This window comes from Syzygium oleosum, unplaced genomic scaffold (genome assembly GCF_021117445.2).
Source record: "Syzygium oleosum isolate NSW1041296 unplaced genomic scaffold, Sole_v2.1 Sole_v2.12, whole genome shotgun sequence".
Lineage (NCBI taxonomy): Eukaryota > Viridiplantae > Streptophyta > Magnoliopsida > Myrtales > Myrtaceae > Syzygium > Syzygium oleosum.
In genome coordinates, this window is record NW_026607496.1 from 6410082 (window position 1) to 6481116 (window position 71035).

At 41.9% G+C, this 71035-nt stretch overlaps 6 protein-coding genes across 8 annotated transcripts; 4 read left to right on the top strand and 2 right to left on the bottom strand.

The window, feature by feature from the left end:
- Positions 1-8216: 8216 nt before the first annotated feature.
- On the top strand, positions 8217-10812 carry LOC115672222 (uncharacterized). Of its 3 annotated transcripts, none has more exons than XM_030593996.2 (2): positions 8217-9742; positions 10473-10812. In XM_030593996.2, exons 1-2 carry the CDS (start codon positions 8217-8219, stop codon positions 10546-10548), a joined length of 1602 nt encoding a protein of 533 aa, XP_030449856.2. In that variant the 3' UTR covers positions 10549-10812. The 3 variants fall into 3 exon arrangements, with proteins under 3 accessions (XP_030449856.2, XP_056172734.1, XP_056172735.1); XM_056316759.1 differs by having other exon boundaries at positions 10478-10811; XM_056316760.1 differs by having other exon boundaries at positions 10527-10810.
- A 10200-nt stretch (positions 10813-21012) lies between these two features.
- LOC115672319 (L-type lectin-domain containing receptor kinase S.4-like) lies at positions 21013-23421 on the top strand. The gene has a single exon (XM_056316719.1). The coding sequence runs from the start codon at positions 21168-21170 to the stop codon at positions 23253-23255; it is 2088 nt and encodes a 695-aa protein (XP_056172694.1). The 5' UTR covers positions 21013-21167; the 3' UTR covers positions 23256-23421.
- Positions 23422-23470: 49 nt separating this feature from the next.
- Positions 23471-24834, bottom strand: LOC115672320 (subtilisin inhibitor CLSI-I). Its single transcript, XM_030594107.2, has 2 exons — positions 24695-24834; positions 23471-23827 (listed from the first exon to the last, which is right to left on the bottom strand). Exons 1-2 carry the CDS (start codon positions 24738-24740, stop codon positions 23610-23612), a joined length of 264 nt encoding a protein of 87 aa, XP_030449967.1. The 5' UTR covers positions 24741-24834; the 3' UTR covers positions 23471-23609.
- A 7912-nt stretch (positions 24835-32746) lies between these two features.
- Positions 32747-34910, top strand: LOC115672383 (putative cyclin-D7-1). The gene is made up of 6 exons (XM_030594189.2): positions 32747-33071; positions 33203-33289; positions 33670-33771; positions 33874-34078; positions 34293-34429; positions 34517-34910. The coding sequence occupies exons 1-6, from the start codon at positions 32799-32801 to the stop codon at positions 34757-34759; spliced, it is 1047 nt and encodes a 348-aa protein (XP_030450049.2). The 5' UTR covers positions 32747-32798; the 3' UTR covers positions 34760-34910.
- Positions 34911-50325: 15415 nt separating this feature from the next.
- LOC115663090 (uncharacterized) lies at positions 50326-53709 on the top strand. Its single transcript, XM_030585138.1, has 4 exons — positions 50326-50363; positions 50775-51763; positions 51852-52279; positions 52747-53709. The coding sequence occupies exons 1-4, from the start codon at positions 50326-50328 to the stop codon at positions 53707-53709; spliced, it is 2418 nt and encodes an 805-aa protein (XP_030440998.1).
- A 13538-nt stretch (positions 53710-67247) lies between these two features.
- On the bottom strand, positions 67248-68747 carry LOC115672325 (probable glutathione S-transferase). Its single transcript, XM_030594110.2, has 2 exons — positions 68332-68747; positions 67248-67886 (listed from the first exon to the last, which is right to left on the bottom strand). The coding sequence occupies exons 1-2, from the start codon at positions 68644-68646 to the stop codon at positions 67542-67544; spliced, it is 660 nt and encodes a 219-aa protein (XP_030449970.1). The 5' UTR covers positions 68647-68747; the 3' UTR covers positions 67248-67541.
- Positions 68748-71035: the final 2288 nt, after the last annotated feature.

Below are 71035 nucleotides of genomic sequence, written 5' to 3' on the forward strand. Positions count from 1 at the left end.
TCAAGATTTGGAAATTCGCCAATTAGATGTTAAGAATGTCTTCCTACACGGCAATCTCAATGATCATGTCTATATGGAACAACCACCTAGATTCATCTTGTTCTTATTATGTCTACTTACTCCGGAGTGCACTATATGGGCTCAAACAAGCTCCTAGCCTCCTAGGGCATGGTTCAACAAGTTCAGTGACTTTCTTTTTAATACGGATTCTTCTGCAACCCTACTAATTTATCACTACTCGTTTATTGCCATTGGGATCATATTACAATTCTATTGCTCTATGTGGATGATATAATCCTCATTGGTGATCCCCACAATTATTGAACTATCTTGTGCACACACTTGGTCAAGTGTTTTCTATAAAAGACCTCGACGCTCTTCATTATTTTTGGGCATTGAAGTCAATCACTCCACCGATGGATTCTTTCTCTCACAACAAAAATATGTCTCGTGTCTTTTGAGTCGAGTATCCATGCCACAATGCAAGCCAATTTCTACTTCCAACTATGCAAGCCAATTGCTACTCCCAATTATCAAGCCAATTGCTAAAAGAAGCCAAACACAAACACGTGTTAAAAAAACTACACTCAAATACAATGATAAGCCCAATGCTAATCTGTCTTATTTCTGAAGCATTGTAGGCACTCTTCAGTAAGTTACTCTCACTTGTCCAAATCTCTAGTTTGTGGTCAACATCGCTTGCCAACATTTGCATGCCCCAACTGTTGCTCACTATCATATGGTAACACGTATTCACTAATATGTTTGCAGCACTTTACGCCTTGGCTTTTGCATTTTGTCTCATAGTTATCTACATTTATTTTTATTTTATTTTTTGCCTAATGTCGAATAGGCTGGGTGCAAACTCGGTGCAAACTCACCCAACATTTTACCAGTGCTTATTGTACTATTCTCAACTCAAACTATGTTTCATGGTGTGCCAAGGAACAACTCATCATGGCCAACTCCACAGCTGAAGTTAAATATCGGGCTCTTACTTCAACAACTACTAAACTGATTTGGATTTCATGCATATTGCATGACATTGGCATTTACCAACCTAGGCTTCCTTTTCTTTTCTCAAACAACATGTCAGCATTACATCCCACAACTAATCTAGTTTTTTATGCTTGAACAAAGCACATTAAGAATGATTATCTTTTTGTTTAGGAAAAGGTTGCTCTCGATTCTATTGTGACTTGTTATGTTTCATCTTCCTCACAAGTTGTTGATATTTTCACTAAACCATTGACTCAAGAAAGTTATGTCTGGTTACGAACCATACTCGGTCTTTGGTCCTCCTCATTGACCAGTTTGAAGGGGAGTATTCAAGTCACAAATCAAATATAAAAAATTAGTATGAAGATAACATATCAAGCAAAGTACCCATGAGCTGGTCATTTAAAGATTTTTTTTTATTTTTTTATTAAATTTCAATGTAGATAAAATTGTTATCTTTATGTTTACCTTCCACCATAATTATAAGTGATGATGTCTCTCTGTTTTATACTGTACAAAATATCAATGAAATTTGTGTACGCCATTCATTCAATTATGTGTTTATCTTCATTGATGTACTCATTCAAAGCGTCGGTCGAAACGGCCACGAGTTGTCAATCGTGATACATCCGACACTCAAAAAGGTACTCCTCTATTGGTTGAACAGATGTGACGATGTACCCGACTCGCCATATTGATCTAGTTATTCGTACACAATAATTAACTTTCGTTTTCAAATTACGATATTATAATTTCTCATTCATCGATCATCTTCATATGTCACTCTCCTTTCACACGATTGCTTCTTAACATGTCTCACAATAATGTCCGGGGGAACGTATGATCTAGTGGGAAACCCTTCTTCTTCTCCCACCAAACTCCAAAACCCCAACCACCTCAGAAAGCATAAGCGAGTCAACTGGGGGAATCCGACTTTCGTTCCCAGTCCTTGTCAAGTCAAATTCTCTTTCATGACCAGCGGTGGGACATTGCGAGAGATCTTGGGACTCCTCCTCCTCCTCCTCCTATGATGTTTCTTGAACTAATGCACAAGAACCGAGGGATGCTATGTTAGTCAAGTTCTTGGTTTCGGTCTTGCCCGTGGGAGCCACCATCAATAATCCTGTTTAAGTACTGTAATTAAGGAACGCGCATATATTTAAGTATATTAGGTTTAGTGTTCAGTATATATTTGTAAAGGATAATTATACATCACTCTGTTTACATGTGTTGGGACCGGTCACATTGGCAAGAGACCGATCACTTTTCACTTAATAATATATTGATCATTCTACAAATAAAGAAAAATCTATTATCTATTTCTCAATTTATGAGAAATTAGCCTTTCTACTTTGAGTTTCATGCTTCTAGTTTTGCTATCAAGGACTCCAAGACACACCGGGTGTTGCTAACGAAAACCAATCACCAAGGACTATATACCTATAAGGACTCGCAATACGTAGTATTCTTCTCTCAGAGAAACAAGGTTGTGGGTGAACTCACATGGCATTGCTGGTTAGGACATCCAAACAGTCTTGTTTTACAGCTTTTGCGGTGTTATAATATGATTTCAGTAAATAAGTCAATTAGCAATTTATGTACAAGTTGTCTGATTAGCGAAAGTACAAAAGTACTATTTTCTTTATCAAATACTCGATGTTCCCATCCATTGGAGAAAGTACATTGAGATATTTTTCAATTCCTTCTATGCAAAAATTTCAAAATTATGTGGCATTTATTGATGACTTCTCACGTTACGGTTGGTTGTATCCACTGAAGCAAAAGTCAAATTTCTTTGAGATTTTCCTCTTTGTCTAGAAAGTAGTCAAAAATCGGCTTGATAGGAAAATGAAAAATGTTCAATCTAACAAAGGAGGTGACGTGAATTTACAAGCAATAATTTTCTAAAATCTTCAAGAATGCAATATACAGCAACAACATTCTTGTCTAGGTACACCCCAAGCAAAATGGTGTTGCTGGGAGGATTGGTTGAACTTGGGCTTGCTACATTATTTGAGGCATCTATGCCACTCAACTATTGGGTGGAAGTGTTTACAACAATGAATAATTTGGTCAATCGGCTTCCTTCCTCGACTTTGGCAACAAAAGCTCATACTCGGTCTTATTCAAGAAGGACCCTGATTATTCATTGCTTTGGGAGTTTAAACGTAACTACATGATGAACAGAGTTGACAAGGCTCTTTGCTATGTGTATTTTAGGCTTAGTGAAAAGAAAAAAGAGTATCGTTGTTTTCCTCAATTTACCATATGTGTTTATAAATCTCGACATGTTTTTTTATATGAACATTATTTTTGTTTTGCCTTATCTTCTCAAATTACTGCAATGATTGAAGATGAGCGATTGCAATGGAATTCAACTTTAAGTCCATCACAAACAAAAGATGCTGGTGATCATTGGACTATGCCCCAATCTAGTCGAAAAACTGTTCAGATAGTTGTTCACCAATGGATCTTGACTCTACACGCAAATGTGCACTTTGTTTCCAGAGATAGAACTAGAGTCAAATGTTTCGTCTCTTTTTATAATATGCCACGACTAGCGGAGAGTGAATCTTAACCTCAATCTTCGCCTAAAGCTTCCACATCCTTAGTGAATCCCATGATTATTAGTTTAAAGATCGGGATCTTGAAGCCGAATCAAGGTATGTTAATCTAGCAATATCAACTATTCCTCTTGAGCCAAGCACAGTCCATTCGGCCTTAAAATAGCTTGGTTGAACAACCACTATGCTTATGGAGTTAGATGCTCTTGCAATCAACAAAACATAAGAACTTGCTCCCCATCATACCTCGACAAATGTGGTTGCGTGTAAATGGGTGTACAAAGCAAAACTACATGTAGAGTTTCACTTAATTGACCAAAAGCCCAACTTGTTGCAAATTGCTTCCATCAAGAGGAGGGCATTGATTTTCCTAGAAACTTTTTGTTTGGTAGTCAAACAAGCCAACATTAGCAATGTTTTATCCATCACTAATGGTTCAAGATTAGGAAATTCACCAATTAGATATTAAGAATGCCTTCCTACACGGCGATCTCGATGATCCTGTCTATATGGAACAACCACCTAGATTCATCTTGTCCTTATTATGTCTGCTTACTCCGGCGTGCACTATATGGGCTCAAACAAGCACCTAGGGCATGGTTCAACAAGTTCAGCGACTTTCTTTTTTAATATGGATTCTTCTGCAACCCTACTGATTTATCACTACTTGTTTATTGTCATTGGGATCATATTACAATTCTACATGCTCTATATGGATGATATAATCCTCATTGGTAATTTCCCACAATTATTAAACTATCTTGTGCATGCACTTGGTCAAGTGTTTTCCATGAAATACCTCGGCGCTCTTCACTATTTTTGGGCATTGAAATCAATCGCTCCACTGATGGACACTTTCTCTCGTGACAAAAATATGTCTCGTATCTTTTGAGTCGAGTATCCATGCCACAATGTAAGCTAATTGCTACTCCCAACTATGCAAGCCAATTACCAAAAAAAAAAAACAAAACTCAAACACGTGCTAAAAAAAACAACACTCAAACACGGCGATAAACCATATACTAATTCGTCTCTTTTATCATACCCTCACTCATCCAAATCTCTAGTTTGTGGTCAACATCGCTTGCCAACATTTGCATGCCCCAATTGTTGCTCACTATCAGATGGTAAAATGTATTCCCTGATATGTTTGCAGTACTTTACACCTAGGGTTTTGCATTTTGTCTCGTAGTTCTCTCCATTTATTTTTTTTGTCGATGCAGACTGGGCTAGATGAAACTCACTCAACATTTTATCACTAGCTATTGTACTTTTCTCAACTCAAACCGTGCTTCATGGTGTGCCAAGAAACAACTCAACGTGGTCCACTCCATAGTTGAAGCTGAATATCAAGCTCTTACTTCAACAGCTGCTAAACTGATTTGGATTTCGTGTATACTACATGACATTGGGATATACCAACCTCGGCCTTCTTTACTTTTCTCGAACAACATGTCAACATTACATCCCATAACTAGTCCATTTTTTTATGCTCGGACAAAGCACCTTGAGATCGATTATCATTTTGTTCAGGAAAAGATTCCTCTCAATTGTACTATGACGCACTATGTTTCATCTTCCTCACAAGTTGTTGATATTTTCACTAAACCATTGACTCAAGATAGTTATGTTCGGTTACGAACCAAACTCGGTCTCTGGTTCTTCTCATTGACCGGTTTGAAGGAAAGTATTGAAGTAACAAATCAAATATCAAAATATTAGCAATGTTTATACTCCAAAATCTTCTACAAATTAGTATGGAGATAACACATCGAGCAGAGCATCCATGAGCTGGTCATTTAAAGATTTTTCCCTGATTTGTTTGTTATTAAAATTCCATGTAGATAAAATTGTTATCTTTATGTTTACCTTCCACCATGATTATTGGTAATAATATCTCTTTATTTATAATATACAAAGTATCAATGAAATTTGTATACTTTATTCATTCAATTATGTGTTTATCTTTATAAACCTACTCATTCAAAGGGTGGGCCGAAACAGCCACGTGTCGTCAATCGTGATAAATCCGGCACTCAAAAAGGTATTCTTCTACTGGTTGAATAGATGTGACGACGTATCCGACTCGCCATATTGTTCTTATTATCTATACACAATAATTAACTTTCGTTTTCAAATTACGATATTATAACTTCTCATTCATCGATCTTCTTCATCTGTCACTCTCCTTTCACACGATTGCTTCTTAATATATCTAGCAATAATGTTCGGGTTGACGTATGATTTAGTGTGAAACCCTTCTTGTCCCACCAACTCCAAAACGCCAACCACCTCAGAAAGCATAAGCGAGTCAACTGGGGGAATCCAACTTCCGTTCCCAGTCCTTGTCAAGTCAAATTCTCTTTCATGACCAGCGGTGGGACATTGCGGGAGATGGTGGGACTCCTCCTCCTCCTACGATTTTTCTTGAACTGATGCACAAGAACCGAGGGATGCTGCATTAGTCAAGGTCTTGGTTTCGGTCTCGCCCATGGGACCCAACTTCAATAATCCTGTCTAAGTGCTGTAATTAAGGAACGCACGTATATTTAAGTATCTTATGTTTAGTTTTCCAATATATATTCATAATGAATGGCTACACAAATGATCCACAAACTTTGGTCCCATATGCAAAGTCGTCTCCGAACTTTTAATTTATTCGATATGACCCACGAACTTCAGTCTAATGTGCGATGCCGTCTCCTAAACTTTCAACAAACGTTTACTTTTAATTTATTCGATGTAGTCCCTAACTTTTGGCACACGTTTAATTTAGTCATTGAGCTATACGAAACATTCAGTGTTGTCCCTGACTTGAATTAATGAAAGCACAACGTCAAACATTTTCATAAAGTCCGGAACCTAAATTGAACATGTACCAAAACTTCAAAAATCGCATTGAATAGATTAAAAATTCATGGACGACATTGCACATTGGGCCAAAGTCAAGAGACGGTTGATGTTATTTTCCCAGATTGTAACTCAACTCATTGGCCGTGTGAAAAGAAAGAGAGACTTGCGGTTGAGGTTTGAAACCAGAGAAACGACAGAGGCTGTTTAACTGTTGAAAGTGTGAACGGTTCGAGCATATCGAGCCTTTCAACAACACGGCCCGCGCTACGCAATCTTGACTCGGCAAGACTTGAAAACAAAGGCCAAAGGAAAAAGAGTCCAACAAGAGAAGCAGCGGAGGAATCGAAGACTGGTCGGACTATGATCCTTCGGACCCCCCCAAGTACCCATCAGTCCCCGCATGGAGCCAAGAGAAAAGCGATGACGGAATGATTCGAGCAAAAGTTTCCCCACACGCGTTGGACCCAGGAGGGAATGTTCAGATCTGATCAGATCCTCAGAGGAAGATGTTCAATGAATGCTTCATGGGTTTCTGAGATTTAATTAATCTTTGGATCATCAACAGTGGAGAAAATAATTGAGGAGACGAGCGCAGAGACGCGTGGATCCAACTTGGAATCGACGTGACCCATCCTCGGACGCAACATTCCTTTGCAAACTATGTGACTTTATTGCTTTTTGCCCCGGTCAATTTCCCCTTTTGAATTTGCACAAATCGCGCACGAGAATCTACGGTCTTATCAAATTGGTGAATATGTTCTGATTTCTATTGCTGTTGGATCTCATGGAAGACGCGTTTGTTCTGACAATTACGTTCGCTAGTAAATGATATTTTGGGATATAGTTGAACTTCCGTGAATTTGAGCGGACAACCTAAAGAGAGGAGGACTTTTTTGTATGGTACATATGTAAGTATTAGGTACAAAGAAATTGTATTTTGTCAATGTGGTGAAAAATGTCTAGATGATTGGTGTTACGTTGAGCACATTTAATTATTCCAAAATCAAAGACGACTACAATGCTCATAAGACGGAAACAAAATTATATATCGAGTACATTCTTGGGTATTGATTTATGTAGTCGAGTGGAGCCGTCACTTCGTCGACAAATCAACATGGGAATTTTATAATTTGTGCAAGCCATGTAGAACCGATGATCATATATGGTGTGAAATCACAAATGTATCTTGTTTCAATTGGCATATCATTGCATACTTGCTCTCTTTTTTAAGGGCATAACGAAGGAGGACGTAGTTCTATTTCTATATATAGAGAAATAGACTTTGAAATTCTAACGTGTCCTAGAAAGCAGCAGTTGCTAAAATCTAGGTGCAAGTCCTGCATCCTTCCTAAGAAAAAAAGTGGTCCAGCTTGCAAGAACGAGAACCCCCTCTCTCTCTCTCTCTCTCTCTCTCTCTCTCTCTCTCTCTCTCTCTCTCTCTCTCTCTCTCTATGTCTTTGCCAGGTGGCACAATGTGAGCTTAACAATGCTTTTTTAGAATGGACAAAATTATTCAATCTCAGGTAAAGCCAATGCTAATAATAACTCTCTCTCTCTCTCTCTCTCTCTCTCATGACTACCAGTCTGCATAAGCAACTTCCATGGAGTTTCTCCATCCATAAGCGCGTGCCCTCGCAGAACCACCATATAAAATTCATCTCTCTCTCTTTATGTCTTCCTTAAACCCTAACATGTAACAACCACCACATCTACTGACATCCCCTCCATACAACTATACATCTCCAACGCCCAACAAATCTCAATCCACGGATCTCATCATCGCCATTCTTCATTTGGGCCATGGTCGTTGCCACCATGTCCTCTCTCCCCGGTCTCTCCAAGGCCGCCGCCACCGGCACAACTGCCGTCTCCTCCGGCGGATTCCATCTCTTCCGTTTCCACGCCGACATCAAGCCCCGCCCCATGATCCTCGGGATCCTTGCCTTCGACGCTGCAAAGACCATGTCCCGCCTCGTCGCCCTCTACAGATCCCTCACCGATGCAGAGTTTGGCCGCCTCCGGAAGGAGATCATCCGGTCCGAGGGCGTTGCGTACCTGAACTCCCGGGATGAGTGTCTCCTCCTCAACCTTGCGTGCGCCGAGCAGCTCGAGGACCTTGAGGGTGCCGTGGATGCAGTCTCCCGCCTCTGTGCACGGTGCTCCAACCGTGGCCTCAACCGGTTCGATCTTGTCTATGCTGACCTTAAGCGTGGGCTGATCGACATCGGCAAGCTCGACTACGGCTCACGGAAGGTGAACCGGATTGTTGAGAAGATAGAGAAGTACCTCTCCACGACGGCGAGCTTGTACTCGGCATTGGAATTGCTGGCAGAGATGGAGACGTCAGAAAGAAAATTGAAGCAATGGAAGAAAAACTACGCAGCGAACCAATTGCACAAGACGAACTTCGATCTCTTCGAGAGCAAGATCACCTTCCAAAGGAAGCAGGTGCGAAGCTTGAAGGACGTGTCGCTCTGGAACCAGACCTTCGACAAGGTCGTCGGCCTAATGGCAAAACTCGTGTGCGTCGTGTATGCCCGGATCTGCGTCCTCTTCGGGCCCTACATTTCCAGGGCCTACATTTCCGACCTGCCGAGAGCTGTGAAGAGGAAGCAGCAGGAGCATAACATCCAAGTCCACCCGGAGATATTCGCGCCAATCACGCATAGAGACGATAGCCGCCACAGCATGTGGAATTCGGGCCCCATCACATCCACGTCCAAGAAATCGGGCCTCTCCAAGTTCTACAGCCGTGAATTGAACCTCAACATATTGCTATTGCCCGACAAGGCCTCGCTCTGGGCTGGGCTAATGCCTGGAAATAGTTGTGTGAGCGAGGAATCATCAGGTGGCAGTTTACGGCGCAACAACGTGGTGTTCCACTCGGCGGCACAGACAACGGTGGGTGGGGCAGGGCTGGCAATGCGGTATGCAAACGTGATCGTGATGGTCGAGCAGTTCCTGCGGGAGCCGGGGAGCATGGGAGAGGAGGCCCGAGGGCAGGTGTACGAGATGCTGCCAGTGCAGCTGAGGGAGAAGGTGAGGGCGAAACTGAGGGGGCTGCGGAGCGGGGGCGGCGGAGGGGGAGGGGGCAGGGAGATGGCAGAGGGGTGGAGGGAGGCAGTGGAGAGGATGATGGGGTGGCTGGGGCCCGTGGCGGAGGATACTATGAGGTGGCAGGTGGAGCGGAATTTGGAGAAGAAGAGGCCGGCGAGCTTGGACACAAAGGGGAGGGTGTTGCTGATCCAGACGCTGCACTTCTCCGAACTGGAGAAGACGGAGGCTGCCATTGTGGAGGTGCTCGTAGGATTGAGTTGTATATATAGGTACGAGGATACACGGTCGTGTTACTATGAGTCTGACTAGTGGCTTTGATTTAAATCCAGATGATCTTGCCTTTTCCTTTCCTTATTTTTTCCTTTCTTTTGATATCTATATTCTTTAGATGGAGATTGAATAACAATGTGGGTTGGTGGGTAGAGAGCGGTGATTAGCTAGATTTGGGCACCTGAAAAGATTAGGTGCTCTAGAGATTTTTTGTTCTTTTTCTAAGTGCCTCTGTGAGCCTTCTCCAATTCGTTTTTCTCCCCTTTGACCCTGTGAAGCAATGTGGAGTTCACTGTCTGGAAATACAGTTTGAGCAATAAGAAAATCTTCACTGTTCTTTTCCAAAGTTGATGACGATGTTTATTGATTCAGTCAATATCTGGGAACCTGGGGGAAGAATAAGCATGTCATGCGGTCATCTTGGTTTTTAGCTGATTATGTGTCTGTTATTGGCAAGAACATTATGCACATGACGCAGCACCATTTCTTGCGAGACAATCTAATTTTTGTCTTAGAATTGGTCGGTTCTATATCTTGACGGGAGCAAGGATTGACGCGGTGGAAGCGTCGGCATCGGTGGTAGAACGATTTTGTCCAGATCATTTGCCTTATCATTGCTGTAATCTTAAAGCACAGTTATAATGAAGCCGTACCATGGTATTGACAATCTTTCGAGTACTTTCTTGCCATTCGGATTCATACATGACGGGTATAACGGTTTTTCTGCAGTATAGAACAATGTGCTGCACTTCTTGCGCAACCATCTTCTCTGTTCTTGTTTAGGAAACAGCTGCAGTTGACATAGACCGAGGTTGAAAGATGGAAACTGGAGGAGGCCAATGCCGGCCATAAACAAGCGGCGGAGAAGCAGCTGAGCGAAACAGGAGGCGACGGGTTTTCTAGGTTGGCAATGATGTGATGGTGTTCCTGAAACGAGAGCGATTTGTCATGGGTCACTATGGCGAGTAGCTAGGGCCAAGGATCCGATCCATACAACAAGATCGAGCAGAGAAATCAACGACGATGCCCATGTGATGGGGTTGACCTTCCAGGTTCTACGGGTATTTCTCCGACGTTTAATGTCTCTGAAATTTTTGCCTATTTTATCGATGAAGTATCATTTTATCATAAACCTAAGAGAAAATTGTCCAAAAAGTCCTAAACTTATTGCTCGGAGGTCAATTTAGTCCTAAACCTTTCAATTGTGCAAATTTAGCCCTAAACCTTTTGATAATTTACACCTCTCAAATGTACCAATTTAATCATAAACTTCTGACAATTTGTCAATGTAATTTTTTTGACCAAATATCCAAATAATAGGTTTATGACTAAATTGGCAAATCTTCAAAAGGTTTAGGACTAAATCGACACAGTTAAAAGGTTTAGGATTAAATTAGCAAATCGTCAAAAGGTTTAAAACTAAGTTGACACAATTAAAAGATTTAGAACTGATTTGGCTATCATATAATAGGTTTAGAACTTTTTGGACAATTATCTCCTGAACCTAAGCTTGACTCAAGGGCGAGTTGTTTTCCAAGTGAAGGGGATTGACACAGATGCTACTACTGAACTAGATGGTTTAGACAAGCAAAAAGTCGATAACTTGGTCCGGGACAAGAATTCATGCAGTGCCTGATTAAAGAACCATAATTTTTGCAGCCGTTTCGAGCCTCAAACTTCATTAGGTTTACATTTGGTCGTCGGGAGAATGATTGGAATTGGATAGATGAGATAAATAAAAAACCACAGATAGTATACATGGACATATAAAATTCTATCAAGTGTTTAGTACACTTTAAAATAAGATTAATAATACATAAAAAGTTCAATTAAATTAGAAAAATGAAATTAGAGAAATGGAACTGCTTAACCTCCGACTCGATCATCGCGACAGAGAGCCTAATTGCGTCAGGAAGTGCTTCACCTCCGACTCCATCACCGCCTCTGGCACCTCCTCCATCTTAATTGTCGACCCAGAGAATTCTTACACGAGCTCGAGCAGCCCTGAAGTGTGCTTCTAGTGCAATCCGAACGCCATCTCGAACTGCCCTTCGACGGTAAAGAACAGCATCTAGTTCTGCAGCAATGTCATGTTGCGACACACGTCGTTGAGCATCCACGGCTTGCCGAAGATATGGTCACGAGGCCTAGCCTCAAGCGACACCAAATCTAAGGTCCCGTGAGGCCAGCAACCTCTAAGGTCGTGAGCTTCAGATCCATGGTCGAAGGTGTTGGACTGTGTCGATCCGACGAGTCTAGATAGAGAGAAAGTGTGAGACAGAGAGGAAGGACAGCAACGGGATAGCATTGGCCCGCACTTTGTGACGACTCATGCTAGGCCCACAAGTCACAACGACAGCTAGGTAGCACTGCGACATTAAAAAGCGGCGAAGCTCGCACGCTGTTTCTCACTCGTTGCATCCTTTCCCCTCTACCTTCATGGTAACCATGGCTCATGTTTTATTTTTATTTTTCTTAATTTTTCTGGGAACATATGTCCAATCCGGATGTATCCTCCCCCTATGTGTGATATTTCTATTCGGACTTTGTATTGCTCAACCACCAAATAGGATAAAAGTTATCATATTCGGAGTTATATTCGGTCCACCAAAGACAGCCCAAGTGTGTTTCGGGGCGTTTTTTTTCTATTTTTACGTCTATTTTCCCATTATTTCAGGCTTTTTTTTATTATTTTTCCCTACTTCTTTACTGTTTAGTGTTATTTTTTTGGTTTCTTATGCTGCCTAGCGATTGCAGAATATTGTTTGCTCTTTTCGATGTTTCAAACATTTTTACCTCTTTCAAAATACCAAAAATCGAGACATTTCTCTTTGTGCGCTTTGTGCGTGGATGTTTCAGGCGTGTGCTTGCAAGTTTTACTTGTGCTGATCGTGTCCTCTCGTCGTATTGTATCGAGATTGAGGTTGAGTATAGATATTCAAAACACCCACGTATTTAGCTTTTTTTTTTTTCTTTTCATAACCATGAGAAAAGGGCATAGAGGCCCAATTTCTGTGGAATGGGTAAGTTTTGCATGGGCCGGGGTTTATAGATCCGAAGACCATCATGGCCATTGATCATTATGTGCGACCCACATGATCAACGGCCGCAATGGATTGAGTCCCATGTGAACCCGAGTCCAAATAAGTATTTTTCTCTGTGAAATACTTTACAAGCTCGACAAGTCAATTAAGTCTAGGTTTTTAGTATGCGCAGTTAGCAGGATTTGGCGAACGTTTGATTGCCGAGGTTTAGGCTCTGCCATGGAAGGAAGTGTGTGTACCTAAAGTCTATTCGTTAGTAACGTTTATTATTAACAATGCTTATGTTCTTTCTGCTACTAACATGGCATTAACATAATGATGGAACCTTACTGTTTTTACGCTAGCTTTGTCCATTTTCATCAAGTGGGATAATCCGTAGCGGTAGCACGCGACGGTGTACTCACGAGTCGGCTCGGGATTTGAACTCTGGAGTTCAGAATTTATCTTGAAAATCACGTTTTACGTGCCAGGTTAAGAAGGGTTTGACAATAATAATGGATTCAATTAAGCTGATATGGAAGACACTAGTAGCAAAATCAATGTATGATTACGGCGTTCTACTTTTAGGCGAGTCTTTGTTGGTGGCCTCCTAACTTTCTAATATTCTATACCGGTGCTAGAAATGCGTTATGCATGCTAAAATAATTTATCACAAGGGTTTGACCCATTGGGCATTACAGGATTCTTTGCACAAATTAATAAGTGTAATATGACTTGGTCCATAATATAAGCAAGCAAATGGAAAATCATCAAGCAAACAAAAAAGGATAAATGCTTTGGAAGTCCTAAAACTTGTCAAGAAAGTGTAATTGAGTCATAAAACATTCAAATAAATGTTATTATCACGAAACCCCCAAACTGGTACACCTGTGATAAATTTACCCCAAACTAATTTTTTGACCACTCCCTTGTTAGTTTCCATTAAATTTTACTATCAAATTGTTTAGTTAAAGACATATCGCAATTGACGAATGTATCAGTTTGGAGTTTTACCATCCGTTTGTCTCAAGTGTGCTAGTTTTTTTATATTAATTCAATTTACTATAGGGTAAATTTGTAAAAAATGTACCAGTTTCGGATTTTTGGTGGTCAAAAAATTAGTTTTGAGTAAATTTATCATAGGTGTACCTGTTTGGGGTTTTTGGTGGTCAAAAAATTAGTTTGAAGTAAATTTGTCAAAAGTGTATCAGTTTTGGGATTTTCATGGTATTAACCCTTCAAATAAGGCAATTAAGTCTCAAAACTTATCACGCAAATGCAATTGAGTCCTAAATCTTTCAAAAAAAAAAGTAATCAAGTCCTAAAACTTGTCTTGATCTAATCAAGTCCTTCCACTTTTTGAAAGTTTTAGGATTCGATTGCACTTTCTTGACAAGTTTTTGGACTTGATTTCCCTTTTTGAAAGTTTTAAGACTCAATTGTAATTTCGCAATAAGTTTTAGGACTTTCAATACACTTATAAAAAAAAACAAACACTAAGTGTATAGGTTTCCCTTCTCGATGCGTGGTGGCTCCTATCGTGTAAGGATTCCACCCTAAAAGTTTTTGGCCCACATCGGAGTTCCTCTTCCCCTTATTGTAATTTATAACCCAATGCGGTTCAAGATTTAGTCAATAACCGCGATAAGCTTTTTGACCTCCACAAGTTAAAAGGTTATGTGGTAAAATGGAAAATTCATGCCTCCTAAGTTGGTCATCTATATCCACCCGCAAGAGGTTCAATGAAATGTGCAATGAAATGTGCAAGTTTCAGGGTGGGTAGGGTGTTTGGCCTACCCAAGAACTGACCATATAAGCACTAGTTCTAATTTTTGAAATCTCAAACCAACTCTATAGGTTCTTGAATTACCTCGGAACCTGGAACCGATTGTTTCCAGGTTCTTGAGTACCACGCACTACCATCTATTTTTCCAAAATGCTTTCAATGAATAAGAATTTATAGTAGTTCTAGTTATTAGCACGTTAACATTCATCATATAACATAAATGGATTAGATGATTAAATACTTATATATGTCAAATGGTAACAAAATCCTAAGACGATAATAACACGGAACTTCGAATATGGAATTCAAAGGGATCAAATAGGAAATGACACTTTGACACAGCAATGCAATTTTAATCGGTATGGAAATGAAGTACTAGATAATTTCTATGTTCTTTTCTTGTTGTTTGTCGATGTAGACAAATTCTCTTTTTCCACAAGGATCGTGATGTCTTTCTACGGTCGTATTCTATGCTTACAATTTTACCATTTGTCCTTTTCATTTCATCTGTTGTCATTGTGAAAATTCCATTTTCCCTACGATGAGGATCAAGTTTGCCATTGCGAACAACTCGATGCACTATCTCCCTTCAATCCTTTGAGCAAAATGCATGTACTAATACCCTATCACATTCATCTAGGGATCTTGGTTCAAACCCTTCACTGCTACTGCTGGGTGAAAAATGCCTCTTCTTTGCAAAAAGCCAAATATGAACCAGCTTCCTCTCATTATTTACAATTAATGAGTTTGCATAAAAAGATATCCCACCCTATGGAGAGTATGAATTAAAACGTATCGCCGTAGTTACAACTAAGCTCCTAACGCACCACATTCACAAGGGTGAGATGGGGTTGGAGATTTGCTTTTCTCAGGATGGGATTGGAGCTGGTTGATCTAATAAGATTTTTACACATTGTAATGTGAACATCTCATAAGAAAAGCGAAAGTCATAAATAATTTAGTGCGCATATAATTTAATTAAGAAATATTATACACGGTATTTTGTACCTTTCTACATATACAACGTGCAAGGTACAAGATGGGTAGAAGGTAATATGACCCCAAACATTGGAAATCTATCTTGTACACACCGGTTTCGAAATTTTGAAATGTGAAACCTACCTGACCATTCTGGTTCCGCAGATTTCATAGGTTTTCCTACACACTCATAATACAAAACGACATGTTTTTGGATCACCTATTGGGCGCTCGCTTTACCCGATATATTATATTAGTGGGGTATCCTATGAGTTTACGAGTTTTCTTGTCAGAAAGCGAGCACGCAAGAAAAATCAATGACAAATTACATATTGAAACATTCGACTTTTACGTCCTTGCAAAAAGAAATCAACTTTTCGGTTATTTTCAATCAAACCAATGAATTTCATAAATTACATTCATCGTCCTTAAATCTTTTTTTTTTTTTTTTGGCTTTTCGGACAAATAGAAAAGAGATACACAGCCATTGCCAAAGTACAACTAAACTTAGGAACAGAGGGAGATTGGATCGAACAAGGATCATAAGATCAAGGAGCGGGAGAAGCTTCCCTAGTTTCGTAGGAATCTGAGCTTATCCAGTCAAAAGCATCCACAAACAATTGATTGTTTTTCGATTTTATAAGTGATTATTTATTAAGAAAAGGACATAGGTCAAAATGAGTTTACTGTGGAGGAGCGGACATGAGTCTTCATCCATGTGCTGTGTAGCAAATCATGTGCACAGTTCCTATGCTTGACTCGGTACATGATTGGAATCAAAGAATTTCAAAAATATTAGTTTCCTAATCAGATTCAAAGTAGCCTCCCAAATTGAATATGGATGCTTATCTCGAGGTTAAAGGAAAACTATGAGTCGCACCGGAATTACGTAGGCCCGGGGGAAAGTAATAAATAAGTCTTAAATCTATTGCATTAGTGTCAATTCAGTTATAAACCTTTCAATTATGCCAATTTAGTTCTAAACATTTTTCATATTTTGTTAATTGAATCCATCTGGCCAATTTTGACTGGAAATCGATGATGTGAATGCCAGACATCCTACGTGCCACGGCCTACGCTGACGTAGACATTTTTTAAAAATATTTTGAAATTTTTATACGTGTTTGCTCTTTTCTCTCTTTTTAATTTATTAATCTTTGTTTCCTTCTTTCCTTCCTTTCATTTTGGTCGACGAGGGCCAGCAAGCCCTCGACGGCTGCTAGCGAGGCAAAATGAAAGGAAAAAAAGGAAAGAAAAAATAATTCAAAATTTATTTTGCAAAAATTGTTCACGTCAACGTCGGCCGTTCCACGTAGGACGATTGATGTCCACATCGGGGATTTCCAGCCAAAATTGGCCGTATGGGTTCAATTGGGAAAATGTGAAAATATTTAGTATTAAATTAGTCCTTTGAAAGATTTAGAACTGAATTGACACAAACGCAATAGGTTTCGGACTTCTATAGTATTTTCCCCCATAAGCCCAGCATACGTTTATCCGCCGGATCATGCGGACCTATGCACGAAATCCATATGATCTGGCGGAGGACATGCGCTAACCCTGCCGTATCGATCCATGCAATAATGTCCCGTGCCTAAGAGGGCAATCGACACTCGATCGGCCCTTGACTTCAGCAAAGAAAAGGAAAGAAAAGAAAGAAAGCGATCTCACTTCAAGACCGAGTCGACGGTCCTCGAGTCGCCAACGTAAGTATCACTCTCCTCCTCCGGGCAAAAAAAAAGAGCATAAGTTGATGCGACCCTAGTGCAAAGAAAAGAATGCATGCACCTCCTCTCTGACTGAATCAAAGCTCCACCAAACGATGGCAACTCGCGAGCACCTTCTCAATTCAATCCCAGTCGCCCCCGCCTTACTTAGAAGTCAAAAAACGAAAGCATCTAGCTGATGGAAATTCAAAAGCTTGTGGCTGCTTTTTGAGATGGAGTAGTCCAAGGGGGATCTCAACTTGGCCAAATCAAGAGGTGAAAGAGGTACAACGACCATTCTATTTCATAAGTAAATTATGGACTATTCCTATTCCAAGGATGAGTTTCTAAGCAAAAAAACGCGTTTGATAACGATACAAAATTTTTGTTCCCGAAACAAAAATTTATTTGATAACGGCGAAAATTTCTCCCTCCCGGATGGTCGGCGAGTGGACGACGGGCGGTTAAAATTAATCAGATGGACTCAATTAATAAAACGTAAAAATGTTTAAGACTAAAATTGAAAGGTCAATAATTGAGTGCCATCAGATCATGCGGACCCCCGTATGAAATTCATATGATCTCATGGACGACGTACGTTAACCCCGACATATTGGAGCATGCAATAATGCCCCGTGCGTAAGAAGGTAATGGACACTCGATTTGTCCTTTTGACTTCAGCAAACAAAAGAAAGAAAGCGATCTCACTTCAAGACCGAGTCGACGGTCCTAGAGTCGCCAACGTAAGTATCACTCTCCTCCTCCAGGGAAAAAAAAGAGCACAAGGTGATGCTACTCTAATGCAAAGAAAAGAATGAATGCACCTCCTATCTAACTGAATCAAAGCTCCACCAAACTATGGCAACTCGCGAGCACCTTCTCAATTCAATCCCAGTCGTCCCCGCTTTACTTAGAAGTCAAAAAACGAAAGCATCCAGCTGATGGAAATTCAAAAGCTTGTGGCTCCTTTTTGAGATGGAGTAGTTGAAGGGGGATCTCAACTTGGTCAAACCAAGAGGTGAAAGAGGCTAAGGGCGCGAATCACAACCTTTCTATTCAAAAATCAATTTCTGGCTAGAAATAAATTTTTCTATATCTATTCCAAGAATGAGTTTCTAAGCAAAAAAATGAATCTGATAACGATACAAAATTTCTATTCCCGAAACAAAAGTTTATTTGATAACGGTACAAAATTTCTCCCTCCCGGGTGGCCAACGAGTGGACGGAAGCGGGCGAGCGGCGAACGGCAATGGGTGGCAGATGGCAACGGGCGATGGGAGGGGACGGCGTGGCTATTGCAGAGGACGGCGGTAGGAGGCGGCCGATGTCGAGCGATGGCAGGACGCGAGCGATGGCCGGCGGCAGCAAGAGGAGGGCAATGGCAAGAGGAGGGCGGCTAGCGGCGGCGGGAGGTCACGAACGGCGGGAAGCGGTGGACGGCGGACGATGGGAGGCGATGGACAACGGGTGGGCGACCGGCTAGTAGCAAGGGCAAGCAATAAGAAGAATTTTTATTTCTCATTTTTGTTCCAAAAATAGAAAAGTAGACAATTCTTACTTCTCATTTCTGTTTTAAACCTATTTCTGAAATCAAAATTTGTTCCAGAAATAGAAAAATGAAATTGCGTTACCAAATGGATTTCTGTTCCAAACCTGTTCTCTCTGAAACAGAAAAATAGAAAAATAGAAAAATAGAATGGTTATTATTCGCAACCTAAGCGTGCTTGTGGCTGCCCTAAAATGACCGAATTCGAGACTAGTATTAGTGCGTTGGACTGTGCTAATCGCAATAAATCATGAAAGCTCGTAGCTGGTCGTTCTCGCATTGAATCTTTACAATTTGATTAGCTATATAAATCATCATAGAAAAAAAAAATCTAAAAGTCTCTGACAGTCCATGCGATTTGGACAGTTTTTTTCTAGTAAAGATCCGGCACGCGTAGCATTATTTCGCGTTCTGCTCTCTTTTTATAGGGTTAATACCGCGATACACCTATGACAATTTTACCCCAAACTAATTTTTTTATCACAAAGATTTCTAAACTCGTATACCTATCATAAATTTATCATAAACTAATTTTTTTATCACTAAAAACTTCATACTGGTACATTTGTGACAAATTTACCTTCCATTTAATTGAATTAATATAAAAAAAAATCACAAACTAGTACATCTGGGACAAACAGAGGGTAAAACCCTAAACTGGTACATTTATCAACTGTCAAGCGACATTTAACTAAGCAATTTGACAGTAAAATTTAATGGAAACTGACGGAGGAGGGTAAATTTGTCATAGGTGTACTAGTTCGGGATTTTTGGTAGTAAAAAAATTAGTTTGAGGTAAATTTGTCACAGATATATTAGTTCGGGATTTTTTGTGGTAATAACCCTCCTTTATATGAATGAGCTTCACGAGCCAATTTCTGGCAATCGATGGAACAATGTTTTTCAAGATAATAACCTGCATATTTGGTTTCAAATATCTAAGCACAATGAAAAACATTTTCACAGTTGGATGTAGTGCTCTAATAGGGACAAGATTCTCAAAGTAGATTCATCTATCTAGCTCAACTTCTCTGGCCTCCTAGGTTGTCATCTTACTTAGAACGTGTCCTCACCGATATTAACACCGCCATCGCCTCTTATGCGAGTTCTAAGTTGCTTTTTCCTATAAAACCATTCTATTTTGTGAGTTTTATTAATGAATGTTCCATAAACACCAGTTAAACAATCCATCGAAGAAACTTTACAATTTGTACCCCTGAAAACCGAATCGATCTAATGAAGTATATAAATCTTGTTGACGAGTGCCTTTGAGATGCTTGATAATCATATCATTAAAGAAAAGTTCTCATCTCCGATTCATAAGTTACTTATAATGCAAGATAGACAAAATACTAAAAAATGATAACTTTTTTCACAATTGGGTTATCTAAAGAGTGCTTCAGGAGCACTCGGTTTACAAAATCGAAAGTATATTCATTAAATATTCGCAGCGCGCTAGCCAATAGAGTCCAATTTCTATGTCTGGTCCAACTCAAAAGTGGGGTCATGTGACAAAACTGATGCCTCCTAATTAATTTATAAACAATGTTCCTCCTTGGAACCCCACCATCCCACGACTTTGAGCCTTCCTAGAATTTAAAAACAAAATAGCAATGGCAATAGTGATGATTAAGGGGAGTGGAGAAACAGATAGAGTGGGTGAACAATACATTACATTTTTTTTCTTTTCTTTTTTCCTTTGTAAAAATCAACTTTTTAAAAAGTTTTCTCCAAAACAAAGCATAAAAAACCATTTTTCTTGAAATATATAATCATTAAATTACATAAAAAAGCACCGACTCTATCTATATAGGGTTGAAATTTTTCTCCCATTATCGCACATTTATATTCTCATTATACCCTCATAAGCATATTATAATTACATTTATATTCTCATTATACCCTCCTAAGCATATTATAATTTTTCTTTTGATATGTCATATCTCTAATTTCCGTCACTTTTTTTACTTTTGCTTTGTCTCTTACGAAAACGTCGGAGTTGAACACCGCACCTGTGATATTAGCGTTCTTACCCCTCCAATTACCTTACCAGCAGAGTCGCATGTTTATTGGCAACGTATTCTAATCAAAGCATGACATTTTCAATTGAAATATGCGATGAAAATATAGATCGAGAAAATATTGTAATATATATATCAAAACCATGATGGAAAATACATTTCGTATCGAAATTGACCGAGGAGGGCCCCACTCTCTCCCCATCTCTTTCACCAAATCCTTATTTCCGCCGAATAAAGGCCGCCGATCACAGTCCTCCGCCGCCACAGCGCGAGCTCGTCCCCCTCCTCTCACTTCCACAGCTCCGACAGGAATCTCTCCCACAACCATGTCTCCATCTTAGCACCCTTGAAACCCTAGACCGCCATGGCTCCCCTTCTCGTGCTCCTCCCTCTCCTCGTCTCCCTCTCCTCCGTCCCCCCCTCCTCCTCCTCCTCCCAGGACCCCGCCGCCGACCTCTTCTTCCCCGGGTTCCGCCGCGCCGCCGCCGCCGGCAACATCACCCTCAGTGGCGTCGCCGAGATCGACGGCCGCGGCGTCCTCAGGCTCACCAACGAGACGGGCCGCCTGATGGGCCACGCCTTCTACCCCTCCCCGCTCCGGTTCAAGAGCTCCCCGGACGGCGGCGTCTCCTCCTTCTCCGCCTCCTTCGTCTTAGCTGTCGTCCCCGAGTACCCGAAGCTCGGCGGCCACGGCCTCGCCTTCGTCGTCTCTGCCGCCAGGGACTTCCGGGCCCTGCCCAGCCAGTACCTGGGCCTCCTCAACGCGAGTGACATGGGTAACTCCTCCAACCACCTCTTCGCCGTCGAGTTCGACACCGTCCAGGACTTCGAGTTCGGCGACATCAACGACAACCACGTCGGGATCGACATCAACAGCCTGGTCTCCAATGCCTCCGCTCCGGCGGCCTACTACGCCGCCGGCGATGACTTGACCAAGCTAGATCTGAATCTGAAGAGTGGGAGGGCGATTCAGGCGTGGGTTGATTACGATTCGAGCGAGAAGGTGATCAATGTGACGATTGCTCCTAGCTCAGTGAAACCCAAGAAGCCAATCTTGTCTTTCAACGTGGATTTGTCGCCGATTTTCAGAGAGTTCATGTATGTTGGGTTCTCTGCATCGACTGGTCTGCTCGCGAGCTCTCATTACGTGATGGGTTGGAGTTTTTGCATCGACGGGGTAGCCAGAGCTCTTGAGATTTCGTCTCTGCCACCATTACCAGGCGCCGAGAAGAAGCATCCCCACACAGCTCTAGCAATAGGAATCTCGGTGTTATCAGTTGTTCTTGTAGTGTCTGCGGTTCTTCTTGCGGTCGTGATTGTTCGGAGGATCAAGAACGCCGATGTGGTCGAGGAGTGGGAGCTCGAAATCGGTCCCCACCGATTCTCCTACCAAGAACTCAAGCAAGCAACCAATGGGTTCAAGGAAAAACAGCTTCTCGGGCAAGGTGGGTTCGGCAAAGTGTACCGGGGGACCTTGCCAAGTTCCAAGATCCAGGTCGCGGTGAAGCGGATCTCGCACGAGTCGAAGCAGGGCCTCCGCGAGTTCGTGTCGGAGATCTCGAGCATCGGGCGGCTCCGCCACCGGAACCTGGTCCAGCTCCTGGGCTGGTGCCGGAAAAGGGGCGATCTTCTGCTGGTGTACGAGTACATGGCCAACGGGAGCTTGGACATGTACTTGTTCGACGAGCCTAAGGCCACTCTGGTCTGGGAACAGAGGTTCCGCATAGTGAAGGGCGTCGCTTCAGGGCTCCTCTATTTGCACGAGGGGTATGAGCAAGTGGTCATTCACAGGGATGTGAAGTCCAGCAATGTGTTGCTGGATGACGAACTGAACGGGAGGCTCGGGGACTTTGGGCTCGCGAGGCTGTACGATCACGGGTCGAACCCGGGCACCACCCGGGTTGTGGGCACGCTGGGGTACTTGGCCCCGGAGACCCCGAGGACCGGGAAGGCGAGCGCGAGCTCGGACATGTTTGCGTTCGGGGCCTTCTTGTTGGAGGTGGCTTGCGGGCGCCGGCCTATCGACCACGAGGCCGGGCCCGAGGAGCTGGTCCTGGTGGATTTGGTTTGGGAGAGGTATAAGGAAGGGAGGGTCCTTGATTTGGTGGATCGTAAATTGCAGGGTGAGTACAACGAGGGTGAAGTGATGGCGGTGTTGAAATTGGGGCTGCTGTGTTCGAATTGTAACCCGACGGAAAGGCCTACGATGAGGCAAGTGGTGAGGTACTTGGATGGGGAGGTGGATGTGCCCGAGGTCGCGACCGCGCCGAGCGGCTACGATTGCACGAAAGCAGGCCAAGGACACCGGTTCGAGGATTTCCAGCTCTCCTTCCCTTCGTCCTCCTTCGACAAGATGAGCTCGACCTCCTTCATGGCGAACCGGGACGCCAGTTTCGCCTCGCTTTCGACTTCCCCTATCTCGATCCTCAACGGTCGAGGCGAGAGCGCGTAGCGACTGAACTACTAGAGTCGGGAAAACCCAAAGAAAGAAGAGACAGATTCAATTATTTTGCATTCGTTTGCTCCTCTCTTTTCCCTTCTTCTGCGTGACTGATTGAATTTTTTTCTTGTTTTAAGTTACGGATTTGTACCGAAAATGTACCATATCTTTGTGGTTTTCGTTTCTTCGCCCTTTGAATCGAACGACGAAATCGATACTCGACATCGTAACTCAAGAACGGAACGGACGACCTTCCTTAAATCAATCCCATCGCGACATTAACGGGAAAAAGAGCAAAGAAAAGCACACTTAACTCAAACTTAACATGACATAATCGGAAGGGAAAACTAAAAATGCTCGATTGAGTTAGCCTATTCGGGGGGTCCGGGCGACGTTCCCAGAGGAATCGACGTACAACCTGACCCGTTGCTGGTTGAAATCCATGGTGACGAAGGTGTTGGGTGGAATGACCTGGACTCGAATCGCATCTCCGATCTCCTCTTTGATTTTCCTCTCAGCTCCCTCCGCCGTCGATCCCACGAGCTCGGGCCACGTCATCTTCTTCGGCGCTGCGTTTGCTCCACCTGAAAAAGAAACGGTTCGTTCTCGTCACTGCTGTTTCATGCGATGATCTCCCTTTACGAATCTTTCCTTAACAATGCAGCAAAGTGGCCGGACGCATCGTTGAAAAATCGAACTCCGTTACCATGGAAGTGGGACATCATGGATGACTTCGTGTTATGACATTGTTTTATATGCGCAAAAAGCATACTTGATATAAAGTGGATAGGAAAAGCAGACCCATTTTCAAAGCGATGGTATTTTAATGTGTTAAAAGTGGCTGCTCATATTGGACCAATTGGTGAATCGGGTCGAAGCGTGCCTGTGCTTGTGACATGTCGTGCGCGTGCTATGCTTGTGTTTTACCTGCCCCTTTCTGTGCGCACTCTATGTTGTGACATATAGTCTTGTAGAGTGAAAACTATAGAGATTTGAGATTGAAATTCTCACCGAGCAAAGGATTGAGAGCAAAAGTGATAGAGAACGAAAATGTTTGAGGATTCCGGTAGGGTAAATTTAGGGTATTTATAGGAACAAATAAATAGGAAATAGAGGTAAAGATAAGAGAGATCAAAACCAAAATTAACAAGCAAAAGATTGCACGCTTATGGAACAATCAAGAAACCATTGGGCGCAACGACCATATAGCTAAATATTGGCCGGTACTTCAACAACTAAAATGAATTTAAGGGGGGAAAAGGGCCGGCCGTGCTGGCCCGGCACAACCGGACAGTGCGGTGCCGGCCCACGGGCCGATGTTAACTACGCCCTAAAACCGTCACAGCCCATACCATGCCAACGGCGCCACCCACTATGGTTTAGCCCGGCTCAACCCCAACCCCGACCCCGAGAGAGAGAGAGAGAGAGAGGCAAGATTAGCACGGATTTACCGGGCTGCTCTTGGCGGGCGTTGGCCTGTCCGTGCTCCTCCGCCATGACAAGCTAAAGAAGTGTATCGATAGACGCTTACGCATCCGCGTCTTATAAGGAGAGTGACGTTCACGAAGAGGACTTTCTCGTTCTTTGGTTGTATCTTCGCTCTTATCTCTTCAGGACATTTGTTTCACTAGGGATGAATTGCTCGGCCGGCCAAGAAAACGTAAAAGTCCAGCCTATCTTGTCTAAGTCCATGTCGTGATGTGACGGATGTTTTGACATTTAGCTATGAACTTCGTTTCCAATGGTACGAATTATGGATGCTTTCGCAGTTAAGACACCTTCAGAAGAAACAACACGTGTACAAATTATACAAACTACAACGTCGTCGTCGAACTTGCCAAATTCTTTATTCTAGTTTAGTCCGACTTTTGGTTGACCGATATTGCGGTACACATAGACATTCGTGGCGGAAAATCGAAGGGACAAATAAGAGAGATTTAGCAAAGTCCGAGAATCACATTGCTCAATTGGAGTATATGCTTGAGGTCGATTTCAAACCAATGATGAGTACATAGCCCTGGTCCAATAACTAAGAGGCTAAAGCCTAGTCGGGTCCTTAACAAATGAGAATGGTTGTTTTAATCTCGATGACAATAAATTGATTTAGTAAAGCCTAAACAGGTTATCTTTTTCGGCCTTCCGGTCCTAACTCCAAATCAGCCCAAATTGGACCCATTTTTAAGTTGGAACATCTTATCATTTATGATCAATCTCCATGGAAAAATAGATGCTTCCTCGAATGTTGATGAATGTTATTGTCATATTTTCCCCCCTAGAAGTTGCATACCATATGATGTTTCTCATGTGAATATGTGGTTCATTAATCTCCATCTGCGGTTCTGAAAGTGAAGTACTCTCTTGGAAATGTTGTGTTGGGCTCTGTATGCTTCTTTATCTAGGTCCATCAAGCCTTTGAGCTATCGGGGGTGTATCCAACTCGGATTCTTTGATTCTAGCAATAGTGCACTCTTCTCGAACTGTCATGTTGAGCTCTATATGCTTCTTCACCTGTTGTCTTTCGGGCTTGTGAGTCAAGTCTCTTGATTCTCAGGGCTTTATATATAGTCAATTATCTTTAAAAAAAATCAAATTTAGATGCATCTTGTATATATTTTACGCAAATCATTATTGCCTTCATGTTTGGTAAATCAACAAGTCTAATTACGGAATCGTGCCAATTGCTCTCGATCCCAGTTTAATTAGGGTTGAAAATTCCACACGCTTTTTTGTACATGAATCATAAATGTATCTGACATGTTGCCCGCTTCGGCATGTTAGTGGTAATACTAGACACGTTTGATTTATTTAGACTATGTAAGCATATTATATGTATCAACACAACATGTTTCGAAACATCATTTTAACATGCTTATATGATAGCTCATCTTCTAATAATGCCGCTCCGCGTGATCCGTTCACTAAATTCATCATAGTTGAGTTGGAAAGTTGCAACATAATTAATTAAAGGTGATCGGTTCCAAGATGAGCCGGTTTCACTCTAGAACCTGAAATTGGATTGGACAAGGTCGGTTCTCAGTTTGTGGAGCCAGGAATCAACCCATCCCATTTCAGGGCCAATCCCAATACCAATAATTCCTTTTTTTGGTTTTTTTTCTTTCTTATATTCCCTATATCTTGTACTCCAAAAGTTTGGTGTTGCCTTTTGCTTGAATTTGGTGATGTTGCTTCCACCATCTACTAGTGCAATTGTGACTGGATTATATTCCGATAAATTCAAATGGTTTCTCCTTCCAATTTGTTCTTTTTTGCATTAGTTTTTATTTGTCCTTTCCATATGCATCTTCTTGGTTAAAGAGCTGCAAGCGGGACTTTCCCAACATTAAAAAAACAGAGCATTATTTTTTGTATTTCGTTAAATAAATGTTTACATGATTGGGGGTGCGGTGCTAATTGAAAGTTTTCCACTGAATTTTGTAGCCATTATTCTATTACATGGTATCGTATCGAAATATGTTAAATAATTAAAAATGCAAATTTATGGACAAACATATTTGTAATTATTACTCTATTTCTGCTGAAGGTCAGAAAAAAAATGCAACTAAGTATCTTTACTTTTTAAGAGAAAAAGAATTATAAAAAAGCATATTAGTCTGGTCCGGTATGGGCAATTCGGTTCCAAACCTAGAATTGGGAATTGGGAAACGGACCGATTCTTGCTAGAACCGTCCACAATCGGCCAGTAAAAATTCGGTTTGGTTCAATTCTTGAGTTGGAATCGGACCGATGCTCAACCCTACAATTAATACATTCATTGTTCTTACGGGACATAAATTTTGACAAGAAACCAGAAATTGCTGACCACATGTTCTATCCTGATTTATAAGTTCTTTTATCCCCAATCTCACTTCTTATAAGATGGAACTGAAACACCTTACTAGGATTATTGCGTCATGTATGCAATTTGTGTAAAGTTTCGATCACAGAAATTTTTTTTTTTGGTTAGAACACACCTTCCCTTCCATCAAAAGTAGTCGAAATATTACAAGGAGAAACTAGAGCCTGCATTAATATGATGAATTAAATAAGACTCCACTAACACTATATTTTAAACTTTCAATGGACGATCATTAAAAAGAAAAGAAGATGCGATTCTCATATGATGAAAAGTCCATTTTGCAAGCTCATGAGCAGCACCATTACTAGTTCTATTGGTCTACTTCAAACTCCATCTTGGATTGTTGCTAAGTGGGAAACAAGAGTCCGAGACAAAATGATGAGACTCTTATGTTCAATAGCATCAATTAAGACCTCACAATCACTTTCCATAACCGCGTTGAGGATGCCGAGGAAATATAGCTTCCACTTCCATTGTCGAGTTCCATCTTCCTCGTCTTGCCCACACTTGGACAACTGAAACTCTATCCGATCGTGTGATAATACCTATGGCCCCTTTGTTATTCTTCCACGCGCATCATCTACATTAAACTTCAACCTCCACGCCCCTTAGTTATCGTTCATGGAAGTTAGTCTCAATGATTGCCGTGCCTTTTTTTGAAGTATGCTAGCTTTGTACGATAGAGAAGTTCATACTATAATCAAACCGGCTGTGTGCCCTCACTTCTCACTCATGAATGCTCTCAAGAATGGTTCCCAGAAGAGAATTTCTAACAGAAACTGATGAAAGCAAAGAACAAAGGTGATAAGTGGATAAGAAATGGAATTGCGAGAATGGCGCGATTCCTCTGTTCATCTTTTCGAGCTCACACATATGTAGGAGCAGAACGCAGACACACACACACGAACTCCTTTTTAGAAGTCAAAGCATTGAAGCGAGAGACGACAGAAACATGAACCCTGCAAAATGTCGTTGAATGGTTGATGCTTATGGACGCATAAAGCTGCTTCGTGGTTATAAATTGCATGGTGTTGGTCAGATCTCTTGGTGGTGGTCCCGCTGGATTGGGCTGTAAAAAGCAGAGCAGAGCAGACCAAAAAGTGCGTGGCTGCATGTAAGAGAATTTTGCTGGCTACGTGGGTGCGCTACGTGAGAAACTTAGAATGCTTCTCTTATTATTATTATTTTATTTTTCAAATTTTTAAGTAAATGTTAGATTTTGAGCTTTGAGAAAATAGGAAATTGTTCGTTTAATGGTTTCTTGCTAGATTCGAATTTGTATAGTGGTGACACAAAGGAAATAACCTCGAAGTTTTTTCTTTCTGTGCAATTAAAGTTATGAATTTAATTGTTAGCTTGCAATGTTGAATAAGGAACGAGAATAATTCACGCACGTGCAGCGCGCACGCACGAAAGCTAATCTATCTCCTTCTTTTTTTTGTAACCCAGGGAACCCCCGCACGGCCGACAGCCGGGGAGTAAACCCTGGGGGCGACACGTGCTAGTCACCATACACGTGCCACCGGTTAAGTCACCCTGCGGCGCCCGGGATTCGAACACTCAACCTTTTTCGAGAGGAAGAGTGCGCGCTCCAGCAGCGCCACCCAGGCGGGTGGCGCTGGATAATCCACTCATGTTTTCGTTACAATGGAGTGACCAATGGAGTGACCAACTTCGTGGATTAAATAGATGAGTGGATTATAAAATGGATAAAAACATAAATTGAGGATCAATGGAGTGACCAACATCTTTCAAGTTACATGCCACTGTATTTATGTTTTTATCCATTTTACAATCCACTCATCTATTTTACTAGGGCCATTATAATCCACTCATCTATCTTTCTACTTGCAAAAATAAAAAAACAATACCATTTATCTCACTCTTAGTATTTTCGTTACAATGGCCCTAGTAAAATAGATGAGTGGATTATAAAATGGATAAAAACATAAATACAGTGGCATGTAACTTGAAAGATGTTGGTCACTCCATTGATCCTCAATTTCAATCATTCTGTCTTTTCACCATGTTCTAATCGGTTTTTCGCACCTTCAAAAGTGAATAATTTTGCATGTGCATGGCACGAGCTTGTCCACTAGTTTTATGGGATAATGACACATATGGTCCAAGAATTTTGATCCAATGTGCAATATGGTCCATGAACTTTTACTTTATTCAATGTAGTCCATGGACTTTTGGTACATGTTCAACTAATCCTTAAATATGAAATTGTTCAATATTTTTCTTTCATTAATTTAAGTTTAAGGACAACATTAAACATTTTCATTTAATTTAGGGACTAAATTGAACATGTACCAAAAGTTCAGGGACTACATGGAACAAATTAAAGTTCAAGGACCACATTGCCCATTAGACTACAATTCATGGACCACATTGAACAAATTAAAAGTTTAAGTACTACATTGCATATTAGGTCCGGGAACCATTTGTGTCATTCCAATAACTAAAGGGAAAAGTGAGTTTTGTCTCACTTGTTGGATATGCTTAAATTACCCTCACATTAGATAATAGAAAGACAAAAAAGTACATAATCAACACATCTCCTAGTAGCTTCCCACCTCAACAGGTTCCTCGTGCAACTACTCATTTTCGTTCCTCCACACATTATTTAGCTGCGTGCACGTGTGTTGTCCGTGCCAAAACAATTGTATATTTATTAAATTAAACTAGAATGATAATGAAGATAACCCGATGTGTAAAGTTCACCCATGATCGAGCCAAGTGAAAAAGCATTGACACCTTGATGGGTTGCAGGTTCAGAATACGATCATAGCGTAATAGCCATTACATGTTCGATTTAAGTAATGTAATACGTTTTACGCATTGGCTTAATGAATAGTATATGTAATAGGAGATGAATAGTATTAGAAGCCAGGAATAACCCTAGAATCAAAACTCACAAGGAATATAACAATTATCACTTTAATAACTAGTCAAGAGTTTAATTCTCCATATATAGTATCGGTTATTTCAATTTACTATATCAATGTTTATTTAATCAAACAAATTGGAAACACTAAAAGCCAAAATTAAATAATAAAAGTCAATATATGACGTACATAATGATAAAGTGGTACCAAATAAGTGAAACTCCGACGACTTGGAAGATAGAAACTCCATCCTGGATGAAGCTTTTTTGACAACCCCTTCTGAGGAGTAAGTTCAAGTTATTATGCTATGGATTGGCTATGGATTCAGTCTTATATATTGTAACCTAGGAAGTGCTATAATAGCCGATGTGTTTGGTAAATATGTGTTTTACATACAACGGCGACTCTTCAATGATCCTGAAAGTTGCTGTAAGCTGTTGCAATTCTGAGGATGCTCCATCATGCCGAACACCTTCCAAAACCCGCGACGCCCTTTTTAACGGCTTTATGTTGGTCCCGCGGAAGCCGTACTACACAGGTTCGAAGTCACGGTCTTGCCTCTCAGGTTTGTTAATTCTACTTCTCCAAAAGACTTTTTGGAAGCGATTTGCATGTCGAATAGTCGTGAAAAAAAAAGAAATTTCCCTTAAAACAAATTGGAAAAATTGATTCAGCGCTAGCTTTTTCGTAGATTGAGCCGTCAATTAGGAAGCAGAAACCGAGAGCCATAAGTGGTCTTACACAGGTTTCAATCATAGCGAAACGGAAAAGAGACTGGTTAGATAGAAATGGGATAACTGCAAAAAATTCCTGAACTTATTGTATAGTGGCCGATTGAGTCCTAAAACTTTCAATTATGCCAATTTAATTCTAAACCTTTTGACAATTTACAATTTAGTTCAAAATATTTCGATTATATCAATTTAGTCCTAAATCTTTTAAAAATTTTCCAATTTAGTCATAAACCTGATATTTGGATATTTTATCGAAAGAACTACATTAGCAAATCGTCAAAAGATTTATGACTAAATTGGCAAATCAACAAAAAGTGTAGGACTAAATTGACACGTTTGAAAGGTTTAGGATTGAATTGGCCTATTGTCCGAAAAGTCCTAAATCTATTATACTTTTGTCAATTCAATCCTAAATTTTTCAATTTTGTCAATTGAGTTCTAAACATTTTCATATTTTGCCAATTGAGTTCATCCGATCAATTTTAACTATAAATCGCTGACGTGAACATCCGCCGTCCTACATTACGCGACTAGCACTAAGGTGGACAAATTTTAATAATAAATTAATAATATTTTTCAATTTCGTTTTTTTTTCTATTTCTTCTTCCTATAGTCGGTCTTCGAACGCGAACCTAAAATGATAAAAAGTAAAAGGGAAAAAGCCACCAAAAACCCCAAACTTTCCCACCTGTGACAAATTTACCCCGAACTTTTTTTTGTGACACCAAAAATCCCAAACTTTGCTATTTGTGACACATTTACCCCCAATGCATTTAGTCCATGGGCATTTTCGTCTTTTTGCATTTTTTTTTTTTTTTTCCTTTCCGGCGAGGGGGCCCTTGCCGGCGTACGCGAGGCGGCCCTCGCGACTCGAGCGAGGTCGACCCTCGCCGGCGTCGGTGTGGTCGACCTCGCTCGAGTCGGGCGAGGCGGCCCTCGCTCGCCCGAGCGAGGGCAACCCTCGCCCAACGCCGGCGAGGGCCGCCCTCGCCGGCGTTGAGCGAGGGCGACCCTCACCCGATCTCGGCGAGTGCTACCCTCGCCGGCGTCGGGCGAGGGTCACCCTCGCTCGGGTGAGCGAGGCGGCCCTCGCCCGGTCTGGCGAGGCAACCTCGCCGGCGTCGAGCGAGGGTCGCCCTCGCCGGCGTCGGCGAGGGCCGCCTCGCTCGCCCGGCGCAGGGTCTCCCTCGCCCGGATCGGGCGAGGGCCCCCCTCACGGATCCGGCGAGGGCGCCTCGCTGACGCGCGAGGCCCCTCACGGAAAGGAAAAAAAAAAGAAAAAGCAAAAAGACGAAAATGCCCATGGACTAAATACATTGGGGTAAATGTGTCACAAATAGCAAAGTTTGGAGTTTTTGGTGTCACAAAATAAAGTTCGGGGTAAATGTGTTACAGATGGGAAAGTTTGGGGTTTTTGGTGGCTTTTTTCCAAAGTAAAAATGTTTATGATCACGTGAGCAGGAGAAGGAGGAGGAGAGGGGGACTACACGAAAGGACACGACAGCTGCGGTCCGCGAAAGAACGAGTGTGGGGACCCCAACCTGTCCTGTCCCAACCAATCAGCACTGCTCTTTCCCCATGCTTGCGCGAAACAACGCATGCACGGTTTTAATTGCCGGCATGCAATTCGGTGCCACCGTCTGCAGGTGTCCCCAGCGTAATGTGAGCTCTCAGATCGTGTTGTCCCCACGCGGTGACCGTCGAATATCAAAGGCTGCGCTGCGTTGGGCTCACGTATGGCCTGGAGCACCCGAGATTGTTCACAGTAAGACCCCATCTCATCATCGTCCCCATCATTCCTCGTGCTCTCACGCAATTGGTTCACTGCGGTCAAAAATTAAGGCCACGAAGGAAATATCTCGATCGGGCCTCTCGGCATTTACCCCAGTTCATGTCGAACGTGTAGTTTTTATAACTCTCCCGCTCTCTCTACTTGTAACCACCATGTCCACGTACTACTTCCTCTCGTTTTCCTATAAGTTGGCTAACTGTACAGTTTCTTGAGGACCAAACCTCTCCCTTTCGATCAAGTACGTAGAGAACAGGGGAACCACTGTTCAGTTGTCTGTGCGATATGGATAGCTTGCTCTGTGATGAGAAATGGGTCGTGAGCCCTTACTCGGCCTCCGATTGTTGCGAGCACGAAACGTTCGAGATGTCGGGCGGTTCGGAGCGTACCGGTTGCGGTGGTTCCCGGTTCGGTATGACCCAACAAGAGCGCGATGCGGCAATCGCCGTTTGCTTGGAGAAGGAGATGGGTTGTATGCCTGGGTCTGGTTTTGTGGAGTGTGTGGAAGCGAAAGGTTTGGTCTTTGCTAGGACCAGAGTCATGCAATGGCTTATTAAGGTTTGATAAGTAGCGAGTGCATAGAACCACCATTTTACTTGTGAACAAAGTTTACTGTCTAGCTGTCAATTTGGGTATCTTCTTGATAAGTACTTGAACTTGTTTCTCTCCTTCTCGTTTTGTCTTCTCAGTGTCGAAGTAGATTGAAGCTGTCTTATAGTACAATATTTCTGGCAGCGAACTACTTCGATCGACTCATCTCCATTTGTAAGTGCCAGGTAGGAAGTATTTTTTTTTAGCTTTTCTGGCAATCGAGTGATGACGACTTGAGTTTTTTCCCAAGGGACGACTATCCTCTCAAATAGGGCATAGTTCCATTCGCATATTAGTCAACCCTGCATTACACAAAGTTCTGTAAGCATAGAGAGCACCTATTAGTGTTAGATTTCTTATATGCTTGAATAACATTACTTTATCGTGTCATTTATCGCATAGATTGTTAGTTTTTCAACGAAGAAGCGAGATTAAAGCCAAAAACTAATTCGGTCTGGTTAATGTATTGGGATTTATGTCGTTCAAAGGTTATAAACAGATTAGATGTACGCGTAAACCCTTGATACCTTCATTTCTTCAAAACTCCCGTGTGTTGAATTTCCAGGAATGGCAACTCTGGATTGCGGAATTAGTATCCATTGCGTGCTTGTCGGTCGCGTCAAAGTTCAACGAGACCCTTAGCACACTTTCGATACATGAAATTCAGGTGACGACCACCATCATCCTATTGGTTTGTGTCTATTAATCTGGTTGTTTTGAGGGTTCCTTTTATTTTTAGCTGTTTACAAATTGCTAATGCATTGTGAAGATGGAGGATCTGGACCATTCTTTCCAGCCAAGCACCATCCAACGGATGGAGTTGATGCTACTGCAGATGTTAGGATGGCGTCTGGTTCCCATCACTGCATATTCTTACGTGGAACTGCTGACGTGTAATGGCAACTTCTTGACATCTCATCTTCACGAGCAGTTCATTACGAAAGTCAATGACTTGCTCCTCCATTCGCTTATGGGTATAGCATCTGGTCTCTTCAAATTTATAGTACCTCGATGGCCAAAACAGAGAGAGAAAAATCACACTTTGAGAATATCATGAGAATAACATTAACTTCTGATCCTCTTATCCAAATTAATCCGATCACCATGAGAATAACATGAACTTCTGATCTTCTTATGAGCAACACGTAGAAAATTAAGCCACCCGAAAGACTAATCGAATTGTTACAGATATCAATTTCGCGGAGTTTAGGCCAAGTGTTATTGCTGCATCTGCTTTTCAATGCGGATTAGACAATGTATTGACATTGTCATCGACTGTGTGTCTCACTAACTACATCCACCAAATCGTCTGTCAAGATCAAAGGGTAAGGATCACATGATACTCAAAACTTTGGTGTACTTATTTGAATGAAGTTATTGTTCAGTTGATGACATTGTTAATCCAATATCAGGAGATTGATTTGATGAAATGCCAGAAGCTTATGGAAGTTTGGTTAGCCAGTGAATGCTTCAAAGCAATTGCTTGCGGGAGTTTCAGCTGCTACCCTTCGAGTCCGGTCACTGTTCTATTGGCCAAGCGGATCGATGTTAATGACGATCACGTTGATCTCTCTATTTTCATGGTGCAAGCAAGGTCATGCATCGGCATCACCAAATCGAAGAAGACAAAGAGACTAAGGAAAAGCATCAGTTGAACAACTTCAAGTTAGAACGACAAGTGAACATAGAATTATATGCAATAACCTTGGGTTGCTACAAATTGCCAATCCATGGAAGGCAAGCTGAACTACTTCATTTGATCAGATTTTTACGTAACAAGTCATTGTTAACTTAATGAGACATCAAGTCACGCATCTTGGCGCTCAGCAGTATGAGTCTTGACTTCTGTTATATGTTTTGGGGCTACTGGAATTGTCTATCCACCCGTTCATATATGCTTTGCCGGTTGGTACTCCATTAGTAATTCATGCTTAACATTCTCAAATTGCGGCCATTGATCTACCAGTCTAAGACCACCACTGAGCAAGGGATGGCACAAGCTTGATGAGGGTGTAGTTAAACTACGAAGGCAGAGGCTTAAACTACGAAGGCAGAGGCTGGAATGTTTGTGTTGAAACTGATGCTGCCACAGTTCACAGAATTACAACTGACTAATGGGAGGAAGCTGGAAAGCTAATGAAGAAAGTATCTCCACAGTATTACCATCTTTTTAGTTAATTCAAAAACTAATGAACGTGCAAATTAGGTGGCTACTTTCTGTACAAGGGAGGTGAGCAACTTAGTCTGGGATTCTTATCCCCCACCTCCTCTACATAAGTTGCTTGAGGCTGATCTTTATACTAAGCTACCATGATGTAATGTAAAATCTGCAAGAATTTTGTGTGTTGCCCACTAAATGTGGAACATGTTTGGTCCACCGGAAAATGGAGTGGAAATATAAAAATCGAATCAATGAGATGTCGGCTAAATTGTCTGGTTCACAAAGAATTGACTTACTTAATTAAGTGCACTTGGTTGGGTTGGCATTAATTGAACTTAGGTCATCATGGTAGTGTTGAAGTATCCCGCATCGCTTGACATTGACATTTATATGCCATTTATAGACATGTAATCTCTCTCCACCTAATTGCTTAAGCTTTTGTATTGAACATTCTAACGTAGTAACAAGGTCAGGTTCCGCCCTTTCGTCCACTCTCGTTAGTTGAATTCTACGAGGAGGTTGTTGTTTCGGTTATTGTTTCAACATACGGCAGTTGCTATTGATTTTGACTCTTCAATAGTCGGTTGTGAGTCGCTACCGATCAAACCGAGTGGCCTTTTTTAAACCCTACATAGCATCAGCATAAGTAGAGTCATCACTAGTTGAACTTTAAATGTCATTAGTCAGGCTTAGCCAAGTACTGGCCAGGCGCTGTTTGCCACCGGACAATCTCGTATCAGTGATGCTACGAGCTCAGGCTCGCCTTTAGTTGCTCTCCATAGGCAATTGAAACTCACCGACAGAAAATCTTGCGCTATTTAACTTTTAGGAAAAAAAAAGCCACCAAAAACTTCAAACTATTCTCATTGTGACACATTTACCCTAACTTTTTTTCAGTGACAAAAAATCTCAAACTTTTACCTGTGTGACACATTGTCGCGACCGACCTCCATTTTTTTTCAACATAAAAAAAAGGGGTCTCGCTTGATACGTGCTAAGTCTAGGTTCGAGACTTAACTCGGACTCTCCCAAGCCCATACCATATCGCGACTTAGGGTTTAGGTTTTTAACCTGCAAGTGATTTATATCAAGGAATCGCTACTAATCAATTTGGGGTGGATCGATTAGAAACCCAGATAAGGTGATGGGAGAATCACCATATTCCTACGAACCAGAGATTAAATGAGTTCGGGGAATTGGTTACACTAGTTGGATAACTAATACCCTTTCGGTACCTTTTTACCCTGTTCATTTCTGAAAACATTTGTCAGGCAATTTGCATTGATTTTAGGACCTTTCTCTTAACATGTGAGGTGATCAAATGGGTGCATAATCATAAACGATTAGCAGTCAAAATAGATATATGCAGCCTAAGGTTCTAACCCTAACTAAGGCGGATAATAATCAAAACATAATAATTCATGCAATTATATTCTAATTGAAAACATGCATAATAATACAACAATAATTTAAAACACTCAGGTATATCACATAATTTAGAAAAATATTAGACAATACTATATCTAAATTATATCCTAAATTTTAAAAGAAAGAAAAAAAAATTAAAATTTTTTTAAAATTTTTTTTATAGAATATTTTTATTTAAAAAAATATTTTTTAATAAAATAATAATATAATATTAAAAATCGGGTCGGGTCAGCGGATCCGGGTCGTCTGATCTAACTCGGGTCAACGAATCTGACCTAGGACGTTGACCAGGGTCAACGGATCCGACCCATCACGTTGACCTGGCTCGGATCTCTGGATCCGACCCGAGTGAGGGGGTCAACCCGGGTCATTGACCCGGGTATGGATCGGATCGGGCCCGGTTGGCACTCGGTCTGGTGGATAAAGACGAAATAGGGCCGGTTCGACCGGGTTGAACCGGCCGTATTTCGCTTGCAAACAGGTCCAACCGGTCTAGGGATGGCTCCCGCGTGTCTGGGCACGCGGGAGCTTCGGCCGACGAGATCCGGCGATCTCGCCGGACGACCCAGGCCACCCATGGCCTGGGTCTTCAACCCACGAACCCCACCTACCTTCTCTGGTGACTGGGTCCGCCGTCCGACTGCTTGTTCACCGGCCGGCGGCCAAAAACAAAGCAGCCTCTTTGAGGCATTTCATCGAGCAGATGGAGGGCACAGCAAAAATCGAGGGACTTCAACCTCTTCCGACGGTCCGGTAGGCCCCGGCGGCTGCGGTTCGCCTTCAATAGCAAGTAGGGGCCGGGACCGACGACGGTATGGGCCGGGATTCGCGCGAAACAGCCGGGGCGAGTCCCGGCCAAACCGTACCAAAAAATAGGGGAAAACAGAGGGTTGTCTCGGTCGGGAAGGCTCACCGGTTGGCGACGCGTCCGAGCGGTCTCCGGCTGATCTGGGGACGACGGCGACGCTGCTGGTTCTCCTTCCTGCTCCGGCGTGACTTCGGTACGCTCTATTTCTCTCTCTGTTCTCTCTCTTCTCTCTCTGTTATGTTTCTCTCTCAAAAATGGCCGACCCCCTCTCTCTCTCTCCCTCCGGCTTATATAGCCGACGACGACGGGCCACTCTCTGCTCCATTACGCATGCTGACGATGGCCTGCACCGGCCTACTCCTATTCGAGACTTTTGTGGCCAATTTAGGCCGGTGCAGGGGGGGCCGGTCCTGATGCCGTGAAGAAGAGAGGAAGAAGGAGGAGAGGAGACCGGGAAATCGGGGAGGACGGGACTGGCCATCAATGCCAGTCCCGTTGGCGTGCTTCCCTGGCCTTCTTCTGGCCTGATAGGGATGGCGAGGGCCGCTCCGCCGTTGATTGCTCTGGACGGCCAAATGCAGGGGAGAGCAGGGGAGAGAGAGAGGCCGGTGCGGGGGAAGAAGAAGAAGAAGGGAGCTGGGCCGAGCCAAGCCCAGCCCGTGCGGGGAAAAAGAAAGAAAAAAAAGAAGGGTGGGCTGGGCCCGCGCAGGGGGGAAAGAAAAAAAGAAAAGGGTCAGGTCGACCCGGCCCCAACCCGACCTAACTCGGATTTTTTTTTTAAATTTTGAATTTTTTTTAAAATATTCTAATAGACTCTATTAATACAAATGTGCCTAATTTCTATATGCAATGCATTTAAATAAAAATATTTTTTTTGTTTTAGGAATTAAAGAAAATTAACTCCTAAATTTTGTGCGATTAATTTTTGGGCAAATTAAAATAGGTGTCAACAGCTGCCTCTCTTTGAAGGTGAGCTCGCAGAGGTTGAGCTCGTGGAGATTACGTTTAAAGATAAAATGACACCTAAATTTGGCCCATGCATGCTCAATGAATGCTATTTTTGGCGAGACCGTGAGTCCCATTTTTATGATGCGATAAGATGATGCATGCTAAAGCAAATAAAAACATACCTGGGGCTACTTACCTCGCCGAAGGGTAAAGTAATTCAAGATAATTAGTATCATGTGTCGAGGACTCGGGCCTATCTTCAGTCGCCTCGACTGAATTTCATTCGTCTAGGACTCGAACCTATCTTCGATCGCCTTGGCGAGGAAAATTGTTTGTCTAGGACCCGAACCTCTTTTCGGTCGCCTCGACTGGATTTCGTTTGTCTAGGACCTGAACCTTTCTTCGGTCGCCTTGACTAGATTTTGCTTTGCCAAAGTACTTGCATCTTATGAGGGGTACCTGAAAAGATTTGATGTGAACAGAGGGGGTTAATCCTATGTTAAGGAGGGGTACCATAATAATCGTAGGTACATGGTGAACAAAGGGGTCAGTCCAATGTTCAGTTGGTGAACAGAGGGGTCAGTCCAATGTTCAAAGGGTACCATAACAATCGTAGGTACATGGATTTTTGGAACCGGGCATGGGTAGAATATACTTACCTGGGCACGTTCCTGCCTCTTAAGGGCATGTCTCCTATCAGGCAAGTTTTTTTGTGCAAAGACATATGCATTTATCGGAGAAATAAACAACTAAGGCTATTCTAGAATATCGTATGAAATATCTTGACTGCAAGTCAAGATGCTTTTCTTTTTCAAAGAAACACCGGTTTATGTTCTGGGTAGTTTGAAAAGAATTCTGATGAAATACCTAGAGTTTCTTACCCGGAGGTTTGATGCATCATCTGCTGAATACTCGACCTTTTTCGGGACATCTCTCTTGGGATGATAATGAGGGCTTCTCCAGCACTCGAATTTTCGTGTCCTATCACTGGGGGTTAAAACTCTGAGCTGTAAAAGCATGCTGTGTTAATTCCACTCGGGGAACAGAAGAGTTTTTTTTTTTGGGACATCTTTGGAGACGCTCCAAAGGTCATATGTTCTTTGAGTCTTTGAGGACATTTTACCTGTCAAAGACGATTAGCGCAAACATGCATGCATTCATCAAGAATAGACAAGCTAGGCTATTCCAGAATGTGTATTTAAAAGTTCATGCAAGATGATTTTGCCATGTTTGCATCACCAAACATCCACCGAGGGTAATTATCAATCAAGACAATTTTCGCTCGCAAGGTGGACTTTCTCGAGATGATGAACGAGGGACCTTCAGTCAGAAAGGACTTTCCACTCACTCTCATTTGAAAAGGATTGTTTGTCCCGACTATTAAGGCGGGAACATCGAAAACACTCAATCTGACTGTTATCACATCAACAAGGGTCTGATTTTTCTCGCAAGCGGTACGATGCTACCAATCTGAGAGGTCTTCTTCAGGGTCGTAATGCAGGCTTGATCAATGGCTTAACAAAAGAGACTGTCCGAGTCAAGGCTATGAAAGAAAATATTCTGCAATCATCTCCAGGTTTACAAGTCAAGAACCTTGCAAAACGAGATAGAAGTAGTCTTGCTCGCACTTCCTCAAGCGTTGTTTATAAACATTTGAAATTTCACGTTAATTCAAGTGCCCTAGTCAGAAAAGACTTCATGAGGGATATAACGTAGGCTTGGTTCATATGTTGAGGAACGAAATGATCGTTGGGCTCAAAAATGTGTATAAGGGTGAGAATTGGTGATCATCTTGGCATTGTCATTGGTCTTCTTCTCCACCGTCGGGACTTTTGTCTGACAATTGCAAATTCGCTTAGGGAATACAAATTCCTTCGCCCTTTTTCATCATTTTTCTTCTTCTTCTTCTTCTTCTTCTTTTTCATGGCATTGGCCTTGTTCTTGAGGAGCTTCTGCGTCAAGCATTTTCCTGGATACCATTCGATCTCCGTCCCAATTGCTTTCTCTAGAATAGGTTCGTCTTCATCTATCATGTGATAGATCTTCGTCAAGACAGAGTTCTTAAAGTAGGGGTTTGTATCGAAAAAGAACTCAAGTTTAAACCCTTTGGGGTCGTCTATTCTACAACACTTAATATCTTTGAGGTATTTGAGAGCGCCTTCATCACGCTCAGAGATCTCCTCAGCTAAAACTTCATTATTTTTCATAGCATCTACCCAGAAATTAGGGACTCCTTTCTCTTTATCTTCATTTGGCACTTTGGACCATGATGCTCAACTGTGATGACTTTTGCCTTGCCCCGGTATGGGGGATGATCACCAATTGGGTTCGTACGAAATGAAATTTCGGGCTCAATTGGGCTAGCAAGGGATATAAGTGCATGTGATAGAAGAAGAATTGCTCTTCGTCATCCTAGGGCACTTAAATTATCGTGAGAGTTCATCTGTAACAATAACACTCAAAGATTAATGCAAGTGAGAGCAAGAAAATTTCTATTCATATTTTACACCTTGTGCAAGCTGTTGCGGCTGATGATCATAAAAAATTTTAGATATTACAAACTCCTCATCCTTCTTATCTTGCTCAGTTCCAAGGTAAAAACATCACTGTTATCGATGATATGTTGGCATTTTGGACAGGCTCTAGTTAGTTTGCTACTTCTCTCTTGACAAAGCCCTCTTAGCCTCGACCGTCCGGCCGTCGATGGTGTGCTTGTCTTGAAGGACCCTGTCGAGGACCGCCGGATCCATGAAGATGATGAAGCCGAAGCCACGGGGGCGGTGATCAAAAAGGGAGGGACGCTCTTCTTGCTCCCTCTGAATTTGAATCCTCCCTGTGATGCCAATTTACCTCAAGCTGTCCCAATGTGGGGTGGTTCTTGATAGGGGTAATTTAAAAGGAACCTCCAAGTGTATGGGCTCAAAATGGTCAAGCAAAGGATCAACAGTAGTGTATGGGGCAGAGAAATGAACAGCCTCTCGTCATTTTGGCTACCGTACCTTATGCGAGAAATCTCTTTACCTTGCGGAAATGGAACCTTTTCACTCATCTTGTTAGGGTTTGGTACGTGAGAATGTGTATAGACTAAGGATTGCCTCTTATCATCCTGACACATCTCGTTCAATACATCGGAGCAGTTCGACACCATTCGTTGAATTGTCAAAATTTTCACAGGGAATTGGTGAATTAAACAGGTAAAATTACCATGCAAAATTCCTTTTCATGTGATGCACTCGAGGAAGAAAAGAGCATCCATTTGCTTTAAATGTTTCCTTTTTCTTTGTTTCTTTGTACTCTTATGAGAAAAGTTTTTAAGGAAAGAGATACTTACCTATGCTGTAATAGTAAGGCAAACCTGCAAGGTAATAAGAAAGATCGTGTTAATGAACGGCTCTTTGAGGGATAGGAATTGGGAACGATACAACATTACCTTTCGTGATTCCCCTCATTTGAGATTAAGTTAATGGCTCCTTGAGTTTTTCTCGGATGTTGATAATTCTCTTCTAACAATAACATGAGCTTATGTTAGAAATGAGATGATTGAGGGTAAATTGAGAACGATACAAATTACCCTTCTTCCATTTTGCCTTCATAGCTAGCAGAGTCTTTTCTTTCAAAACTCCTTTCATGATTGGTCTTGAAGCTCAAATGAAATCCTCTGTAGCTAAGGGTGCTCCTAATTAGAAAGTCCTATTCTTGACACATGTTATGTCAATACGGCTCCAGTACGTCGAGGAGTTTCTCGAGAATCATGTGATTCCTGACTGCACAGGGCATGTGCAATTGCTTGCATGGGGATCTTCGCAGCAAAGCTAATTTCTGCTTTAAAGGTCTTTGATGGATATAGGCGTGACTACCATCGAGATTTCTATGGTTGTCGGGCTCGGCCTTGACACCTTTTTGTCATATATGAAGTCCTTTCCAGTTAGACTTGTCACCAGGAGTGTCCTTATCAATAACTTTTCTGCCAATTGCCTTGTTATCAACGGGGATATAGAAGTTATTTCAAGGGTAGTATTTCTTCACAGTATCAGACTTGACTGGGTTGGAGAATTGACGTCCATCCATCTCGGTTAGAATCAAAGCCCCTCCAGGGAGTGCCTTTTTTACGACATAAGGACCTTTGTAATTTGGAGCGAACTTACCTCCAAGCTCAGGGGGTAGTGGTAGCACCTTTCTCAGGACAAGATCGCCTACTTCGAAGTGTCTTGGGCGCACCTTTCGGTTGAATGATCTGGCTACCCTCTGTTGATAGCATTGACCATGACAAAGAGCCTTCAGCCACTTTTCATCAATCATATTCAGCTGCTCTAGTCTTTGCTGTTTTCATTCTGCATCAGACAGTTTGAGTTGGGACAATACCTACAGCGAGGGGATTTCTATCTCAACAGGCAGGACTGCTTCCATGCCATACACCAAGGAAAAAGGGGTTGCCCCGGTAGATGTCCGAATTGATGTTCTATATGCCATTAATGCAAATGGCAATCTTTCATGCCAATTTCGGTAGTTCTCAGCAGTTTTGGCTAAGATCTTCTTGATGTTTTTGTTGGCAGCCTCAACAGCTCCATTCATTTGGGGACGGTAAGGAGACAAATTCAGATGACGGATTTTGAATTCACTGAATAAATCATCAACAAACTTGTTATTCAGATTTGTCCCGTTATCTGTAACGATGGCTTCAGGGACGCCATAACGGGCGATTATATCTCGCCTGATGAATTTCATCACATTCCGAGCAGTGACATTGGCATATGACATGGCCTCGATCTACTTGGAAAAATAATCAATTGCGACCAAGATAAAGCGATGTCCATTTGATGCTTTCAGATTAATTGGGCCGATTACATCGATGCCCCACATTGAAAATGGCCATGACTCAGACAACTAGTGTAATTCAGTTGGTGGGGCATTTATCTTGTTTCCATAGATCTGACAACGGTGACAATTTCGAACGTGTCGGATGCAATCGCTTTCTAAGGAAAGCCAGTAATAACCTAATATTGTTATTTTCCTAGCCAACATGTGTCCATTCATGTGTGGACCGCATATTCCTTCATGCAATTCCTGCATAATTCGCGTTGCTTCGGTCGCATCCACGCATCTTAGCAAAATAGAGTCATAGGACGTCTTGTACAAGTTCTCACCATTGACGAAGAACTTCGTTGCCATCTTTATTATGTATCTTCTATCTGCAAAGCTAATCCCTTTAGGGAATTACTACTTCTTGATGTAGTTCATGATATCGTAATACCATGGTTTACCATCGGGTTCCTCAGTCACGGCCATGCAATGGGCCGATCTGGTCAGGACTTCAATCTTCAGAGGTTCTATTTCCAAACCATTGGTAACTTGCAACATGGATGATAGCGTAGCCAGTGCATTGGCGAATTGGTTATGAGATCTAGATAGGTAGTCAAACGAGATCTCGTTGAATTCTGTTACCAATTCTTCCAGATAGTCATGATAGGGCACTAGTTTAGTATCCCTAGTCTTCCATTCACCCACAATCTGGAGTATGATTAAGGCAGAATCGCCGAACACTTTCATTTTGGCTATTTTCATATCAATTGCTGCTTGTATACCGAGAATACATGCTTCATACTCGGCTATATTGTTGGTGCAAGGAAACACCAATTTCGCGGCTACAGGATAATGTTGCCCATATGGGGATATTAAGACTGCCCCGATGCTAGAGCCAGACAGGTTTACTGCTCCATCGAAAAACATGGTCCATGTGTGTTCCTCCTTTGATAAAATGCGATCATCTGGGAGATCATCCTCATGTGTTTCCCCAGGGCATTCAGCTAGCATATCAGCGATCACTCGACCTTTCACTGATTTTTGTGATGATGTTTGGATGTCAAATTCTGAAATTAGAATTTGCCATTTGGCTAATTTTCCCACTAATGCCGGTCGGTTAAGCAAATACTGGATGGGGTTGTTTTCACTTACGAGGAATGTCTGGTGGTGTAAAGTATATTGTCGGAGTCTATGCAACACCCACACCAATGCGACACATGTTTTTTCTGATTCGGAATAATTCTGTTCCGAAATGGTGAATTTCTTACTCAGATAATAGATGGCTCGTTCTTTTCCATCGTCGGGGTGGCTCTGGGCCAATAGGGCACCTAACGAGTCACTGTGAATCTTTAAATAGAGAGTTAGAGGATGTCCTGGGACTGGTGGAACTAATACCGGGGGACTCATCAAATACTGCTTCAGCTTTTCAAATGCTTCCCGATAATCTTCATCCCAGTTAATCTGAGCGTCTTTCTTGAGAAGTTTGAAGAAAGGCCTTGCAGTCTCAGAGAGTTGGGAGATGAACCGAGTGATGTAATTTAACCTTCCCAAAAGGCCTCTGACCTCCCTCACTGTGGATGGGGGTTGCAGTTCACATATTGCTTTGACTTTCGAGGGGTCGACCTCAATCCCTTTGCTACTCACGATGAATCCGAGTAACTTACCAGAGGTCGCCCCGAACACGCACTTTGCAGGGTTCAGGCGTAATTTGAACTCGCGCAGCCGGCTAAATAGCTTCTTCAAGGCTTCAATGTGGTCCTCTCCGCATCTGGTCTTGGCAATCATGTCATCAACATGGACTTCAATTTCTTTGTGCATCAGGTCATGAAGGAGAATGACCATAGCACGTTGGTATGTTGCTCCGGCATTCTTCAAACCAAAAGGCATAACCCTGTAGTGAAAGGTCCCCCATGGAGTGATGAACGTCGTCTTCTCCTTGTCTTCATCGTTCATCCTTATCTGATTATATCCGGAGAATCTATCCATAAAAGAAAATAATTCAAATCCAGCAGTGCTATCCACAAGGACATCTATGTGGGGGAGCGGAAAGTCGTCCTTTGGACTGGCCTTGTTCAAGTCACGGTAATCAATATAAACTCGAATTCAACCATCATTCTTCTTCACTGGCACGATGTTTGCTATCCAATCAAGGTATTGCGAAACCTCAATGAACTCTACTTTCAAAAGCTTTATCACTTCTTCTTCGATTTTTTTCAACAGCTCGGGTTTGGTCCTTTGTAACCTTTTCTTTTTAGGAGGCATGTCGGAATTGGTAGGCAAACTGTGCTCGACAATTCAAGGGTTTAGTCCTGGCATATCAAAATAAGACCATGCGAAGACGTCTTGATAATCTTTGAGGAGAGCGATCAGACGTATGGCTTTCTCTTCGGGAAGGTTGGCCCCAATCTTTACTTTTTTTGGATCTTGAGTACCACCCAAATTGATGGTAACAGTATCTTCGGTTGTAAGGGGCTTGATTTGTTCATATTGCTCCCAATTTCTTCGAATTTCAATGGGATCATCACTTGAATCGTCAGAATCGCTGCTGTCAGTATCTACATCATCAGGCTGGACTGTACTAACTCCCTCGCAAGTCGCAAGATTATGCCTGGAACACAGGGTAAATTGATCAGAAAAATAAATGGGGATATGGATTTTTTTCATTGTCCCCTTCCTCTTAAAACATTTTTTTTGAAGAAATAGTGAAATGTCTTTGATTTTCGAAAATTTTTAAAAACGAGGAAGCATGAGATAGCTCGGGCCTCAAAATACTTTCCTTTTCGTGGCTGGATATCATCAACGGGCCAGTTTGGGATACTACCTCATGCCCTCAAAACATTATTTATTTACAACACATGGATTTACAACCTCAAAAGAGGGAGAGTTCAAAAAGACATTTCTTCCAGCAGAAATGACAACAAAAAACAAAATACAAGGATAGCCCCTTTTCCAGGGATTCATGCAGAAAGGAGAAGAGGAATTCTACTCAAGTGGGCTTGCGCCCATTCCCTCTACCGGTCCTTCGTCTATTGTGCCGACGAAGAAATCTTCGAAAGTATTGTTCCAAGAATCCAGTTCATCGGCTCCTCTCTTTACTGGTATCAGCTTTTCCATGTCGTCCCATCTACTAGGAATGCTATTCTGCTGGTCTTCATAAAAAATTTGATGGCATCTGGTAGTCAACGTAATAGTCGAACTTACCACTAGGCTAGCCCAGGGTATCCATAATTGTCTTTTCCTTACGTGTCCTATCAGAAAGCTCAGGGGCAGCGGCACGAATGCTAGGTACCACCAAGAGGTTATTTTTACCATCATACAGCCATGGGGTACGAAAAGTGAATGCACTGGCGTCTAGTAGGTCTTGAATTCTATTTTTCAGAGTATCGTAATCATCCAGCGAGTGCCCGATCTCTTCCGAATGATAGTCACAAGATCTGGAGGGATCATAATTAATGAAATACTCAGGAGTAAGGTGTTTTGGCCTCCTTGTGATCAGCCCCTTCTGCAAAAGAATAGGGAATATCACATCCATGAATTTAGGAACTGGCGAGTGTCGTTGTACATTGCCCTGCCATTGTAAGAGTTGGATATCTCGCCAAGTCATGTCGGGAAGGACTCCCGATGGCGAGTTTTCTTCGGGACCATTTACTTGGGTCACCTCTTCTTGATCGGGAAACGGCAGTGACATGTCCGAAATTTGACCAATGGTATCCATTAAGGATGTGAACAAATCTCGTAGCTCGCCCAACTGATACTGCAAACGTGCAAACAAATCAAGCAGGTTTACACTCGTTTCTGAGGTCGAGTTTTCGTGTATGGCTCCTATGAAGATATCGTCAAATAGGGTGACCACGCTATCCAGCGTTTCTTCTCGTCCATAATCTTTCTCAATCGGTAGCTTGTCTAAGTTTTCCTGTCGATCGACAGCAACATTTACAGGAAGCATCGAGGAACTCGGGTGACTTGAACATTCGGCAGGATGCTTGAACCCATCACCGGATTTCCTGAGAGGTTAAGATAAATTTTTTCATCCTGCAACAATTTAGCAGGTGGCGGGAAAGTCTCCCGGATATGGGAAAGTAGCAAACCAACTTGACCCCTCTCGTGCCCCTTGTTGGCCTGTAGGTTTCCTCCGCGATACCCTAGACTAGCGGTATGGTGATTCCTGGCGGCCTGGATAGGCTCTCGGATGCCCCGGCCTTCTCTGCCGAGTCCTTGACCTGGGGTGAAGTCATTCCCAACCATAACCTTCCCTACCATGATTGAGGCTTTTGACATATCAGGAACGAGAGGAGAAGCTCCTCGATATCCGTACACGGTTGACACGAGCTCGATGGGCTGATAACTAGATTCCACCGTGCCACTTGGTTTGACATACGAGATGGTAGTTTCTTGATAGATTCGATGGTCTTCTTCTCCAAGGACTGTGATTATCTTCCCTTGGGCTACAAACTTCACGCTTTGGTGAAGACTTGAAGGTACGGCTCCAGCAGAGTGAATCCAAGGACGACCCAACAGAAAGCTAAACGCAGTAGGGATGTCCATTACCTGAAATAGAATGCTGAACACTGTTGGGCTAATCTGGACATTAAGGTCGATCTCACCAACAGTGTCTTTCTTCATCCCGTCAAATGCTCGAACGGATGTTTTGGAAGCACGGAACTTAGACGTGTCTACATTGAGACGGCGCAAGGTTGCCAACGGGCAAATATTCAAAGTAGACCTATTGTCTATCAGAACTCGAGCCACATGGGAGTTTCTACATTTAACGGAGATGTAAAAATCCTTGGTATGCCCCCTACTTTCGGCGGGAAAATCATCTTCCGAGAATGTTATCCGGTCCTTCAAAAGGATGGACCCCACAAATGCTTCTAACTTGTCATGCTCAATTGTCTCCGGGACGTTTACTTCGCTGAGCACTTTCATCAGAGATTTCTGATGCTTCACAGATGTTTGAAGTAGCTCTAACAAAGAAATCTGGACGGGCAACTTGCGTAGCTGATCCACCACATTGTATTCACTGGCTTTGATGATGGCCAGGAATTCTTTGGCTTCTTCATCGATGACAGGCTTCGGAGGCTGCACGTCAGCTTGGGCATACGTTCGTCCTAACCTGGTGATTAGGTCAACATCCAGTTCGTAGGACCATGGGATTGCTTTATCATTATTGTACTGGTAAGGCTGAGGTATCTCGATCACTATGTGCTCCTCGGTTAGGGGTACTTCAATCGTCAGTTCCTCCTCCTCGTCTAGGTTGTCAGTCAAAGGTTCGTTCACAAGTGTGGAGATGGATTCACTTGTTTCGGCATTCAATGCTGAGAGTTCTTCGTCCCAGTCGATGATAACCTCGGAGATGGTGGCCACTATGCCGGTGCGGTCGGCATACACAATCAAACCTGCTTTCGCCATGCTGGCAACTCTTTCTTTCATTAGGGACAAGGGCAGTACTTCACCAGTAGGATAGTACCCTGCTTTCACTATACCGTTATAAACGTCAATAGTGTATACCCTCTCATCCTTGATTCGACCAGCGTCGAAAGTGAATATGGCATTAATTCTGCTTTCATGTTCGGGTAGCGGGTTGTTTTGGACATTTGGCTTGGATGTTTGAAACGAGAAGGCTTTGATGTCGAGCAAGTTTTGGACTCAGTGTTTGAGGGTATAGCAGTCGTCCGTTGAATGTCCTATCTCGCCCATGTGATAGTCACATTTCTTAGACGGATTGTAATTCGAAAAACTTTTTGAGCTGGGCCGTTTTGGCTCAATAGAAAGCAGGTTTTTCTTTCGGAGTATGGCCAGGACTTGAGAAAGGGATCCAGGCAGTGGAGTGAATTGCCTTTTCTTATATCGCTTCAGAGGCTGGCGACTTGAGGTCGGCTGCTGCTCACTGCTCACCTGGACTGTCCTGGAAGGATGAACAGTCTAGGTGTATGCGATGTTCACATCCGTCAGGGACTCCTTTTCTTTTCTCGTGTTGAGTCTCTTGCTTGTGAAAGTGGGGTCTATGAACCACCCGTCATGCAATCCCATTTCAATTCGTTCGCCCACAGGAACAAAACGATTAAGGGATTCAGTAGTGGCACCAACCAGGCAGTGTCTGTATTCATACGGAAGAGACTTAATGAACAACTTCATTTGTTCATGATCAGTAAGTCCTGGGGTAACCTGGGCGGCTAAGTTCCTCCATCTGGTGGCATACTCTTTGAAGGACTCACTCTTCTTCTTCTCGGTGCGTTCAAGGTCGTCACGAGAAAAGGTGACGTCGAGGTTGAATTGATACTACTTGAGGAATGTATCAGCGACATCATCCCAAGATTTAAAAGCATCCACATTTTTTGACATATACCATGTCAAAGCCGGTCCTGTCAAACTTGCTTGAAAAGTCTGAATCATGAGGAGTTCATTATCAACGTATTGGGTCATCCGCACATGATACATGTGCAAATGGTGTCTGGGACATAAGGTACCATCATATTTCTCGAATTCTGGCATCTTGAACTTTTCTGGTATCTTGACCCGTTTGTATATAGACAGGTCAAGTGGGACAGCATGTTGCGGGCCTTGTAGCTGTTCCAGCATCTCCTCGACCTTTGCAAGGCATTTGTCATGTTCTGTCATAGGCGCACTTTCAAGTTCAGTCTTCTTGACAGCAAGTGGAAGCGAATCATCCTCTAGCAGGGGCATTTTGTTGTCGCTGGCGGAGGCTTTGTCTTTTCTAGTAGACGGTGGCAGTAACACCACCTCGATTGCTGCAGGCGTGGGCGTGAGCTCGCCATTGATAGATTCTATCTGCTTGATGAGATTTTCAAGTGCATTGAAAACCATCTTCATTTCGTTTTCCATATTATTGAGATGGACGTTTTCTTCGGCCATTTTTTATAACTACCTGTGAAAACGTTGAAATGAATGAGTATAAAGTCTAATAAAGAATCATTTCATGACCTTGTTATAATATTATATCTATTTATTACAGATTTTCTTTATTTGCAAAGAAAAAACGAAAAAAGGATTTTTATTAATATTAACATTACAAACGGCGTAGAACTTTTCATTTCCACCATCTTGCGGTACTGTTCATGCGAGCAGAAAATGCTCTCTCCTGGATATCTCGCGGGTACTGTTCACCCGACGGTGTTTTGCTGATTCCGGCGGATTCCGGTGGTGGTTGGAGCTGATTTTTGGAGGCAAGGTCCTCTGGACTCCCTTCTCTTTCCCCTCCAAAGGGCTCCTCTTCTTTCTCAGTATAGAGGCCGGGCCATCAGATCTGAATCGTTCTCCTGGTGCGTTCTTTCTGAGAAATCCGGCCACGCTGAGTGCTCCTTCTGCTAGTTTGTCCTCGTGGAGGTCGCCATCCCCTCCTGTAGGTACTCTCTCTTCGGTGTCCCTTCTTCTGTAGTGGGGCTGGATTTTGCGAGTCTGGTGGACGCATTTATGCTGGGTAGTGGGAGACCTGCTGTTGCTATTCCCTGTTCTGGTTTATATGTTGCTGTATTGGGTTGACTGGTTGGTGAAATTGGTGTGGTAGCTTGCTAATTTTCGAACCTTTGGAGGAGGTTATAAGGAACCCCTCTCCTGGCCCCTCCCCTGTTGCTGAGTCTCAACCGGCGGTAGTTGGTCTTGCTAATACTCAACCGGCGGTAGATGGTCCTGCTGATACCTCTAAGGCAGCAGAGCTCAAAGGAAAATCTACCTCCTTTTCCCATGAGGTTGAACTTCCTTCTGGCCCTAGGCTTTTCCTGAAAGCCAATTCTAGTTGTAGCCGAAGTAGGGGCTGCCCGAAGAATAGGAGCCGTTCTCTTAGGCGTGCTCATAATGCAGGTCCTTCAATTCGTTCTGTTCCCAGGCCCAACACAGATGGGAAAACAAATGTGGTGGGACAGAACCTTAGTCGTCCTCAAGGCCAACCCACCCCTGCACCCGTAACTAGAACGTGGGCAAATGTGGCGAAGGTATTGACCAAAGGATACAACCTAGCATATGTTCCACCGCTGGTGGAGGATGGTGAAGTGATTGTGGACATTACACTAGAGGTAATTGCTGATGAGAATCCACTTTTGCTGGAATGTATTGTTGGCCACTATATAGGGAAGAAAATTTCCTTCAAGTTAACTGAAGAAGCCATTAAGAAATCATGGGGTGATCAAGTAGTTGATGTAAAACTACATGAAAATGGGTTCTACTTCTTCCGAGTTCCGAATGCTGAGTTCCGCAGGAAGATTATTGATATGGGACCGGTTTCCATCTTTAGTAGCACTTTGATGCTCCAACAATGGCACTCGAAATTGAAGCTTAAGAAAGGTTCTCTAGATACTCTCCCGGTTTGGGTCAGACTAAGAGATATCCCATTCTCTCTATGGTCCTCAGTTGGTATTGGAAGAATAGCCAGCGCCATTGGGAAACCACTATATGTGGATGTGCAAACAGAACAGATGACCAGGATTTCTTATGCACGTGTCTGTATGGAAATTAATGCCACAAAATCCCGAGTGGAAGCAGTGAAGTTTCGTTGGGATGGTGAGGCGAATTTGATCAGTATTGAATATGAATGGAAACCTCTGGCTTGCTCTTCTTGTGGCATTTTTGGCCATAAATTGGGTTCCAGTGGATTTGAATGTGCCTCTGCACATACTGAACATAGAGCTCAGCCTATTGTTCGACCTCAAGGAGGAGATGGCTGGACTCACATCACTAGGAAAAAAGTCAAAGAACCTTCTGGCAAGCCGATCAACCAGCCTCAATCTGCGTCTCATTCCTCAATTGGCACCGAATCTAGGGGAGGATGAACCCCTTCCTCCTGTTTTGAATACCGGTGTGGAACCCGGCCTGATGGGTACTGATCTGAATTATTCCAAGGTCTTTGAGGCAGAGCCGAGCCATTCCACAGCTTTATGTCCTGCTGGACTAACTGACCAGCAGAGTGAGGATCCTTCTCAAAACTCTCAGTCGTCCTCAGAAGACTCTCTTGACTCCCGGACAATAATGGAGAACAACAGTGATTCAGAAGTTATGGCGGAGATGGAACCAGCTGTTGTATCCCCCTCAACACTCGTTCACGAACTTTGGCATCCAGTGCCACGGATGAGATTTCTAAGGCCTCCCCTGTTTCAACTCCTAGCTCGATGTGTCCTGTTAAGACACATAACCCGTCCTCCTCAAAAAAAAATCTAAGAGGAGGAAGGCAAAGAGACCCCAGAGGTAACCTTCCTCGCCTATATATATATGTTTTTTGGAATATGGAATATCAGGGGTCTAGTAGCACCCCTTAGACAAGCTGAAATTCGGGCCCTCATTAGGACAAACCGTCTTTCTTGTATTGGTATTGTGAAAACAAAAGCAAAAGCCTCTCTTTTTGCTGATATTTCTAGAGGCTTATGCGCTAATTGGCAGTGGGTGTCCAACTATGATTTTTCCCCCTTGGTAGAATATGGTTCGGTTGGGACCCGAATGAGCTGGAGACGAGTATTATTTCCTCTTCTGGCCAAATGATTCATGCTCAGCTTAAGCTTTTGAATATGCAAACATCTTGTCTTATCACAATAGTATATGGAGAACATACATTTGTGAATCGGCGGTCGCTTTGGGCTGACGTTATTCGGCTCTCTTCGTGTGAGCTGCCTTGGATTGTTGCTGGAGATTTTAATGCCATTAGAGACCCGGATGATAGAGTGGGTAGCACAACTCCTTGGATTCCAGCCTTTGATGAATTTGGGGACTGCCTTAACCAGGCGGGACTAGAGGATCTTCGTTATGTGGGCTGGAGATACACATGGACTTATTCTTCAGGTGATAATCGGAAACTTCGTAAGATTGATCGAGTGCTCATTAATGACCTATGGAACCAACTTTTCTCCTTCTCGGAAGCCACCTTCCTTGCGCCAGGTATCTCTGATCACTCCCCCATGGTGATAAAAATTTTCCCGCCACTTAGCTCCAATAAACCTTTCAAGTTTTTCAACTTCTGGGCTACACATCCAAAATTCTTGGACTTAGTAGCTCAAGCCTGGGATACTCATATAGTAGGCACTCCTATGTATATGATTTGCTGCAAACTTCGGGTGCTTAAAGCAAAGCTGAAACACTTGAATAGAAGTTCATTCTCTGCTATTTCCACAAGGACTGAACAGGCCAGATCAGACCTATATGCTATTCAGGTAGCCTTGGAGCATCATCCCTTTGATCAGAGCCTGCTTGATAGAGAAGTGGAGTACATACGATCCTTCTCTGCATTGAGATTACAAGAGGAATCCTTCTTCAGACAGAAATTCAGGATTCGATGGCTCAAAGAGAGGGACATGAATACTAAATTCTTTCATCATTTTGTTAACAAAAGGCGGTTACAAAATCGAATCCTTTCGGTGTCTGCTGATGACGGTGTTCTACTAACTGACCCACAAGCGGTCAGGAACCACATTGTTGGTCACTTTCAGGAGCTACTCAATGGTAATTCTGCGTATATCTAGCCATCTGTCCGTGAGATAAGGGATTTCATTGGCCGGGTTTTAGATGAGAATCAGAGGAACTGCCTAGCACAACCGGTTTCGGATGAGGAAATTCAGTCTACCCTGTTTTCACTTGCTAGAGGCAAAGCCCCTGGGCCGGATGGGTATAACGTTGATTTCTTCAAAACCTCTTGGGAGATCATTGGACCCTCCATTCTCATGGCGGTAAGATTTTTTTGAGTCTGGTTGTATGCTTAAAGAGTTAAACAATACCATTTTAACTCTAGTGCCGAAATCCCCTAATGCCTCGGCCATGACTGATTTCCGTCCGATTGCATGTTGCAATACCCTTTACAAATGCATTTCTAAAATCCTGGCTAGGCGTATTGCTCATGTCTTACCAACTTTGATTGGCCCTTCCCAAACGGCTTTCGTTAAAGGACGCAGAATTAGTGACAACATCATGATTGCTCAAGAGTTGTTCGCGGACTTTCATCATGAGGCTTACCTTCCTAAGTATGCCATCAAAGTGGATTTTCAGAAAGCTTTTGACACAGTCGACTGGGAGTTCATTGAAAAGACACTAAAGGCCTTCAAATTTCCGGATTTCTTCATCAAGCTGGTTATGGCTTGTGTGTCAATAGCCAAATTCTCGGTTTCAATCAATGGGGAATTACATGGGTTTTTTGCTAGTTGCCGAGGTATACGACAAGGCGATCCGCTATCGCCGTATCTTTTCATACTGGTTATGGAAGTCCTGTCCGGAATTCTAAAGGCAAAAACAGACACTCCGGATTTTCATTGGTTTTGGCGATGCAAAAAAACCCGTATTTCTCATCTATTTTTTGCGGATGATGTGCTCCTCTTCTCCGAAGCTCACTTGAGGTCGATTGAACTAATCAAGGAATCTCTTGACCTGTTCTCCGACTGGTCTGGCCTTAAACCGAATAATAGGAAAAGCAATATCTTCCTCTCGGGAGGGAATCAGGTTCTGCATGGCCAATTACTTCAATGCCTCGGCTTTCAACAAGGTACACTCCCTTTTCGCTATTTAGGCATGCCTATTATATCGACTAGACTGCGTAAAGAGGACTGTAAAATCTTGATTGATTCTATAACGGCTCGAGCCCTTTCATGGACTCAACGTTTCCTGTCCTTCGCTGGTCGGTTACAACTCATCAAATCAGTCCTGCATTCCATGCAAGTGTATTGGGCTACTATCTTCTCTATTCCGAAATCAGTATTATATAGAATTGAGGCTATTTTGCGACAATTTCTATGGAAAGGTCCTGACCTTGGCATGGGTGGAGCTAAGGTAGCGTGGAATGCTGTATGTTTACCCAAAGAAGAAGGTGGCCTTGGGATACGGCGACTTGTGGAATACAATAGAGCAATGACTCTTAAACACATATGGCTTCTCTTTACTGATAAGGAATCCATGTGGTGCAAATGGATACATTCAACCTTCTTAAAAAAATCAAACTTTTGGATTGTATCCAAACCTACATTTTGCTCTTGGACATGGAAGAAAATTCTGGATTTGCGAGCTTCCGCCCAAGCACTATTTCGGTGGAAGATTGGTAATGGACGCTCGGTGTCCTTTTGGTTTGATTGGTGGCATAACAAAGGCCCACTCTACCTCATATTCAGCAATGTGGACATATACCAATCGCGGATCCCCTGGGATACTTCGGTTCGGAAATTCTATGATTGTTTATGGCAACCTTCATATACACTTGACACTATTCTGAGCTGGACGGATTCACCACCAATTTTTGTGGAGAATACTCCGGACAAACTGATATGGTCTTCACATCCTTCTGACTCTTTCTCGGTAGCGCTAGCTTGGAATCATATCAAAAGGAAAGGGCATTCAGCCCTATGGCACTCATTCATTTGGGATCATCATATTGCCCCCCGACATGCCTTTCTCTTGTGGCTTATCTCTCTCAACCGGCTGCCTTCCCAGGTACTCCTCCTACAAATCCGCAGGATTGACACCGCCTTGTGCGCTTTCTATGGTGATAGACCAGATTCGATCAACCACCTCTTCTTTGAGTGCACTTCTACTTCTAGGATGGCTTCTTTCTGGGCAACTAAATGCAACCTTCCATAGCGCAACCGTCCTTGGCAAGAGCATATTAGGTGGGCAATGAAAGTTTGCGGTGGATCTTCCTTTGCTCACTGCCTCTCTAGATTTTCCTTTGGTGCACTATGTCATGTCATTTGGACTGAAAGGAACAACACCATCTTCAGAAACAAGAGTGTATATATCCCGGGTATGTGCTTGCACCTAGTCAAAGTCGTGAAGGATAAAGCCATATCCATTGGGGGAGTTGAGGATACTCCTAGGAACCGGCAATTACAAAGGAAGTGGGGTCTTCCACCTTCAATCTTCGAACCGAACTAGATGGCCTCTTAATTCGGTGTATTAAGTCGCCTTGTATTTAGTTGGTCTCTCTTTGGCTTGTTGTATAGTTCTCGCTGAACCAACGTGGACCCTGTTCGGACATTTCCGTGTCCTAATAGGGTCAAGGGTTGGCTTTGGCGCTATATTGTATATGGTGTTTTGAAAAGTAATACATATTCTTATCTTTACCAAAAAAAAAAAACATTACAAACGGCGTCCCTGAGGTTCGAACCTCGGTCGTCTCGGACCGCTTTCGCTCATCCCCGGATACCACTGGGCCAAGGCCACGGTGGTGTCATTAAAGCGCAAAACATATTATTTATATAACAAAAAGTGGTCCGAATTATATTAACATTAGTACAACCCATAAACACTTTTAAAGAAGAAAACAAAAACCCCTAAACATAAATACTAGGAAATATAAAAGACAGGGGCTTTTAACAAAAGAGGTCATTCCCGGACATTCATTCTATAAATGATGGGGAAGCCACAGTCTCTCGGAGCCGCTTATTTTCACGGACAAGCTCCACAATAAGCGTATCCCTCGTCCCCACAGTCCTTTCGAGATGGTCAATCCGTGCTTGGCGACTGGGCTTGTTGGTTATATCTGAGACCTTTGGCTGTAGAGCTGCCAGGATTTGATGATGTAGAATGTAGAACAGAGAGGCATGGTGGACCTTTTCTTACCCTTTCAATAGTTTAGGCACAAGAATGTTCTCAGGCTGACATTCAGTCCACACCCCCTGGATGGCACGAATTTCATCAACATAATTGTAGTTTGAGCGAGTGAATCGAACTCGAAACAGGTCTATCTTGAGAGGCGACGGGATCTCCTGAAGGGTCCTGTACTGGCAGGCTACCCGGTAGGGGTAGTATGAAGTGGCGCCAGATAAACCAAGCAGTGGAACAGGGTTGTGAAACCTGTGAGCATAACGAGCCTGACCCTCATGGAACCATTTAGCGTGCCATAAGAATGCTTTGGGATTGGGGTCTTTCAAAAAGTTTATCCAGGTAGAGTAATCCTTATCAGGGGAATTATTTTTTAAGACCTCAAATCTTTGTATCAGATGCATAAGGTTATCAATTTCAAAAAGCTGCATGAGGTACCCAAATCCTCTTAAGTAGGATAAAAATCAGATTTGCAAAATTTCTGGGGCGGCCCGCATGATTTTCTCGTCATTTTGTTTAAAACGGTTAAGAGACAAAAATATTTCTGCCAGAACCGAATTAACATAACCCATGCCGGTGCAAATTTGTTTGGCCACATACGCAATCGAGGGGTTTATTGAATTTTTACGACGGGGGAAAATGACACACCCGATAAAAGCAAGGATAAAAATCTTAGATTTTTGGCTCATGGGTTGATTTTCAAAGCATTCATTTAAGAAAAATCAGGACATGCATTACAATGAGCTTTAACGACTCTTTTCACGGTATTGCTCTCGACTCGCAAAAACTGGGATAATTCAGGTAGAGGGGACACACCCAAAAGTGGTTTGATGAGCTCAGATCCCAAAGACTTTCCAATGGCAACACTATATTCTTCCAGAGTCGGGGTCATTTCAAACTTACCAAATATGAAAGTGGATGTCTGTGGGCACTAGAAATGTGCTAATGCCTACATCATGCCAGAATGAACATTGATCTTGAGTAGTGGAAGTAGGCGATCAATTCTTGCTTTGACATATTGTTGGCCATTCTGATCGAGTCGGTCCCACTATGCCAAAAGCTCTTTCTTAGGAGTGGGGATGAATTGGACATCAGCTCTTCCCATCGTATATAGAATGCAATCAACGGGTGGCCTAACAGTAACAAATCAAATGAATAAGTAGGCTGCATAATAAAATAAGAAGTGATAGAATATATACCTTTCCTTGAACTATGGCAATCACAACAACATGCACATGAGGAGTGAGGTTCGATTTCTATCTAGACTGGTTCAGCAAAATGAAGTTAAAAGGGTGCCTGACCGTCGCAGTCTCGCGTTGGTGTCAAGTCCTTTTAATCTCGGCCAAATCGAAAGGAATATCTTATAGTCACGCGAATAGCGGGTAAAGATATTTCTTTACAATTTTTTAGAAATAAATTTCGGGGAAAAGAAAGGCAACCTCTACATCGCGGGCTCGCGTTCGAGGTCGTATCTTTCTTAACACCATCCTAAAATGCCTTATCGCGGCCCAGGTCCAACAGCGTGGTTGTGTGTGCAACAGTGTAATGCTAAATCATTAAAGTATGCACAACAATTCATAAACAATCAATTTGAACCTGCAAGAACAAATAACACCTTAATGTCAGGGTCATACCTGGAGTCCTTGCTGCCAAACAAAAAAAATTTTGAATAGGATAATATTTATGGCTTAAGCCCACTTTTAAAAAAATGTAAGTCCCCAGCGGAGTCGCCAGTCTGTCGCGATCGACCTCCGTTTTTTTTCAACATAAAAAAAGGGGGTCTCGCCTTGTACGTGCTAAGTCTAGGTTCGAAACTTAATTCGGGCTCTCCCAAGCCCATACCATATCGCGACTTAGGGTTTAGGTTTTTAACCTGCAAGTGGTTTATATCAAGGAGTCGCCACTAATCGATTTGGGGTGGATCGATTAGAAACCCAAATAAGATGATGGGTGAATCACCCTATTCCTACGAACCAGAGATTAAATGAGTTCGGGGACTTGGTTACACTAGTTGGATAACTAATGTCCTTTCAGTATCTTTTTACCCTGTTCATTTCTGAAAATATTTGTCAGGCAATTTAGATTGATTTTAGGACCTTTCTCCTAATATGTGAGGTGATCAAATGAATGCATAATCATAAACGATTAGCAGTCAAAATAGATATGCAGCCTAAAGTTCTAACCCTAACTAAGGCGGACAACAATCAAAACATAACAATTCATGCAATTATATTCTAATTGAAAACATGCATAATAATACAACAATAATTTAAAACACTCAGGTATATCACATAATTTAGAAAAATATTAGACAATACTATATCTAAATTATATCCTAATTTTTAAAAGAAAGAAAAGAAAAAAAAATTATAAAATTTTTTATATAAAAAAATTTTTGTTAATAAAATAATAATATAATATTAAAAACCGGGTCGGGTCGGCGGATCCGGGTCGGTCGGATCTGACCTAGGTCAACGAATCTGACCCAGGGCATTGATCCAGGTCGGTCGGAACCGACCCGGGTCAACGGATCCGACCATCACGTTGACCCGGGTCGGATCTCTGGATCCGACCCGAGTCATTGGCCCGGGTATGGACCGGATCGGGCCCGATTAGGACCTGGTCCGGTGGATAAAGACGAAATAGGGCCGGTTCGGCCTGGTTGAACCGGCCCTATTTCACTTGCAGACCGGTTCAGGGACGGCTCCCGCGTGTATGGGCACGCGGGAGCTCCAGCCGGCAAGATCCGGCAATCTCGCCGGACGACCCAGGCCACCCATGGCCAGGGTCTTCAACCCACGAACCCTACCTACCTTCTCCGGTGACTGGGTCCGCCGTTCGACTGCTTGCTCACCGGCCGGCGGCCAAAAACAAACCAGCCTCTTTGAGGCATTTTATCGAGCAGATGGGGGGCACAGCAAAAATCGAGGGACTTCGACCTCTTCCGGCGGCCTAGTCGGCCCCGGCGGTTGCGGTTCGCCTTCGACAGCGAGTGGGGGCCGGGACCGACAACGGTATGGGCCGGGATTCGCACGAAACGGCCGGCGTGAGTCCCGGCCAAACCGTACCAAAAAACAGGGGAAAATAGAGGGTTGTCTCGGCCGAGAAGACTCATCGGTTAGCGACGCGTCCGGGGGGTCTCCGGCTGATCTGGGGGCGACGGCGACCCTGCTGGTTCTCCTTCCTGCTCCGGCGTGACCTCGGTACGCTCTATTTCTCTCTCTTCTCTCTCTGTTCTGTTTCTCTCTCAAAAATGGCCGACCCCCTCTCTCTCTCTCCCTTTGGCTTATATAGCCGACGACGATGCGCCACTCTCTGCTCCATTACGCATGCTGACGACGGCCTGCACCAGCCTACTCCTATTCGAGACTTTTGTAGCCAATTTAGGCCTGTGCAGGGGGAGCAGGTTCTGATGCCATGAAGAAGAGAGGAAGAAGGAAGAGAGGAGACCAGGAAATCGGGGAGGACGGGACTGGCCATCAATGCCAGTCCCGTTGGCGTGCTGTCCTGGCCTTCCTCTGGCCCGATAGGGACGGCGAGGGCCGCTCCGCCGTTGATTGCTCTGGACGGCCGGATGCAGGGGAGAGCAGGGGAGAGAGAGAGGCTGGCGTGGGGGAAGAAGAAGAAGAAGGGAGCTGGGCCGGGCCAAGCCTAGCCCGCACGGTGAAAAAGAAAGTAAAAAAAGAAGGGTGGGCTAGGCCCGCGCGGGGGGGGGAAACAAAAAAAGAAAAGGGCCGAGTCGACCAGGCCCCGACCCGGCCCAACTCGGATTTTTTTTAAATGTTCTAATAGACCCTATTAATACAAATGTGCCTAATTTCTATATGCAATGCATTTAAATAGAAATATTTTTTTTTGTTTTACGAATTAAAGAAAATTAACTCCTAAATTTTGTGCGATTAATTTTTGGGCGAATTAAAATTGGTGTCAACACACATTTACCCTCCATCAAGATTCCGTCAATGAATATCGTTAAACATCTTCCTATATAGACTCCAGAAAGCAAATAGTGTTGACATGGCGTCCACGTGACTTAAGAAAAATAAAAACGACGTTTTTGTTGAAAAATCATCTAACGGAACATTGACGGAGGATACATGTGTCATATAGGTACAAGATTTTTAACATTATAAGAAAAAGTTTAGGGTAATGTGTCGTATTGGGGCACACTTTGAAGTTTTTTATGTCACAAAAAAACTCAAAACAATGTGTCACGGTGAACATAGTTTGGAGTTTTTTATGGTTTTTCGTTTTCTCAAAGAAGATGGAGTGATTCGGGTCATTTACAAGTGTTACTTATATTTTTCTTTCTATGAATGGCAACATGGAACTTGATCACTGATGGATTATGCCCGGTAAAGATAACACTTATGTACTCTAGACACCCCATTTTTCCGACACTTTTGTAATGGCAAAAGAACACTACAAGTGCCATAACTTGTGTACGGCGCTCACTTTGGTGCCATAAGTTTTTTTTGGATCACTTTAGTGCTAAAATTTTTGAAAAACGATCACTTAAGTGCTAAATTTTTTGAAAAACGATCACTTAAGTGCCAACTCCGGTGCCGTACACAATTTTTCGCCGGAAATCCGACGTGGCATTTTTTTTATTAATTTCTGAAGATGACGTGGCTCGCCGGAGATTGGCACTTAAGTGATCGTTTTTCAAAAAATTTAGCACTTAAATGATCGTTTTTAAAAAAATTTAGCACTTAAGTGATCGTTTTTCAAAAATTTTAGCACTGAAGTGATCCAAAAAAAATTTATGACACTTAAGTGATCGTTGTTCCTCCGACTTGGCACCAAAGTGATCCGAAAAAAAGTTATGGCACCAAAGTGATCTCCGTACACAAGTTATGACACTTATAGTGTCCTTTTGCCCTTTTGTAATGTACAACTGGATATTTTCATGTCTCATTATCTCCATCATTTGTAGGTACGCTATTTTATTTGATACTTTTGGGTATATTAGAATATCAGTCAATTGCAAATTATAATCGGTATGTCAGTTTTTATTTGTGACATATTTTTCCACATAATTCATACATAGCACCGGTATACTATAGTAAAAAAACAGAGATGAAATCCAAAAGATATTTGTTGTGGCTTCTTTCAAGTAGGGGTAAGCATGCTTCCAGGGTAAGACCTAGAACTCGGTTCCAGGTTTCAAGATATACATGGTAGGTTCAGGTTCCAAAAATCGAGAAACCCGTTCCGATAGGTAGATTCTAGGTTCTGGGTGGGTGGTATCTGAAACTTGTGTTTTTCTTGATTTATGTCTTCGCGTAATCCTATGATTTTCCATGGTGTCCGATGAACTACTAATCTAAGCTTCCATTTTATGACTGAGACTTTTACTTTGTTAATATTTCATATTTTCTTGTGTCTAAATATAAGTTGTTGTTAATGGACTATAATAGAAATTGGTGGTCATAAAAGGTGATGATTTACTACAATCGTTCAATTAATAATATAGATAGAACTTAGGTAGATCCTGGAACTGACCTCGAACCTATGACAAGATAGGTTATAGGTTCCAACATATGCATGATAGATTCTAAGTTCCAAAAAAATAGGAACCTGTTCAACGGGTAAGTTTCAAGTTTCAGGTGGATCCTTTAAAGAACCTGGAACCGCTCACTCCTACTTTTAAAAAGTAATGGTGTTGCCGGTTAGTTTTATAGGTGAAAGAATAAAAATTTGGACACTATATGAGAAAGTCATTCATTAATGTTTTCTGTTTTCATTTTCCTACTTTCTTGAAAAAAGGTGTGGTTCATGAAATCTGAAAATCTCAACTGAAGAGAAAATTCCAAAAACATATTTGGTTGGGTTTTTCAAATTTTACAAAAAATGTGAAAGATTATAAAAACACGTTTGGTTGGATGACCAACATGTTTCCATTTTCTTTTTATCTCTTTTCTTTATTTTTTAATGTTATCCACCTACTTCAAGATTGCATATTATTTATAAAAATCCATCAGACGAACCACGTGACATCATCATATCAATTTTATCTTTTTGGACCTACACAATAACGTACTTGTCCCCATTTTTTATATCTGCCAAGCTTCAAGGGTTATTTGCCTATGAGTTGTTTAATTCAATCATTATCGTCAGCTATACCCGATTGTTTCTCAAGGTCACAATCGTATTCAAGAATCTCATATTTATATATATTTCTTTACCCACTTTCTATTCTTTCTTATTTACATGAAGCAAGAAATTTGAGTAATTTATGTGAATTAATAATGATTTTTATGATATAGACGACTCATGGAAATGCAGCTTTATGGCCACCAATATATGAATATTGCGTATTAACAAATATGACTTGACATGGTCAATGATGAGTTGGAGTGCAAAATTTGGAGGGTGAGACATGGAACTTGATAGAGAAGAATCACCCACAATTGAATTGGAAATTAAATAGTTTCAAAAGAAAATGTCAAGGTACAATGTATCGTTCTCTGGAGTTGGGTGGGATTGTTGCAAGATCATCTAGAAGTGCGAAGATATTTCAAAAATAAGAGATGCAAATAATTATGAAATCTTTATGGGTAGCTAAGCCTTAGACACTCGGACACCATGAATTTTTTACATTTTTACTACGTGCGCATGGAACAGACGTTGCGTGAGTGCAAGAAATTGACATTTGAATAATAATCACTATGTTAGAAAAAAAATATTTGAATCATTAAAAAATGGAAAGAAATTGTTGATGAAAATGCACTGTACAAAGAAATTATTTAAACAATTATGGAAAGATAATAATATTTGAGATTTGAAATCTTTTTAGGAAGGTTGTTTTAGGATAGAATAATACCCACATTTTAATCTTGAAAGATTTTATATATAGAATAACATTATAAATTTTACAAGCTCTTCCATGGATACATGTTTGTACCATAAGTAATTAAGGATATTTTGAGGAAAAAATACGACTGAAATCCCTTAAAAGAAGGAGATTCTCTTTACTTTATATAACAGGAATAATGTATGAATGCTCATAATTATTTCAATATTTTTTTGTAAACTTAATTTTTTATAATAATTAATCAACTAAATGAATAGAATCACCATCTTCATACAAACATGCACTATGAGAACAAATAACAGAAGTCATCACTAGTTTAGGATAGCTCATCTCTTCATCCACCCTTGTAATTTCAGCCATAACACTTGTTTCTGTGCGTGTGTCTATATATACATGTATATTGAATTGTTAAAATTTTAAGTATCATTGTTATGGCCGCAAATTTCAGCAAATTATGATTTTTACAATATGTTATATGTGGTCATATAGTATAAGATCTATTTAATTGACTCATTAACGACCAAATTGATTGGCAACCGATTGATTCAGACTCATTAACGACCAAATTTAATTGACTCATCTATTTGATTGGTATCATTCGTTTGCTCAGATTAAAAATGAGCTTAGGTGATACTTACTGCCTACTGGACAACGAAGGTGCAATATCGTGAAGCCCGCACAGAAGAGATCCAAGAAACATAACCAAACTATATATTAATTTGCTCAATCATCGAGCATATATGTCAAGCTTTTACTGTTGAATTCTACGATTATAGAATGATTTTTGCTTTCACTCTTTCCCCCAAAGTAAAAAGTTATGTTTGGTAGTCGGGATAAAATTCAAAATAGGATAAATTTTATCATATCTTGTGTTTGATGTCTGCCCAAGACAAGATAAAGTCAAATATATGAGGGATATAGCCCAGATAAAATTATCCCATGGGGAAGGTGAGATAAAGGTAAATAGGATTTCTAATATCCATAATAAAAAAAATTATTTTTCTCTAATAAGAAACTTGTTAAATTATTAAAATTAAAATAATATATGAAAATAAATAATATTATAATTTTAATATAAAAAATCAAAATAACAATAATTTCGTTTTTATTTATTCTTTTTTTAATTTATGCATTAAAAAATTTTCTATCTTATGATATAAATTTCATATATATAAATAAATATATTTAGTATTTATATTTATTACATATTTTAGGTATATTGGTATATTTTACTATTTAATAAATTTTTATTAGAGAATGATGGAAGGGGAAAAAAGAATTAAAAAAGAGAGGGAAAAGTAATAAAAAAAATAGGCAAAAAAATTAAGTAAGTGCAGTGAGAGATTTTATCATCTCAGTTTGTGCAATTTTTAGGTTCATTTACACTGATATGATGTTCATAACAAATAATAGACATAATAAGATGTGAAAATATCCGGTTTTATTACTACAATTTACCAAACAATAGATAGGATATAGCAAATCCCTTAGATTTCGTATCCTATCATATCCTAACTAGAAATCCAGACGACCAAACGCAGCCAAAGAGAAAGCAGATGCCCCAGATAAGATTATGTAATGATCATTGATCACCCTTTTTCAAGTCTCAAGCCTTTCAGTTAACTGTATGAAGCAACGTGTCCTTCTATTCAACAAATCATTCGAAGCGATAAATACGAGAGAGAATTACCAATTTAGTCCTAAACCTTTCAATTGTGCCAATTTAGTTATAAACTTTTTCACGTTTACCAATGTAGTCCATCTAGTCAATTTTGGCCGAAAAACATTGACGTGGATGTTAGCCATCCTACATGTGACATAAACAAAATTTTTTAATATTTTAATATTTTTTGAATTTTTATATGTTATTTTTTTTTATCTCTTTTCGTTTCCTCCACCATTTGCTAGGCCTCAAGAATGGCCGACAAGGGTTGTATTCACTGGGATTTGGCGAGAGGGGACCTCACCGATAGTTGCCTTTGGTTGGTCACTGGCAATCGTCGAGGTCTAGCCACCGGCAGAAGAAGAAGAAAAAAAACAAAAAGAAGGAAAATAAAATAAAAATTACTAAAATTTTCAAAAATATTAATAAATTTTGTTCATGTCGTGTCAACTGTGCCACATAAAACTGTTGGTATCCACGTCAATGATTTCCCGCCAAAATTGGGCAGATAGATTAAATTAGCAAAACATGAAAATGTTTATGACTTAATTGACACAATTAAAATCTTAAGACTAAATTGACAGAAGTGCAATAGGTATATGACTTTTTTGGTAATTTTCCCTTAATACGAGTTACTTTTATCGAAAAAAAGATTGGGGAGAGTTCATTAGCGCAATTATCCCTCTCACCCTCCTGTAACTACTCAGTCCATCTATAGATATATAAGATGATCACATTAGCCCAACCATTGTGCTAATAGTGAAGGAATCTCTCTACAAATGTAGAAAATTGCTCAAGTCACAAATTGACCAAAGGTTTTGTCACGTCCCAAAGTCCTACATCGAACAGGAGAAATCTTGTGGAATGATTCATAAGTAAAACATCTACTCCCAAATGATCACCTCCTTATATGGTTATTCAGAGTACTCCTTTTGCAGGCTTGGCTTGGTGGCCATGGCGCTGAGAGAGAGAGAAAGGGGGGCATCTAAGATATATCAACAAACTCAAATTTTACTGATTTAGAAGTGCTAATACAATTGGAGAGAATCCAAGATTTTTATAGGATGGCCAAACTTGATGACCAAGTAAATTTTTAAAGGGAAACTAGGAATTATGCTACCACTAAACATATTTGTATTTTATATTATGGGTAACAATTTCTAAATAAAGATAACAATCCTAACCATATCTGATATAGAAAAATAGCAGTCCTAATCAAATCTCCTATAAGAATAAAATAAGATCATAGTTAAATCTTCTTCTTCTTCTTCTTCTTGGCAAGATCAATATCCCGTCCTACAGCAGTCTTCTCTACTAGAGAAAAAACTCGACCCCGAGTTAATATATGGTAATCTCGAAGGAATGTCTTGTCGTCTGGCATCATCTCTCACCATAAGAAACTCGACTCTGATAAACTTTGCATAGTATACCATCCTTGCTTCTGAAATGACACACCCTCGAATTTCATTGGTCGTCTCGGCTCGTACAATATGATATCGATGCCAACAACCAGGGACTAGTTGCCAAAGTTTGATTAGTGCATTTTGCTGCAGATGTCAGGTTAGACAGAGGAGGTTTCTTTCTGGGCAGTGCTGGACTTGGGCAGTTCAGATGTATCAATAATACATTTGTTTTAGGAATCCTTACCAAATCGTGTTGTCTCATCCGGACCAAGTCCATTTCTTTTCTTAACGAGAGCACCACATGTTGTGTTCACTCTCAACTGCAGGTGATGACTCCTGAAGTATATTAGGCACTTTCAATGCCAGTTACAATCATCAGTTGCATAGCAATCAAGTGTTAGGACTGATTAAGGAATGAATTAATGGTTATAACTGGTCTGAGAGTATCTGCAATAGTCACTCCACAGGATGGAGAACCTAAAAGTAGTTCAGGGCTGATCAGGTTCGTTCTCCTACAGCTTTCTCGCCTCCAATGAGTATGCAAATCGCAGTCCGTGATTCTCAGAAAACAAAAGGAAAATAAGAACACTGAAAGGATTTGGAAGAACATCTGAAGACGTGAGATTACTCATAACCTGACCAGAACCTTACATTACACGAAAATTATTACCTCAGCATGACATGGGCTTGTCCGCGTTATTCTACGGCGACATGGTCGCCTAGTAGTACAAGATGAAGAGAAGGCACAACGAAGTGTCCGCTGAGACTAACATTACTTTAAGAAAACAAAGCCCCTTACGAGTACAACAGGATCACTTACGAAGATAGCAAATTCCAACAGCCACACACGGGGAAGAAAACAGGGTCCAGCAAAAGCAGGAGCTTAGTCCTTCACTCTATGCCCATTGCTTTCTTGCGCTCCAAGGCGAAGCCATACACCCTTTGAGGGTCAGGGAGAGATTTGGACACGCTCTCCTTCTCCATGCACCTCTTGGCCCATGCGACGAGCTTGGGACACTCCGCTTCGATGCTGAAGTTCCCACATGTCTCGTAGGAGTAGAACCAGCTGTAGTAGCCGATGATTGATATGTCCAAGAACCCGAACTTCTTGCCCCCAAAGAAAGGCTCGTCTCCGAGCTCACTTTCTACCAGTTTCAGGCTTTCAATGAATTCCTTCTTCCCTGCCTCCTGTTCTTCCCCCTTCGTCATCCACACCTTCCTCCCAAGATTATAGAACTGCAAAATTTGTTGATCAGTATGATTTATTTCTTCATGGTATCAGATCAGGAAGAATCAATAGAAACATGCAAGCTGACTATTAGCATTAGCACTTCTTGCTTCAACACAACTTATGCGACATCATCAACTTCCAACATGTGTCAGATTTATTACAGGAGTTCGGCTGTCCAACCGTTTCTAGTCCATGTAGAGACTGACATTTTGCTTACAGTTCGTATTTGTTAATTTCAGTACATGTTAAATGAAAAGCCATACAAAGATTATATGATGCTGAATTGATGATGACGATTTAAGCACCGAGCCATATGCGAGATCAGATGATCTTTTTTCGCATTCAGCATGAGATCTATATAACTAAAAATGGTTGCTCCATAAAAAATGCACGTACATGTAGATCGAGTAATCATTAATGAATCTACACAGTAAAAACAGGAACCGATACCTTCTTGTCGACGAAATCAGCCCAGAATCTCGCTCGGGCTCGCTTGTAAGGATCAGACGGCAAGAGAGGGGCCTTGTGGTGCCAAGTCTCATCGATGTACTCCACAATGATGAGGGACTCGCACACGGGCTTGCTGTTGTGGATGAGGACAGGGATTTTCTTGTGGACCGGGTTCATCCGAAGGAGGAGGTCGCTCTTGTTCCACAGGTCCTCGTCCTTGTACTCGTACTCGACGCCTTTCTCGGCCAGCGCTATTTGGCACCTCATTCCGAACATGCTGGGCCAGAAGTCCAGCAGGGTCACTTGATCGGCCATTGCCTTCAAAGTCGCGTGTGTGTGACCTTTGAGAATATGGAAGCGTTAAGGAATGAATAGTAGCGGCTGTTGAGCAAGCACTCCACACAGGAGCTCTTGAGTACTATTTGTAAACAAAACAAAAGAGTTGCGTCAAAACTCGAAAGGTATTGGTGCGCTGTTTTGCTGACTTTCTCGCGGTCACAGAAGGCGTTTACGACACGTCGTTTCTCAGCATACTTCCACAAGACTTCATTCATTATCTTATTGAAACTATAGGAAGTATTCAGTGCGAATAATAACTGGTCTCTGAATTGTTTGGGTGAATGGTTTCATGGAGCAACCCACGACAATCCCTTTGAATGATCGATTCTATCTTCTTAGGACTTCACCATCGCCATGTTAATTACCATTTTACAATCATAAGAACTCGGTGCTGAGGTTGGGTTTAACTTTTAAATTTGCGAAAGATAGTAAGCGAGGTGTGGCTCGTCTAGGTGCTGCATCGTTGACTCCTAAAATTTTTTACCAAAGATCTTTGGTGAATTTCATCAAAATTGGGGATCGAATCTGCACGACAATGACCGAATTTGATCCCCAAACAAAAATATTGATATTGTATAAATCTTGTATTCCCATTCTTTACTGCATCCCTCAGCATTTAGAGATTATGGACTTTTTTTTTTTTTAGTGAAAGCGTGTCCGCATTGAATAAAGAAACATAGGCAAGCCTGTGAATTTCATTTAAACTGGCCCGATATGCGATCTGACCTTGAATTGAGGCTCTAAACTCATTTCAACTTTCAGTATTAAGCCCACGCGTGCCGGCCCCTCCAGCAATTCGGCCGTCCCCTCTCTTTCTCTTGCTTGGCTGAAATTCACAGGTGATAGACGTGTGCCATTCCAAAATAGGAAATAAAATTATTGAGGAAAACTCCTATTGATTTTGAAGTTGACAAAACCTTCCATGTTATTGTAAATCTGATACTTATTCTGAACTATTTTATTCCAGGTATGTATATATATTCTGGAAACTCAAAAGGAAGTTTTCAGACTTTACAAGCTGGCAAAATAAGAAGTTGAAGACCCACATAATCTTAGTTCTGAGATGAAGACATAGAAGTTATTCAGACACAGAATTTCTTCAGACGCAGAAGTTATTCAGACGCAGAATTTCTTCAGACTCAGAATTTCTTCAGACGTAGAACTCAGAACGAAACATAACAGCTAGTGATCTGGTATGGATTTCACAGAAGGAAAGTTTTGATTGTTTCAATCTAAGGCTATAATTGATTGACAATCAAATACTATGACAAGTGTGCATTACAACGGATAAAGCTCTACTTATGGAAACCAAGATTCTGATTGTATGGGCGACCAGAATCAGCGGGATTCAGAATCTGTCATCCAACGGCTACTCAATCCTTTCTATACAAATCTGTCCAAGGTGAAGATTGGAAGATGATCCTCTGAAAGCTGTCCAACGGCTAGTTTGGAAGTAGAGGAGTATTTAAGGAGATCAACGAGCAGCAGAAGAAAGTACAGAATCAAGAATCAACAAGTCCAAAAGCTGAGCATATTCCGATCATTTCTCTTGTCTTTCTGAGCCAAAAATTAAGATCTTGAGGGACTTTTTGTAAGAGTGATTGTGTGAGATAGAGAGTCCTATCATACACAAGAGTGCTGTCACTCAGAAGTTGTAATTCCTCTTAATTACATAGTGAAATCCAGCCAGTAGGCTGTCAGCGTGGGAGAGTGGACGTAGGCTTGCTATAAGCCGAACCACTTGTGTGCAGTTTTTCTATCCATTATCTCTTACTTTACACACTGCACATCAAGAGCACTGTCTATATAAAATGTTTTGAATCTGAATTTTATTCAGACTCAACTGTGATCTTTCATTTCCACGTAAATTGTTAAAAATTGTTTAAGATCACCTATTCACCCCCCTCTAGGTGATCCTTGCTAGCTACATCAAAAATAACACAAGATGAGGAAACAAACAAGGAAAAATTCGGATTGTACGTTACCACGCACGTGACATATTGTCGACGACTACATAGATTGATATTAGTTGATCGACATTGATACACATCGATAGCACATATACAGTTGTCAATGCACAACGATAGTCTTCTAACAAATATCAATATGGATACTGGCTATGGGTAAATTGCAAAAAGCCATCTTAGTTCTTCAAAAGCATGAGAAGCCCAAAAATATAGTTACCAATTAGAGATAAACTGGCAAATGTTCATGAAGGAGCATAGAAGCACGACTGCAAAGTTCAAAATCAGCAAAACAGTTGAGATCGAGGAGAAATTGGCGTACACTTTTTGAGGCAACAATTGCTACTCGGGAAGAAGATCGTGGGATAGTCATTACTTGAACCGCAGGCAACAACCGTCTA

Coding starts and splice junctions, on each gene's coding strand:
- LOC115672222 (XM_030593996.2), top strand. CDS start 8,217: ATGGTCGTTGCCACCATGTCCTCTCTCCCCGGTCTCTCCAAGGCCGCC. Junction 9,743..10,472: donor GGATTGAGTTGTATATATAG/GTACGAGGATAC, acceptor GTTTTTCTGCAG/TATAGAACAATGTGCTGCAC.
- LOC115672325 (XM_030594110.2), bottom strand. CDS start 68,646: ATGGCCGATCAAGTGACCCTGCTGGACTTCTGGCCCAGCATGTTCGGA. Junction 67,887..68,331: donor CTGATTTCGTCGACAAGAAG/GTATCGGTTCCT, acceptor CAAATTTTGCAG/TTCTATAATCTTGGGAGGAA.
- LOC115672383 (XM_030594189.2), top strand. CDS start 32,799: ATGGATAGCTTGCTCTGTGATGAGAAATGGGTCGTGAGCCCTTACTCG. Junction 33,072..33,202: donor TCATGCAATGGCTTATTAAG/GTTTGATAAGTA, acceptor TTGTCTTCTCAG/TGTCGAAGTAGATTGAAGCT. Junction 34,430..34,516: donor TCGTCTGTCAAGATCAAAGG/GTAAGGATCACA, acceptor ATCCAATATCAG/GAGATTGATTTGATGAAATG.
- LOC115663090 (XM_030585138.1), top strand. CDS start 50,326: ATGCGAGCAGAAAATGCTCTCTCCTGGATATCTCGCGG. Junction 50,364..50,774: donor CTCTCCTGGATATCTCGCGG/GTACTGTTCACC, acceptor TTGGTGTGGTAG/CTTGCTAATTTTCGAACCTT. Junction 52,280..52,746: donor CGGAGATGGAACCAGCTGTT/GTATCCCCCTCA, acceptor ATTCATGCTCAG/CTTAAGCTTTTGAATATGCA.
- LOC115672320 (XM_030594107.2), bottom strand. CDS start 24,740: ATGGCGGAGGAGCACGGACAGGCCAACGCCCGCCAAGAGCAGCCCG. Junction 23,828..24,694: donor CGCCCGCCAAGAGCAGCCCG/GTAAATCCGTGC, acceptor TTTCTTTTTCAG/GTGGAGCAAACGCAGCGCCG.
- LOC115672319 (XM_056316719.1), top strand. CDS start 21,168: ATGGCTCCCCTTCTCGTGCTCCTCCCTCTCCTCGTCTCCCTCTCCTCC.